This window comes from Leptopilina boulardi, unplaced genomic scaffold (genome assembly GCF_019393585.1).
Source record: "Leptopilina boulardi isolate dan_hultmark-lab unplaced genomic scaffold, ZJU_Lbou_2.1 LbouV2_373, whole genome shotgun sequence".
In the NCBI taxonomy this organism is placed as follows: domain Eukaryota; kingdom Metazoa; phylum Arthropoda; class Insecta; order Hymenoptera; family Figitidae; genus Leptopilina; species Leptopilina boulardi.
The window spans coordinates 389,340-461,428 of NW_026137944.1; the positions used below are offsets into that span (position 1 = coordinate 389,340).

The window sequence follows — 72,089 nt, forward strand, 5'->3', positions numbered from 1 at the left end:
TTTCAAATCCCGAGATTTTTTATTAAATAATTAATAATAATTTACTAATATTAATTAATATTAAAATTAATAAATAATAATTTTATTATTTATTAATTAAAATTTTTTGAATCTCTTCGTGCATAAGTCCTAATGGTAGAAAAGAACATGTAGGAGGTCATTTTATACGATTATATGAATCTAAGTGATATATAACTTCAATGACACTTAACAATAATTGCCTAAGATTAGATATGAATCGCAGAGTAAAAGTTTAAACAATTATGAGATTATTAAGAAAATTTTTTTTGGGAATGTTCATAACTATTTGAAAAATTTTTAAATTTCAATTGGGTAAATGTGGGTGTTATCGCCGAATTTTGAAAAATTTTAAATTTCAATTGGGTAAATGTGGGTGTTATCGCCGAATTTCCGAGAAGTCGAACTTTTAGGTGGCCTAAAAAATGCAAATTGATAGATATCGTTGTTTTTTTTTAAATAAAAATTTGACATTATTTGTATTTATAAAAAAATTAACAGTGTTATTGAAAGTAATTCTAATCGTTAAATAAATAATTCCAAAAAAGTATTATCACGGGACTTTGTAAATCTTAAGGACATTATCGTTGTTAATTGGGTTATCTAACACTAAAAATCGTGGATGATTTAATAAATATACTTTCAATTTCTTTTATTGGTAAGTTGAAAAATCAAAAAAATAAAAAAAACAAAAAAAAAATACAAAAAAAGTAAACAATGATTACTTATTTATATCTGCTTTATTTTGGATTTTCTGTGTTCGACTGATAAATTTTTTTTCACTTCAGAGGTTACGTTGATACGCGCAATATAATATCAACATTTACCCTTTTTTTTAATTCTTCGTTTTTAAATCAACTTTTCGAAAATTTGATGCAAAAATTATCAGAAAAATATTTACATTTTCTGTAACTCATATATTAAAAAATTTTATTATTAAAATTTTTTGTAATTTTTATTTTTCTTATAAAAATTTAATAGGAAACTTTTCCTTTTTACATATTTTTTAATCCTAGTCACATCCCATAATGGGAAATAATTTTTCAAATTAATAATTAAATAATAATTAAAAATTTTTAAAATGGTTTGAGGAGCAAGTTTTCAAAAGTTGATAAATCCATATTTTGCGATTTCAAGAAATGACTTTTCTCGCATAACCACTAAAGTTAATTTTAACGTAGAAAAATTGTAATGAATTATTTATAAAAAAATGTTTTTTGATTTAATATGATTTGTTTTTAATTCAAGTCTATTATATTTATGAGATTTAAAGGATTTGATAATTTTTTGTAATACAAAAATTAAAATTAAAAATCTTACAGGTTAAGCCCAGATATTTTTAAATTGAAATTTCTTTTTTAAAATAATTTTTTTCTTAAGTTTAACAGTGACAGGCCGTTTTCTGAGGTTCTTAATATGCTGAAAATGCGATTATCTCAAATTTTTGAAAAAATGGATTTATCAACTTTTGAAAATTTGTTCCTCGTTTATTGTGAAGCATATTTTCATTCATGGAGACAAGTTTTTCGAAAGTGATTTTTTTATATATTATATAACATTTTCATAAAACAAAATTATTTCAAAAATTTTTTAACAACTTGCAATATTCTGATAATTAGAAAAAGAAAATTTAAAAAGTAAAATGCAAAATCTATAATATTTAATATAAGCAATACCGAAAATTTCCTGAAAATTTATGAAATACTTACTTACAATGTTCAGAATATTTAATTGCAAAGTTTAGTGAAAATAGTGAAAAGATTTAAATGTCCTAAATAAATAAATGTTCAGCATGAAACTTTCTTGAACGTTTAAATTAAATTTTCGCTTAAATCAGATTATAGGCAGAAATTTAATTTAAATGTTAAGGAAAGTTTCACGCTAAACATTTATTCAATCAGGACATTTAAATCTTTACAAAATTTTCACTACATTTTGCACTCAAATATTTCAAACATTGCAAGTGAATATTTAATAAATTTTTAGGGAATTTGCAGTGCTGTGGAGGAGGACAATACTGGTATATATGAAGATACTGTTAGTCATGTGCTACTAGTATCCAAAATTTTGATAGTGAGTGATAAGGTAAAATATTACAAGTTTGTTAACAATAGTGATTATTTAGTTATTTTTACCATCACATTAATATGGAAAATACCATGGTATAAAAATATAATGTTACCTGTCAAAGCTCATGTTGACATCTTCATCATGCCACGATTCTGCGTCGAAAAATTTTTCTTCCTCATTCTGACTACAGTTAAAATATGACGATTCATCGTACACAAAATTCGGGGTGGGTGCACTGCATTGTCCATCACTTGTTGAAGGAATTGTATCAGATAAAAAATCCTGGATTTTCTCTGGATTCGTCAACTCTTTCAAATCATCTTCTAATTGCTTTTTTAGAATGCGATTGGCATGTCGTTTGGAATAATTAAATTTACGTGACGTTTTCCAAGGTTGCATATTATTCGTTATATGTCTGTTTCAATTTAAAAAAATAAATTTTAATTTAAATGGAGATTAGATTACCTTTATATAACCTCAAAGTGTAAAATATATTCTAACACTAAAATAACAAGAAGTGGGGTCCTTCTTTATAAAAGAAGTTTATGCTCATATCACGAACATTATGCTTCCTCATAGAAAAATAGTTTTTGATGACAATATTCAAACTTTCTAGAATTAATTCATTTTATAAATTTTTAATTTTATAAAAAATTTTTCCTTTGATTCCTATTTTTTATTACAAGGTGTATATTGAAAGCAATTTCAAAGAAAAAGTTTTACAATTCTAAAATTTAAAAATTTTTATAGTTCAAAATTTCTATTAATTATGTAAAATTATCGTTTCTTAATGTAATAATCTATTCGTTTTAATATAAGAAATATCACGGTGCGCCTGAAACCAATTTTATTGAAAGGTTTTCTAAACTCGTATTTTCTTTTTGATTTTTATTGCAAAGTGTACACCCGATTTCAATTTTTGAGATAATAAAAATTACATTTTGGTTCAAAATTTTTAATTTCAGAAAACAGTTCTTTGTACAAAATTGGTAGATATTAAAAAACGGAAGATTTCTTTATACAGTATGTTCATTTATGAAGTAGCCACTTCGCAAAGAAATCCTATAGTAATTCTATGCTAGGTGGCTATTTTATAAATAAACATACAATATAATGTATTTCCTTGTACCATCAATAATTTCTATGATAATCGAAAAAAACTAAAATTTTAAAAGTTTTTAATAAATTTAACCTGAAGATGTAGAAAATAAACTGAAATATTCTTCTTGAGTATAATTGTACAATATGAATATACGATTTTCCAACAAAAATGAAATTTTTTCGTTTGAGCTTTTCCCGAGAATTTATTTATTAAAAATTTTATTTTCACGTACAAAAACAAATTTTTTTTGTGAAGTGAAATTCATAGCAATTCTTAAAACGTTTAAATATATATAAACAATATTACTATAAAATATTTTTAAAATTCAAATATGTTTTTAAAATTTCCTGTAAGTTTTACGTAACAAAAATTTCATTTTTGTCGGAAAATCATATATTTGATTGCACACTGTGCAATCAAACTCAACAAGAAAATTTCAAATGCTAACATCTTTAGGTTAAATTTATTTTAAAACTTCTAAAATTTCAGTCTGATTTTAAATATTGACGAATACAATTAAGCCTGGAAAATTCCAAGACGATTCATCAAAACGTGTTCGAGAAATATTGTACACAAAAAGCGATGCCATACATACAAACCTACGTATATATCCATCACACAAACACACACATGTGTAATTGTCATTTTCAAGTCAAAATATATAACCTCATATAGAAATTAGTTAGAAAAATTAATTTTGGGAAATCCAAAATTTTTTCAGAAATATATAAGGTTTATCGTTCATCAGCAAAATATAATTAAAATTAATTTTAGCAAACTTGATTTTCTATTATAATGCGACAAACAAATTGAGGTTATGTTATAATACATGATACAAGTAGACACGGGAATAGTGTATTATATATTTTGTTCACATCTTACCTGTTTCCAAAAAAGTAATTATGTTCTTTATTATGTTTGAAAATTATCAACTTTCTTTATTTCACACTTTTCACGAAAAATTTATACTGATCACATGTACAACTCAAGAAGTAACGATGAGAACAACGGAAATCTGATGTGTCGTGTTTACATAATGCGCTTGCGCGTATCTAGGTTTAAATACGCGCGTATCTAGGTTTAAATACCCGCGTTAGTATATAATTATATACACGGTTTCGTTTTTTAAACATCTTATTTATAAGAAAAATATTTTTAAAGAAATAAAAATTTATTTTAGTTTTTCAATAATAATTATTGTGAAAGTAACAACTTACTAATTGTAAAATAATATTTAATTACGTTTCGTAAAAATCAGTGCGCGCGCATACATTTTAAAACATTCCCGAAATTTCCAGAATATTCGAGAACACATGTTGCTTTGTTTCATGCTTCGTTCCTCCTTTAGTATCATTTTTACCTCGCTTCATTCATGGGTGAAATTTAATTGCGAGTGTTATATGTGAAAGTGTAAACTTATTTAAATAAAAAAGTGCATCTAGATAAAGTAAGCAGGTAAGAATTTGTGCAAAATTAGATATATTTCTTTTATACATTATACAAAGAGTAAAGTTTTTTTTGTTGTAAAAGATTTTTTCCCATTTATGCCACACGTGGTCAATCAATTTTTTCATCCCGTTTTTGTAATTTGAGTTTTATACTTAATAATTTCAAGCCTCTTAATTGTATTAAATCTTACAAAATATTTACATCGCATTTTTTAATAAAACTTGATTTTTTAAGGACAGTCGCACAGTCGGACTAACTTTTTTTCCCACTGTCTGTTCGATTTTTCCTTAATTATAAATATTCATTTTAAATTGCTCTCTTAATGAATGAATCAATCAATTAATCTGTGCAATCAAGTTTTTCAAAAATTTAATTATTTAAAATATTTTCCAATTAGAATATTTATAAAATGCAGTTAATATTTGACATTTGTGATTAATTTTTAAGAATTTAAATGTACAGAAATTTCCAAACTTTCTGAAATCCAACTATATTTTTAAGTATTTTCAGAGCATCTCACCCAAAATTCAATTATTTAAAACAATTTTCATCATTCTTTATTGAATTAGTATTATTTTTAATAATAATTTTATCAATTGGTTATTCCAAAATGATTTAATTATTTTAAAAACTTTTCAATTAAAAAATCACTTATAAAGTTGCTGTTAGGATTTAAAAAAAAGGAAAAAATTAATAAATTAAATAATAAAATTTATTTTTGAATTAAACGTTTTCTTTTAATGTTTTTTTAGCTCAAACCTTGAATTTTTAATTTTAAATTATAGACAAAAAGTAAAACATTTCTTAACCTTATTGCACTCAAGAATTTATAAAAAGTGGCTTAATATCTCTTTATTATTTAAACATTAAAATCGTTCCGAAATTCTAAATTGGAAAAATTGTAGAAAATCATACTTCAAGAATATTTCAAAAATATGAATATGAAATATTTCATTTCCTTTTTTATAAATAATAAAAGTTAATAATAATTAAATATATTTATTAATAATTTAAATTCATTAAAAATAAAATATCGGCTTTATGCTCAGGGACATTTTAACAATGGATGAGAGAGAACCGTATGCCGTTGTGGAATTCCACGACGGATTCGAAGTCGTGAAATCGGAATGGGGTGATTTCGTAAACAATGAAATGGTAGCATGTTACTTTCCATCCAACATATCGAAGTTGGAATATATGGATTTGCTAAAACAAACGTCTAAAAATGTTGACACGACAAAATGGGTGGATGAAAACGGCGAACCATGGAAGATTAAAAAGTTGTGCACTTACTCGAGTAAGTTTTTGTTATTATTATATTTAATCAAATTATTAACTCTACTTGGACTTATATTATTTGTTTACTTCTAACATTATACTATTATTAATATTATTAAAGTAATAACAGTATGAAATATGTACACATTATTTTTAAAACATTTTAATATTTTCAAATTAAATTACAAATATTTTAAATAATTAAAGATGATGCATTATTACAATCTACAATTTAAAATTAATTTAAAAAACCTTATTTTATTGGGAATAATTAATTATAGCACTTGGAATGTGTAACTAAAAATCTATAATGTTACATACTTTATTTATTTATTAATCAATTACCTTTATTTATGTTCAGTGCGTTTTCGAAACTTTCAAATAATGATTATTTATTGTAAATTACATTTTACAGTTTCAAATAAATGATAAGTTAAATCTGTTTGTACTACTTGATAATTATTTATTAAATTTAAAACATGTTAACTAATGTAAAGAATGGTTAATGTAATTAAGTCATTAGACTTTTATTTTTGAAAGGTTTGAACCAGTCCAATGGGTCTAAAGTTTTGAATGTTTAAACGAATGCAATCTGTTTTCGATCAACATTTTTTTTTAAATTCTTCTTTTGAAGTATGCAAACTTTTTTTTTGCAAGCTAAATTTGTAATTTTTTAGAAATTGCTATTAAAATAAAATTTATCACAATTAATATTACATAGAATATTTTACCAAAACCAAAAATAATTTTATTCTTAACGTAGAAATAAATAAATTTGTTATAAGATTTTATTATTTTAAGGTAGTATCTAACTTTAAAAACATTTCCATTAGAAAAAATATTCGTATTTTTTTAAGCTACCATGTTTTTGTTCAATCGCCTGAAAATTAAAGTTTTCTGCGAATATTTAATGCTGACATACTTAATTTATTTTATGCCAAAATTAGCAAAAGCGGTTTGCTTCATTTTCAAAATGTAACATTTTTAAAATAAAAAAATTTGTAATTTAATATTTCTGAAACCAAGAAAAATACCTTTCGTCAACTGTTTATAACAAATTTATTATATCAGTTTTAGTATATTTGCAAAGCCTTAAATTTTTAATGATTTTTTTCGAACGTAGTAATATCTAATATTAGTTAATTAGTTTTTAAATAATAGCGTTTTTAAAAGTCGGAAAAATTGAAAGTAACGAAAGCACTTCGAGAACGTCCTACTTTCAATTAATAATTAAACACAAAATAAAATGAAAATCATACCACAATATTATGATTCAATATTAATGAGAACTCAAAAAATGATCCACTTTTTAAAACTAAAATTTTTAAAGACATGGTCGCCACAGCTCTTAGTCGAAAGTCGGATTGACTCTTATATTAAAAAATATTAACTGAATAATTTTTTTTAGAATCTCTGGAGATTGCACTAAGGAAACTAAAGTATATTGAACTTTCCGAAGTTGATAGCGACGAAGCTATCAACTTAGAACGATCTAAAAAATCACGCTTTACTCGTTGTATTAACGAAAAAGGAAGGCAATCACCTACAAAAGAATGTTCAAAAAAAGTAGTTAAACAACCGATACCTAGTTCCTCGAGAGATTTCCCCCCTTCAGAAGAATTTCAGAACTCAGAAGAAAACGAAAATAATAGCAACAGTGTTGATGTTGAAAAAACAAACTCACAGGATTTTCCATCCCGAAAAGACCAAGGACAAAAAAGAAAATCAGATCAGTATCATGATACTGAAGAAGTTTTAATTGATGAACAATTAGAAGGAGGCGGAATACTTACTGAAAATGACTCTACCGATAATGTGATAGCTTTGGGTGAGTGCTAAGTCAAAATTTTTCCTCTTTCTTACCGATGCATTTTCTTACGAACTTGGATTTAAGTAAATTAATTTTTAATAATTGCATTTTTAGATTAGATTTAATTTATTCATTTATTTAGATACATTTTCAAATTTAGAGACTTTCATTTGAAAAAATTTAATAAATTTCTTAATATTTAAATTTTCAAACAAACTAAATTTAAATTTATTCCAATTGTAATCAAATTTGAAACAGATCGATTCAAACTGTAATGTATATAATTGTTAATAGATTAAAATTTTAAGCAGTTTAAAATAAAATAAATTCTAATTGTCATCGTTTGAAATTCTTTTTGATGAAAATGTGAATTTATAAAAATTTTAATTTATTATAATTTCAATTAACCTCAAAGTCATCTCAACTAAATGTTGTTGTTTTTTCAAATTTCTAAATAACCTACATTTTTCACTCATTCAAGCTTTAATCAATTTCAAATTATAATCGAACCAACCTTATATTTATTTAAATTTTAATCGACTTTTTCTAATTAATGTAATATTCAATTATTACTACTATTTTAGTTGTGAACATTTTAATCAATATGGAAATCTGACTTAAAGGTATTAAATGAAGTATTTTTTAATGATTAAAGTAATGAAAAAATTAAAATAATGAGAAAATAATTCCAAATTTGTTCTGTCAAATGACCTACATTTGCGATTTTTATTAATTAATCACATAAATACGTGAAATTAAGTAATAAAAAAATTCACCAAATATAAAATATTTGCTAAGAATTTTCACATTTTCTTGAAAGTTTTTATTTTTTCAATTCCTAAATATAAATAATCTTGATTAAAAATTGGCACTTTGTTTATTTTTTCGATTTTTAATAGTTTATAACTGTTTTTGTGTAAAACGAGAAAATCCTATACTTTTCCATATTGATGTAATAAATCAACTTGAAGTTTCAAAAAATTACATGCATTAACCTGGAAAAATGCTTGCAATTTTTAAATTAAATTTTCTCCATACATTGGTTGGTTTGTTATCGCAGAAATGTACGTGAGTTTTTATTTAATTGTAACTTGAATAAATATTCCCCCAAGTTTCAAATTTTTTCGTTTTGCACCAATTATAAACGATTGAAAATCGGAAAAATGAAAAAAGTTTAGATTTTAAAATGAAAAGTTTATATATTAATGAATTGAAAAAATAAAAAGTTCTATTTCTTTACCTTAATATCTTATAGAATTATTTCCGGAAGTATCAATTTTTTTAAGCAGACGAAAAATTTTTTGGTTAAGTTTTTGCTTTTTTCGTAGTACAACTGTGATCTTACTGGTCGTTAACAACTGTTATTCTGATTGAGTGTAACAAAATGCAATTCAAGGGACAATACTCTTCCTCAAGGAATGTATGTGTTCTCTAATCAGGGTAATAGTTTTACTATTCCGAAGTATGAATATTTTTAAATCAGTAGATACAGCTGTTAACCAAAAATTTTACCGTGTAACTGAAGTATAATGGATTGATCAAAATATATACTCAAAATTTCTTTAATATTTAAACTTAATAAGCTTTAAATTTTATTTAACATATAATTAATTGAATCTCATTATTATTTTGTATAATTCTCATTTTCCTTATTTTCTATTTCATTGAATATATGAACAATATTAAGAGTGTTTACAACACCTGGAAAACCTGGAAATATCAGGGAAATTTTATATATCAGAGAATTTTTTGCATACTTGATGATAACCAAAATTTAAAGAACGTGGAAAAAAGTTTAAATTTTTCTAGGAAAAATTACGTATTTTTGAAAAAATCTTTAAACTTCACGGAATTAAAATTAAATTGAACCTACTTTTCGATCAAACATAGAATTTTCAAAATTTTACGGTTTTTCAAGTTTAAAACAATTATTTTGCTATCAATTTTAAATTTTTCTGTTGCAATGTTCTTTTGTAAGTATTTTTAATGTGGTTAAAATCTTTAGAATAAATTCCATTGATTTAGAGAGCATTTTGTGTAAACTATACGCGTATTTTTTAATCTTGGAAAAAAAATTTAAACCTGTAAAGGCTGGAAATATCAGGGAATTTTTTTCGGGAGTTATAGTTGTAGACACCCTGAGTATATACTTATTTTTTACTACAATAGTATGCAGAATTCAAATTTTGTAAAATAGAAATTATAACAAGTGAATTACATTTTAATACATATAAATTGTACAAAATAATAATTATATGTAATAAATGAGGTATAAATAAAATTTAAATCAAATTAATTTTATAATAATGTTCCAAGACATTGTCGTTTAGGAATTCTGTTAAATTACAATTATGTCAATTAATTTTTCGCTTAATGCATATTTTAACATTTATTATAAGAAATGAAAATTATTTATTAATTTTTTATTTATTTATTTCTTTATTCATTTATTATATACGAACGTGAAGTGTTCCTAATAATATTTATGACACTTACAATTTTGGAATATGCTAATTATAATAATTTTTTATTATGATGTATTTTAGAATATCAGTGTAATAAAAAATTCCTTAAAAATATATTAGGTTTAAAAATCATTAGAATTAAAAAAATTATATCCAAATTGTTTATATACTATTATTAAATTGTTTCGGATAACAATTTCTGTGATATTTTGGTCACATTTTTTTTGACAAATTTTTCATATTTTTAGGAAAAGCGTTTTAATTATTTTTGCAGTGAAAAAATCTACAAAATTAATGTTAGCAAAAATGAATAAAATCGAAATGGGCATGAAAAGCAATGGAAGAAGTGGACAAGAAAATCGCTACCCCATTGTTTCATTTTTGGATCCAGATGATGATTTAAAAATGTTTCCAGCAAAAAATCTGTCTGAGGTTATGAAAATTGAAGAAAAACTGTCTTCACAGTCTTTTTTTCATAAAGTTGTAAGTTAAAAAAAAAACATTTCTTGTAACATTAATACACTGCTAAACAATATAAAACAAATATAGTAAAATATTTCCATGATTACACAGTTGAACCTTACGCTCGCCGGGTTAAAAGTAGTTTAAAAATTTTATTAAATGTGATTTTTATTTGTTATCTTATAATACTTGATAAATAAAATTTTTTGTAGGTTACTGCTTTGGTAAATGTGGGACCTTCATATTCCTATAGTATGACAGTAGTAAATATGCTTAATCATCTTTTAACTTTTGAAGTCGGAAAAGAATTCACTTTAAAAGGACAGTCCAAAACAAAATCTTCGTTTATTAAGCTTAGGCTCAAGTCCTTAATCTCTTGTAAGTAATATCGTGTTGTTGTTCTGGGAACATTTAAAGATCTTAATTTCTTAATATATTCCTCGTTTTAGATGCAATGAAGGATGTTCATAAAAATGTTGCACCATGTGATATTGATGAATATATCGCAAATTGGTTGACGCAATGCAAACATCGAGAAGTTCGTGCGAAGTAAGTTTAAGAAAGCCTGTAGGTTCAGTCTCATTTTAAAAACCTCCAATAATTACATGATAAGTTGTAATTTTTGAAATATTTTACAGAAATAGAGCCGAAAAGGAAAGAACTTCTGCACAGGAAGCTGTTGTAAATTTTCCCCAAGAATAAACTTTAAATTATCTTTCTATTAAACCTTCAATGTTTTTGATTCTTAGTTGGCTGTGCTAATAAGGCAGCCTTGAAAGTCTAACATTCGTATATTGTAAGTAAAAATGACATACATCTAAGTTTTTTCTAATTCCTTCTCGAATAAGTTTTCCCTTTATGAGCAAGTGATAATATATTTTATATATTCCTTAGATCAGATTTTTGTCTAAATATTGCTTAGAACTTAAAAATTCAAATTTAATTTTTCTACTTAAACAAAAATTATTTAAAAATTTTTTTAATAAAATGAAACTATTTCAATAATATAAATAATAATGATAATAAAAATAATAAACGTAATTATTTTTATATTTTTCTTCATAACTAATATGTAAATAAATTAATTGAAATTAAAATCTAGATAGTTTTAAGCAATGCAAAGCAAAATTATAAATCAATTATTAAGCTCAAAAAAGTCATCGAAGACGGATCAGTCTCTCAGTTAGTTGTTAAAAATTACAATCTTTTATTTTTCAGATACGTTGTTACGAGTGAAAACTTCCTTTAAGAAAGGAAAAGAAATATAAATATTTTATAAAAGAAAATTTATTTCAACGATATAAATAAATGTTATGTTCATTAACTTATTTTATAATTAAAATTAAAATAAAAAGATAATTCTTGAATTTATTTTTCAGTTACTTAACCTTCCTCCTGCAACGACCTTAAAAATTTGAATTTTATATTGTTTAAAATAATTATTCAATTTTTCAACTGTTTTTTATTTTTCTATAGTTTAATTAACAAGAAAAATTCAATCCAACTGTAAAACTCACTTTAAATAATTTAATCCGGTCCATATATAATATTTATTCTGTAAATTTTATTGCTTATATTAGACGATACATTATTAAAAAAAAAATTTTTAGGTTTAAAGCAAGCTTATTTTGCAACCTTGCTGCAAGCTTATCGCGCAAGATTACCGAGTAATATTGCTGTAATCTTACTGTGCAATCTTGCTGCAATCTTACATTTCAATCTTACTAGAAGCTTATGGCAAGCTTACCGTGCAAGTTTACCGAGCAATATTGCGATAATATTACCGTGCAATCTTGTAGTAATCTTACACTGCAATATTGCGGTAACCTTCTGGCAAGGTTACCGTGTAAGCTTGGGTCAAGTGGGACATTTTAAGCTTGCGGCAAGCTTACAGTGCAAGGTTGGCAATATTACGCGGCAAGCTTGCCGCAAGGTTGCTGCAAGCTTACGTGCTATCTGGGGTATGATTTAAATGAATTAACGACGAATTGTTGAACGATTGAAACCTAAGACTAAGACTGGTAATGATAGTTATGCAGCATCGGATGTCTGCGATTTCAGCAATTCGTATGTGGATATGTTCACATCCAAAATACTTTCTAAGGTGGTTTTTATTCCTGACAACATTTCCATTGATTCTTTATGCATTGCTTGTGTCTCTTTACTGATCAAGTTGTTGGGCTAAAAATAAATTTTATGATTAAAATGTTGCATGATTGTATAGCAGAACAATATGATACACATATTACATATCTTTTAACTACTGGGAAAAGTTGTTAATTTACACACAAATATATTTTTTCAACATTTTTCTATATTGTTGAAAATTTTTATTTACAAGAAAGTAGCTCCAAGATGGACACTACATATCTTAAATGTCAGTGAAAAATGGATAAAAAATAAAAATTATAAAATAAAAAATAAATATGGGACGTTCCACGTCAACAAGGACAGGCTTCTGCCCAAAAATGGTTTTGACGGATTTCAATGTTCTAGGGATTAAAAAATTCGTAAATTTCTATACTTTCGAATGCCGAGTGGCGTTTTTCAAAATTTTAAATGGCGGCTCCATTATGGCGCATAAATGGCAGTAAGTTTGAAAATTTAAAAATAAATTTGTGAATTAAACGTCTTAAAGAATTCCAGTCAATCTAAAACACCTCATACAACAGTTTTTGGGGTCGCTGAATGCAAATATAATGTTAGTTTTCCAAAATTCAAAATGGCGAATTCAAAATGGCGGTAAAAATTTTTAAAATTGATCAAAATGGCTTAAAACTTATTTCTCAAGGGTTTTTTAAGTCGCTTATTATGAATTTAAAGTTATTTTTAATAAATAAGCAAAAATAAAATAAATTTTAAAATGGTGGATCCAAAATGGCGGACAAATTTTTTTAAAAACGCTCGAAATTAATTGAAACTCTATTCTAGAGGGTTTTCTTGGCCGCTAATTACGAATTTAAAGCTATTTTTAATAAATAAGCAAAAATAAAATAAATTCCAAAATGGCGAATACAAAATGGCGGACAAATTTTTAAAAACGCTCGAAATTAATTGAAATTCTATTCTAAGGGGTTTTCATGGCCGCTGATTACGAATTTAATGTTATTTTTATTAAATAAGCAAAAATAAAATAAATTCCAAAATGGCAGATCCAAAATGGAGGACAAATTTTTTTAAAAACGCACGAAAATGATTGAAACTCTTTCCTAGGGAGTTTTCCTGGCCGCTGATTACGAATTTAAAGTTATTTTTAATAAATAAGCAAAAATAAAATAAATTTTAAAATGGTGGATCCAAAATGGCGGACAAATTTTTTTAAAAACGCTCGAAATTAATTGAAACTCTATTCTAGAGGGTTTTCTTGGCCGCTAATTACGAATTTAAAGTTATTTTTAATAAATAAGCAAAAATAAAATAAATTCCAAAATGGCGAATCCAAAATGGCGGACAAATTTTTAAAAACGCTCGAAATTAATTGAAATTCTATTCTAAGGGGTTTTCATGGCCGCTGATTACGAATTTAATGTTATTTTTATTAAATAAGCAAAAATAAAATAAATTCCAAAATGGCAGATCCAAAATGGCGGACAAATTTTTTTAAAAACGCTCGAAAATGATTGAAACTCTTTCCTAGGGAGTTTTCCTGTCCGCTGATTACAAATTTAAAGTTATTTTTAATAAATAAGCAAACATAAAATAAATTGCAAAATGGCGGACAAAGATTTTAAAAACGACCAAAAATGATTGAATCTCTATTCTAGGTCGTTTTTCTTGCCGAACGTAAAAATGAAAACAAAGAGAGCCGTACATAGTATTTTATGCATGTACATCTTTCTTTGGAACTTGAAATTTTTAAAAATTAATAATTGTCGAATAGTATTAATAATAATAGAATATAATGAAATTAATTAATAATAAATTATTGATAAACAAAAAAAAATACAAATTTATTTTTCCGGTTATGTATATGAAGTACATCGGGCACAAAGATCCTTTTAGGTATACGTTACTGACAGACACTGCAGAACCTCACTATGCTCTCTACTTTTCCTAGTTTGCAACCGAAGGAAACAGTCTTATCGAACCGGAGCTTTTCGATCTGGCTTCAATTGTAATTTAATGATTTCACATATTAATAATAAAATAATGGTAATTAAATTTTTTTAATAATATTGCCAGTCACAAAGTAAACCTATTGATCCAGTTTTATTCCACAATTAGTCGCTTCTTATATGACCATATATGGACATGTTCTAGAAATCATGTGACTCGGGCGGATCAATCAGCGCGTTGCTGGGTCCTACCACGCCGCGTATCCCCACCACTGTAAAAACTATCCTAGCTCGTTCACATTATTTTGGCTTTAATTTAAACTACAATCAGTCTTTTTCAGGACTACAAGTTAGCATAATTCCAAAATCGTTAATTTAAACTACAATCAGTCGTTTTCAGGACTACCAGTTTGCATAATTCCAAAATCTTCAATTTAAACTACAATCAGTCCTTTTCGGGAATACCGAAAAGTTTTAATTAATCTCAAGCGTTTTTTAAATTTTTGTCCGCCATTTTGGAATTTATTTTATGTTTGCTTATTTATTAAAAATAACTTTAAATTCGTAATCAGCGGCCAGGAAAACTCCCTAGGAAAGAGTTTCAATCATTTTCGAGCGTTTTTAAAAAAATTTGTCCGCCATTTTGGATCTGCCATTTTGGAATTTATTTTATTTTTGCTTATTTAATAAAAATAACATTAAATTCGTAATCAGCGGCCATGAAAACCCCTTCGAATAGAATTTCAATTAATTTCGAGCGTTTTTAAAAATTTGTCCGCCATTTTGTATTCGCCATTTTGGAATTTATTTTATTTTTGCTTATTTATTAAAAATAACTTTAAATTCGTAATTAGCGGCCAAGAAAACCCTCTAGAATAGAGTTTCAATTAATTTCGAGCGTTTTTAAAAAAATTTGTCCGCCATTTTGGATCCACCATTTTAAAATTTATTTTATTTTTGCTTATTTATTAAAAATAACTTCAAATTCATAATAAGTGACCCAAAAAACCCCTGAGAAATAAGTTTTAAGCCATTTTGATCAATTTTAAAAATTTTTACCGCCATTTTGAATTCGCCATTTTGAATTTTGGAAAACTAACATTATATTTGCATTCAGTGACCCCAAAAACTGTTGTATGAGGTGTTTTAGATTGAATGGAATTCTTTAAGACGTTTAATTCACAAATTTATTTTTAAATTTTCAAACTTACTGCCATTTATGCGCCATAATGGAGCCGCCATTTAAAATTTTGAAAAACGCCACTCGGCATTCGAAAGTATAGAAATTTACGAATTTTTTAATCCCTAGAACATTGAAATCCGTCAAAACCATTTTTGGGCAGAAGCCTGTCCTTGTTGACGTGGAACGTCCCATATATATATATATATATATATTCGTTTTTATATAAAATGCATATTTATCCTTATAATATATATAAAAAGTATGAAATCTGGAATTTCCAAATACGTGATTTTACCATGAGAAAAAGGATAAAATGCGCTTTGGTCAACAGATGGGTTTTTATTACTTTACCTCCAAAGAGGGTTTTCTTGAAAATTGAAAGACAATTTTTTATGACATCTTTGGGTTTTTTCCCTTTAGTTTATGGTTAACAATTGTACTAGAGTTTTAAGAACATATTGTCTCCCAAGTGACAATAGGTAAATTTATATCGCCGAAAATATGTTTTGAAGCTTAGTAATTTTTTGTAACGATATTCTTAAAGACATATTGGATGTCTGCAAGACATATGCTTTTTATCTTTGTTATATTTCAGCTATTGATAGGGAGATATTTGAAGTAGTAAATATTTTAGAACATATTTATAAAGTTTAATGCCAACAGTTCCTCTCAATCTATGAACGAGTTATAATAATTTTAAATCAAAAATTAATATTATATTTTGCCGCGACATTTATTTGCATGTCGATTAATATCGAATTACGATTCGAGCGAGATAATAGTCGCTCGTCACACCTTCCCCCTTAAGAAAAAGGAAATAATACGTCATTCGCAACAATTATACTTGTAGAAAATAAACTAATTCTTTTGTTTTTATTTATTTATTTTTTTTTTGTTTTTTTTTTGTTTTTTATTTATTCATTTATTTTTTTTTTTTTTTTAATTTTGTTTTTTTTTATATATATAATAAAAGAGATAAGTTTTACGTAATATCTTTCCGCGAATTGCGCGACTAACAAAGCTTACGTGAGTACGCCTTAAGGTTCTTTATACATTGTAAACCGGGCTTGAGCGGTCTGGTTATGAAGTTGACTATCACTAGATGTGTAGTTCGTGTTTGTCAATGTTTACATTGTGTGCATCGACGTGATTGTTTTGAGAAATAGTTGGAAATATAATCACAATTAATTGTGAAGGAGTTTAATGTGCAAAATTTTGAAAGGGATAGAGCAAGTCCAAGTTGCTCATTACACACTCCCCTCCCAAAAAGGAATTGTGATTAGATTGTTGACAACATATTGTCATTCATGTCATTTACGCAAATGAAATGACATGTCTTCATTTGGTAACTATTCTCGGGTTTAAAGTACAATTTAAATTGTATTTGTTTGATTTTTAAAGCAATTAAATAAAGGTAAGACTTATTTAATTTTTTAAACGACTTTATCAAAATAGTTTGAGTGTTTGCGGTCGAAGGAGGTTAGTATGCACAACTTTAGTTTTACCTCTTTTCATTTCCAGTTCAACATTACTATTATCAAAAACTTTATTGATTTTAAATGGACCGGCGTAATTTGAATCTAATTTTGACGTTCTGTCATTTCTAAGAAGATAAACGAAATCGCCTTCTTCATATGTTTGTGAATTTAGTTTTTGATCATAGTAACGTTTAGAACGTTCTTTTGCAGCATGTAGCCTTTCTTTACATGTTGCTTGTGTTTCAGATAATTTGTCGCCTAACGTTTTTACAAATAGATGATAAGTGAGTGGAACTTCCTGTTTTGCAAATTCAGAGGGAATGCGGGCCTTTTTCCCGAAGATGAGTTCGTGGGGAGTGAAACCTGTCGCTTCATGTTGTGCAGTGTTATAGGAAAACATTGCGTAAGGTAACCATCTGTCCCAATTTGTTTTTTGACAATAATTCTTTAAATATTGCACTAAAACATGATGGCTTCTTTCCAGAGACCCTAAGGACTGTGGATGGAATGCTGTCGAACGAATTTTTCTGATTTTGAAGATTTTGCAAAACTGATTCAGGACTTCATTATTAAATTCTGAACCTTGATCAGAATGTATTATTTTTGGACAGCCGAAACGAGCGATAAATCGTTCAGCGATAGCATTTGCAACGCTGATGGAATCGGATCGACGTAAAGGGATTGCATCGCAATACTTCGTGAGGTTATCTTGTATTGTGAGAATACAAGTATTGCCTCTTTCTGTTGGTGGTTTAAAGGGACCGACTATGTCGATCTGTATTTTTTCGAATGCTTCTGAAGGAGTGTCCGTTATGGACATAGGTTGTTTCGTTTTAATTCGAATTAATTTGTTTAACTTGCAATCTTCGCATGCACGTACGAAGTTGCGAACTGACTCGTGCATATTAGGCCAAAAGAAATTATCACGAATTCTTTTGAGAGTTTTGGTAACACCTTTGTGTCCACCTGTTGTTGATTCATGATTTTCACGAATAATATTATTATATTCAGTTTCAACCGGTAATTCTATATCACCTAAACAAACTGTAATTTGGTATTCGTTATTTCCAAAGATATTTTGAATCACAGATTGGACTGAAGGCCATGAAACTTGGTTAAGGCCGTTTCCAATTTGTGAAATACTAACTGAAGTGATTTTAATTTCATCCATAGCCCTTTTTAAACCTTCAAGAGCCAATGTGACGTCAGCTAAAAACGGTTTAGAATCAAAATTTTGTTTTACAATTAGATTAAAAAGAGTAAAACCTTCATACATGTGAGCAAAGACATTGCCTATGAAACAATCTTCTGACTTTTCGTTTAATAATTCATCGACATTAATTTTATTTTCATTAATTAGTTCTCTAGCAGTTTCTGTCGTAAGTTTTCTGTCTGCGGGAATAAATAATACGAGATTATCATTTCTCATATATAATTTATCTTTCGAAAATTTTATGCAAGAAAAATTAGGACTAGAAGGTCGAGAGTTGTCTTGAGTGTCATTTTGTTCGTTGTCATCTGTATCTGTGCTTGTAGATGGAACTGCACCATCGATAGGAAAACAATTGAAAAGGGGTCTCGAAACTAATTTCTCTGATTTGAGAGAAAAATAATCTTTATTTTTTACAGTCAATATAAGTTTTTCTCTACATGGCTTCGTTAATGTTTTTCCGCCCTCGACAAGTTTCGTGGTTGTTAAGTTATTTACAACATCTTCGTCGCTTGAAAATTCGTCGTTATCTGTGAAGTCGGAATCCTCGTGTACGCCTTCACTCTTACCATGACCCGATGCAGACGGCAGTCTGCCATCAGCGTCATTTAAAATTGTGCAATTCTCGTGATTCTGTTCATCCATTACATCGTTGACACAGCCATCACAATCTTGAGAATTGCGTCCCCGTCCAAGTCTTCCTCGACTGTCAGGAGAATTAATCAAATTTGTTTTCTGACTCCGTGCGAGTACCTGCGCCCCGACCACGTAGTCATTATTGAAAACGTTAATTCGAGAAGGAACACAAGTTCTGTCTGTGAACCAACCTCGAATTTGACCAGGTTCAGAGAATATATCTGAGCCAAGGTCGATGTAGGGTACATGCTGCGTTTCGAGCCTTCTTTTCTTAAAGATACCCTCTCCACATGTACCCCCGGTTTGAGAGACAGGGATACCCCCAACGATTCCGGCCTCACAGTTAAGCGTTTCATCACTAATATGTGATCTTTTCCTAATAAATTTCTCCTTCGTCAGTTCGTCCTCGCGAATGTGGAAGCAGTCAGTGTCGACCTCATTATTATTTTCCGTATTTTGGAAGGATAGGTTAGGATGCACAGGTGACGAAGTCACCTCGTGCACAGGGTGCGAATTCAATTCTAGTGGATCCACTTCGTCATTCATAAGTAAGGTGTCATTGATTGTCGACACTTCCCCCTCCGGCATGTCCCAAGGATTACGTGACAAGGCGTCGGCGTTAGTATTTTCAACACCCTTTTTATAGACAATAGAAGGTTGATATTCGCTCAACCGTGCACGCCATCGAAAGATTCTCGAGTTTGGATTTTTCATATTCTGAAGCCATATAAGAGGTTTATGATCAGTTTCGATTTTAAAGGATCGACCGAACAAATATGGTCGAAATGTCTCTACAGAAAAAAGCATAGCGAGAAACTCCTTTTCAATCGTTGAATAATTTATTTCCGCATCGTTTAGGGTACGAGAAGCATAAGCGATGGGAAGAACCTTGCCATTAAAGTTTTGGCTTAATACGCCTCCAATACCATATTGAGAAGCGTCGGTGGATAAAATAAAATCTTTAGAAAAGTCAGGATATTGAAGCAAGGGTTCTGTACACAAGATATCTTTTAATTTATTAAAAGCTTCGTCCTGAGCTTCCGTCCAATGGAACTTGACATCGTTCTTCAAAAGAAAGGTTAAGGGTTTAGCTATGATAGAAAATTTCGGAATGAACCTTCGATAATAACCAGCCAATCCTAAGAATTGTTTAATATTCTTAGGATTTTTAGGTCGAGGAAATTTTCTAACTGCTTCTACCTTTTTGGGATCAGGTTTTACACCGTCTTGCGTAATAATGTGACCAAGGTAGTTAACCTCCTTGCGTAGAAAAATACATTTTTCGGGTTGCAGGGTAAGATTTGCCTGATCGAGTCGGTCGAAAAGTTTCAAAATTTTTTCAGTATGGGTTTCGAGAGATTCTGCGTATATCACCACATCGTCCATATAAACGAATAATTCTACATTTTGTAGTCCTATCAAGACTTTGTCAACAAGCCTCTGAAAAGTGGAGGGGGCATTTTTCAAACCAAAAGGCATCCTGTTGAAATGGTAGTGCCCGAAAGGAGTCGAGAAAGCAGTTTTAGCCTTTGATTCAGGATCCATGGGGATCTGATGGAATCCCATGGCCAAATCCAAGATTGAAAAATATTGAGCACCCCCCAATTGATCGAGAATGTGAGTGATATTAGGGAGGGGATAAGAATCTTTTATCGTTTTGTCATTTAATTTACGGAAGTCAATGACCATGCGCCATCGTCTTTTACCATCTGGACCGGGTTTTTTAGGCACGATCCATACTGGTGAATTGTTCGGGGAGTCGGAATCTTCAATAATATTATTGTCTAATAATTCCTGCGTTTGTTGCAAAACTTCTTTGTTTAAGGCTTCGGGGTGTCTATATTGTTTTTGAAATATAGGTACGTCGTCAGTGGTGACGATTTTGTGAGTGACTGAATTAGTAGCTCCTAAAACGTCGCCCTTGAGATAAAATAAATGAGAATATTTTTTTATGGGATGGAAAAGGCTCTCCTTTTCTTGCTCGTTTAATCCAAAGAAATCAAATGTTTTTATCAATTTTTGAAACCTAGCATTCTGAGCATCGTTTTTGGCTGAACTGTTAGGTTCGACAATGCAGACATCAACCTCTTCAATTTTGACAGGTGGAATAGACAATTCAACATCGTGCAGTGTAGTGTTAATTGCAAATATCTTTACTTTGCCGTTTATCGACCTGACGAGATTTTCACCGATGAAAATACCTTGTCCTGCATTTAATTTTGGTAAATAACCTTCAGAAATGTCATTATTTGCAGTTATTAGAGACACTAATTTTCTTGTACGCGCTGGTAAAATAAAAGTAGAAGGTTTATTATTTTCCGTTGTCGGGAATTGAAGAGTGATATTTTCATTGTCGAACTTTAAACATGCTGAATTTTTCCTAAGGAATTCGGCTCCGATAATTCCGCCATGTTTTATAGGGAAAGTGTCGTGAACTATGTGGAATTTAGCTGTTCTACCTAAAATATTTAATTCTACACTTCCTAGAGTTTCGTATGACCCTTGACCGATTCCCGTTAATTGAAAAGTTTCGTTTCTATTTATGTTTTTTATTCCCTTAAAGGTTGAATTTTTTATCAAATTTAATTCGCTCCCTGTGTCTACTAAAAAGGAGATTTTATTCCCTTTAAATTGTTTATTACAAATAGAAACAGTTGGTCCGTTATTTAGATCGTTTTTATCGATAGTAAGCACCGATCGCTTTATGGGTTTGAGGGTGGAGTGCTCACAGTTGTGCTGGTTCTGTGAGCACTTTGAGAGTTTAAAAATGCTTCATTTTTTTCCTTTAACGCGGTACAAAGTTTTTCTAAATCGTCAATTTTCTTTCGAAAACAATTCTCGGTAGAATGACCGGGTTTTTTACAAAAATCGCAATTTTCTCTTTTAATAGATTGGTTGTTTTTTCCTTTTCCGTTGTTACCGTTTTTGTTATTCTCGTTATTTTGACGTTTATTGTTATTATTGTTACTGCCATTATTAGACTTATTTTTACTCCCGTTATTACCGCCATTTTGATTTTTATCATTATTATTATCATTTTTAACGTTATTTTTATTGTCATTATTTTTGTTCTTATTTGGGCAATTGCGCGAAATATGCCCTTCCTCGTCACAAGTGTAACAAGTAGTAGTTTTTGACTCTTTCTTTTCGTCATTAATTTGGAGAACCTGTTTTTGTTTTTTCGCGAGTGGTTCCTGGTTGGAAGGACTTTTCGTGGTGCCAGTGTCAGAATTTGCAACTGAATCGGGTTGGAAACTTCGCTTCTTGAGTCGAACAACGTGATGTTCCGCCTCAAGTGCGATTTCCACAGCTCGTTGCAAATTCGTTGGACTTTGCATTTTTACACGAAGTTCTAAGTGAGGGAGAAGACCGCGAATGAAGGAGCAAGTGACATGATGGTCATACTCTTGCAGTCTCGATGTTAATCCAGAGGGTAGAGTTTGTTTCCTAGCAATTTCTATCATTTTTGCGAGATATTTACGAGCCCTCGAGGAGTATAAGTGTATAGATTCTCCAGAATTCTGTTCCAACGAGGCAATGTCCACATACAAACTAGACAGATCATCTGAAATTGTGAACGCCCTCTCCAGAGTGTCTAACAATTCGTGCAATGTGTCGATTTGTATGTGAGCAATATAAATTTGTGCATTTCCCTGAACCTTTTTCAACACTTGTTTGAGAAGCATGGAGCGAATATGGGGAGGGATTTTTTCCTCAGCATGTTTACACTCCCTAATAAATTTGCTAACGGGAATGTTAGAGCCATCAAATATAGGGATGTATTCAGAAATTGCTTGAAGAGCCATTATATCATAAGGGTTCGCGATATTAAATCTTTGAATTGGATTTACATCGCAAAGGTTTGACCCTGTACCGTTGGATTTAGTTTCATTTAACTTGTCTGATTTACGAACGATATTAGCAATTTCGATAATATCATCCTCGTTAAATCGCGAAAACATGCTCCTAGATTGAGAAGGACCCTTCGACATGGCAGTATTTGCTTCGTTGTGAGCCCTAATATTATCTATAGTTAAGGAAGGTTCACATTCGTCAACATTATTATTTTCAGAAGATTCAACTTCGTACATGCCGTCAACGATCACATCTTGATTAATGGGGCTTTCTTCCCAGCCCTTATTATTTCCCATTTTGTAAAGTTTAGATTATTATTTTATCGAATTAAACTTAATTTAGTTGGAATTTAATTAATTTAAATATTAATTTAAATATATTATTTAAATATATTATTAAATATACTTAAATATATAAATAAAAAATAAATTAAATATAATATAATTTAATAATAGTGCAATTATTATCAATATTTCTGATAAAAAGCAAATTTACAAATATTTGTTAAATTTTGGGAAATATTATGCGATCGAATTCGGGCATTACAATAAAACTTATAATTAATCAAACCTTTGTTTCAGTGCACTGTTGAAGCACCTCACACACAAGAAACAGATTTTTGATTTTCGGAAATGACCATTATTCTCATTGAGAATTCACTCCCGCACAACACAACACAAATTCAGCAGGTCAGGAAAAAAATGTTGACTGGTTGTAGACAAGGAAGAAGAATCTCAGGATCTCCGGGGAATTTGTTTTCACTGGTCCAACAACAGCATCCAATGCAGTATAAAAATTGACACATTTAAATGTCAGGTTAACTAATTATTTATTTTTAATTAGTAATTAAATTTCCACTTCTTTCAATTTAAATTAACAAATTGTCATTTAATTGTGAATTATTATTTCATAATCAATAAAAATAAACTGTCCTAAAACTGTCTCTCTTTATTGTATCTTTTATTGAAAGAAAATTAAAAATTCACTAAATATATGTATATATTTCTTTTCTTATAATTTAGAAAAGAAATTAATTTCCGATGAAAGAAGTAAATTTGTAAAATTTACAAATGTTTATAAATGAAGTTTATCATAAACTGACACTTTAAAAATCCTTTAATGAAAGGTAATTATTAGCACTTGTTCACAATAGCTGAGTTCAAAAATGTCACTTCAAGATGCACAATATTTTTAAAGTTTTCACTTAAATTTGAATTTCCGTACCAAATCCCGGGCACGAGCCCCCAATTTATGTTACGAGCACAGATGTGAATTAATCGCGCAAACGCGATTTCTGCTCGTTGATTCGTTGAGTTCAGTATTTGGTTAAATCCTGGAAAGGAACCGGGAAATTTCAAATAATAACACAAGAAATTCCGTGAATAAACGGAATGGGAAACCAAGAGAGGAAGAAAATATGTATATAAATATATTTTATTCTTCGTCAAATGTAAAACCCATTTAAATTTATTAACTTCTAAAAGGCTTAAAGATACAAAAATGCTAGGAGCTTTTAAGAAGCTTTACCGGCTAAGTCGAAGTCTAGATTAGAACTGAAAGATATAGAGTCTCACGATGGGTTGGGCCTCATGCTTTTCTGTCCATAGTGATGAAGATGCGCATGCTCAGCATCACAGGCCCAAACACACACATACATATATACACTAAGTAACTGCACTCCGTGCTTATTCTACACATATAACAAATCTCATCCTTGTACATATACACAGTACTTACGAACATTATTTTACTGTTAGTGAATTAGCAATTATATTTATTATAATACTTTCGATTAATATTAATGATGTTATGTAAACGCAGATAATTTACAACTTATTAATATTATTTAGAAAGTAGAGTGTAACATATATTTTAGTTAATAATTATTTACAGACATATCATTCAACAATAAAGTTATTTATTTAGATTAATATATATATATATAACATACAATAATATGTTATATATAATATGCAACACATAATATACATTAATACATAATTAATATAAAATTAGTATACAATACATAATATATAATCAATACACAATTAATATATAATACATAGTACAATCATATTTGTAGCAGTTCTATCATTTATTATAGAATATTAAATAATTAATATATATATATATATATTCGTTTTTATATAAAATGCATATTTATCCTTATAATATATATAAAAAGTATGAAATCTGGAATTTCCAAATACGTGATTTTACCATGAGAAAAAGGATAAAATGCGCTTTAGTCAACAGATGGGTTTTTATTACTTTACCTCCAAAGAGGGTTTTCTTGAAAATTGAAAGACAATTTTTTATGACATCTTTGGGTTTTTTCCCTTTAGTTTATGGTTAACAATTGTACTAGAGTTTTAAGAACATATTGTCTCCCAAGTGACAATAGGTAAATTTATATCGCCGAAAATATGTTTTGAAGCTTAGTAATTTTTTGTAACGATATTCTTAAAGACATATTGGATGTCTGCAGGACATATGCTTTTTATCTTTGTTATATTTCAGCTATTGATAGGGAGATATTTGAAGTAGTAAATATTTTAGAACATATTTATAAAGTTTAATGCCAACAGTTCCTCTCAATCTATGAACGAGTTATAATAATTTTAAATCAAAAATTAATATTATATTTTGCCGCGACATTTAATCGCATGTCGATTAATATCGAATTACGATTCGAGCGAGATAATAGTCGCTCGTCACAGGTTTTTGACATGCTCGCTTTCGATTGAAGATCTTTAAAGTTGAACTGCAATGAAATGCAATATGTTTCCTATAGCAATATACCAATAAGATTCAACTAAATTTTAATATCAAAAATTATGTTCCTAAAGTTTTGAACATTCAAATGAAAGAAATATGTTTTCCGTTAAGAGCATTTGAACCTTCGTGACGTCACGAATCATGGCGCTTAACACGCAAACTTCTCAGGTGTGTGAGAAGCACAATTTTGAATATTTTTTAATAAAACCTTTTGGAAAATGTTCAGAATATCATAGACTTTGTCTGTTATGTGCGAGAAAATAATAATTTTGCGTTTAAAACGGTTTTTAAACAATGTTTGAGTTGCATGTAAGAGGTAAGGAAAAATGCACGAATTGCCTATATATAGGCGTTTCTTTGGAAAAACCAGGATAAGAATTGTAAAGTTCTTATCTAATTTATTCAATATCTAAATTGATTTGATTATAAATAATAACTAAAATTATTTATTAATAATTAAACAATAAATTGTTGTTGTTTATGAATTCTTTTTTCAAAAAGAACATATAAAAATGCAGTTTTTTTCTTATTTTGAAATTTGACAATTTAAAAATTGTGAAACATAATGTTTAAAAATTGAATTATTTTTCAATTTTTTAAATAAATCAGTACATAATTATTGTTTTTCATGTATTTAAAAAAAACCTAAAAAAGGCATTTTTTTTACTAATTTTGATATTTCAAAATTGTAAAAAATAATGTTTAAGAAATGAAAAATTTATCAATTTTTTAAATAAATAATTTTTGTTTTTACGTATTTTATTCAAAAAAATTCTAAAAAAATTAAGTTTTTTCCTAATTTTGCTTATTGCAAATTTCAAAATTGTAAAAAATAATTTTTAAGAAATGAATAATTTATCAATTTTTTAAATTAAATATTTTTTTTTTGTATTTCCTCAAAAAAACCCTAAAAATTATAGTTTTTTTTCCTAATTTGATATTTCAAAATTTCAAAATTATAAAAAATAATATTTAGAAAAGAATAATTTATCAATTTTTTAAATAAATAATTTTTGTTTTCTATTAAAAAAACAAATATAATATTGCATTTTTCAAAAAGAACATATAAAAATGCAGTTTTTTCATAATTTTTCACATTACTCATCTCAATGTGGTAAAAAATAAAGGTTAAAAATAAATTTATTTTTCAACAATTTGATAAACAATAAATTGTTGTTATTTATGTCCTTTTATAAAAAAATCATTAAAATTCAAATTATTTTTCAATTCTTTTAACAGATAATTAGGGTCAACTGGGGTAAATCCGAACGCTTTTAGTAAGTTTCAACAATAACATAAGTTTTTTCTTTAAAAAAAAAATACTTCCGGTATTCTGGTGCATGAAGTTGTTACTTTACTTTCATAGAACAATTTTATGGGGTAGAAAAATTTTTTGATAAATTACAATCGCAGGAAACTTAGCGTTCGTATTTACCTCGATACTTTGCAACTTTCCTAAAATATGGGGGTAAATACGAACGCCACTGTATTTCAGAAAAATCTTAGGGAAAATAAATTTAAAGTATTGCAATTGTTAAACTTATATAAAAACTAAAAAAAAATACGATAATAAACCTATTATGTAATAATGCATCATATATAAATACAAAAATCAAACAGGTTAAAAATTAAAATGCATTACAAAATTAAAACCTTCAATAACTTTATCAAATCATAACGGATTTTTACAAAACTTGGTACAGAAAGTATTTTGGAGTGATTGAATGTAAATACAAAAATAAAAGTCAAATTTTTTAAATTCAAAATGGCGTACTTTCCTAAAACTTATTTTTAAAAATGATCAAATTTGCTAACCCTGAAACCCCCCGAGTAACAATTTTCGAGCGAATCCAATGAATTTTTTAATTCTCGTCCGCCATTTTGAATTTTGAAAAACTGACTTCAAATTGGTAATTAGCGACCCCAAAAACCGTAGAATACCAAATTTTATTAAGATCCTGAAAAACTTTTTTCAACAAACCATTTGGCAAAAAAATTGAAACACTCCTTCGAGAGAACAGAGATTAAGTTTCTGCTTATTAATTACTAACGAGGATACGTATAGAAAGAAAAACTTTTTTCTATGTACTTTTATAATGTTAAAATAATAGTGTAATCAAATAAAAACAATTTTGTGTGGCTTTGATGTAAAAAAAAATTATTAAAAATACCGTTCGGATTTACCCCAGTTTTCCAATTTTCTTGGGTAAATACGAACGGTCTGATATTATTAATAAAATTTTACAGAAGGCAAAAATCAAATATAGTTTCTGTTCTAGTATTCATAACAAACAATTATAAATAATAAAATGAATTTTTAGCTTCTTTTTCTTCAAATACGAGACAAAATACTGAAAGAGTGTCATCTTTGATTTTCAATCTTTTTTGCAATACTTGTTATCTTTGTTTATGCTGTTGCTAATTAACAAACAAAAACCGGGATAATACTTAGAATCTCTTCAAGAGGATCTGAGGTAAAAATTCTCATATCGAACTTATTTTTAAAAATTTTAATTAAGCTGAAATAATTAGCGTTCGGATTTACCCCCCGTTCGGATTTACCCCGACTGACCCTAATGTTTTTTCTGTACTTTTTTCAAAAAACATATATGAAATTGCAGTTTTTTCCGAATTTTACAAACTACTTATTTTAATGTTGTAAAAAATAGAGGCTAAATTCAAATTATTTTTCAATTTTTAAAAAAAATAATTATTGTGTTTTACGAATTTTTTTTTAAAAAACCCCAAGAAATACAGTTTTTTCCTAATTTTGCTATTTGCAAATATCAAAATGGTAAAAAATAATGTTTAAAAGATGAATAATTTTTCAATTTTTTAAATAAATGATGATTGTTTTTTACGTATTTTTTTTAAAAAAACCCCCAAAAATACAGTACTTTCTTAATTTAATATTTGCCCTCATAACAAAAGGATATCCCTAGGATATCCATATTAATGGTCGATACCCTAGAATGGTCCCCAGGATATCTTGGGATATCCATAGGATATTCAAACCGCCGGTCTGTGGGACATCAATAGGACATCCACAGGATATCCCTAAAACATCTACAAAATATCTATTGGATATTATATCGCAGGATATCCATGGCATATCCTCAGAATATCCGTGGGATATTCTCAGGATATTCACGGGACATTTAATATCTCAACATATATTTTTAAAGGTTAAAATTGTTAAGCTAATATAATGAATAATAATATAATAAAAACAAAAATCTTATGAGCTTCTAATTTATTTTAAATGAAGATTTGAAACGCATTCGTTATTTGCGGCAAGAATTTATATTGTTTAAAGCCAATTTATTTTCTGACAATATTAAGCATATGAATAAAGGAATGAATCACGAATGAGAAAAAAATTAGTTAATAATTTTTCAAATTAAACAACTTTAAAAACAGTATCCTGAGAATATCTTCTTGACATCCAGAAGATATACTGAGAATATCCTGAAAATATCTGTGTTTTGACAACTTATGAAATTAATTACTATCTACGTAAATAATAATTAATAATTTTTATTTAAAAACGTATACATGTTCGTTCTGGTCAAAATAATCTTTCTGGTATTGTTGAAATATTAGAAAAAATAATTGAAATCCAAAGTACTCTGCTTATGATGCCAACCTAGAAATCTGAAATTCCAGCCAGTATCATTTTGAATAACATGAAGTTTGTCCCATATTCATTTCGATACCCAAAAGAAAATGAGTTGCAACAAAAATGAGTCCAAGTTTTTTCTGTGTGTGTAAGTTTGAATTTGCACTTGCGTACAGCAAAATAATATTTATTCACTGTATTATCTATGATTTTTAAGAATCATTTATTGAAAGCATAGTTGCGACAAATATTTTACTTTGAAATTATTCAAAGCATAATTGCGACAAATATTTTACTTTGAAATTATTCAAAGCATAGTTGCGACAAATATTTTACTTTGAAATTATTCAAAGCATATAGTTTACATATGTTTAACATAAAATTAGAAATTTTAAACACATTTTACATGTCAAATGTTTAACATTTACAGGTTTTTTACCGGCGGTAATACTTATCGTAACGACGGTAACGATCATCATACCGTTGAATATGTCGATCATCATGACGTTCGACAGGACGATCGTCGTACCGACTACTAAAATGATCGGCATATCGTTCGTTATCCCGATCGTGATATCGGTCGCTATCCCGATCGTGATATCGGTCGCTCCGACGATCGTCCCGTCGAACTCCATAACGATGATCATAATTCATAATTCTACGGTCGTAATTATAATTATTATACCTGTAGTTTGGAGGAACGTTTCGATAATTGTCATAATGATCATATTGATGGTCAAGACTATAATCATCATATTTTTGACGTTCCTCCAAACTATTAGTATTTGATTTTTGGTTCTTTGAATTGGTTACTTTTTTTTTTTATCATTCACTTTAATTTTCTCTATTTTTTCTTCTTCTTCATCAACTTCATCTTCTTCTTCTTCATCGTTTGTCACATATTCCTTCTTCTTATTTTGTACTTTTTCTTCCTCTTCCTCTTTTTTTTCTTTTACATCATTTTCCTTATTTCCATCATTTTTTTCCTCATTTGATTTTTTAAAATAAGCGTTTAACGCTTTTGTTGTCATATTTTGTACTATGGCATACAGGGACTGAAAAAAGATTTTAAATTAAAATTTTAAAGAGAATTTGAATTGAAAAATATTTTAAGGGGACATTCTAGTTCAAAATGGGAAAAAGAAGGCTTTTTTACGATTTATTTCTAAAAAAAATCATGACATTTATTCAGAAATTTTTGTTTACATGTTATAAATAACTTATTGAAGAATATGAAAAAAAAAATTTTACTTATAGTCCAAGATGGCGGCGATGTACAACATTTTCAAAAAATGTTCATTTTTTCATGGGGGGATCGATTCAGCGATCTCTACAACAGATAGAGACATAAAATAAAAAGCATTTTCTTCGTTAGATATTTCTCTATGGATGGAACCTCAAAAACTGGAAAATTTCTTTTTCCCTTTTTTTCTACAACAGAAATTCTGAATAAAAATATGTGTTTTTTCAAGTTTTTAGAAAAACATACTATAAAAAAAGAAGGGGACGAAAATTCCACTTTTTTGAGGTTCCATCCATAGAGAAATATCTAACGAAGAAAATGCTTTTTATTTTATGTCTCTATCTGTTGCAGAAATTGCGGAATCGATCCCCCCGTGAAAAATAAACATTTTTTAAAATGTTGTACATCGCCGCCATCTTGGACTACAAGTGCAAAATTTTTTTTTTAAATTCTTCAATAAGTTATTTATAACATGTAAACAAAAATTTCTGAATAAATGTCATGATTTTTTTAGAAATACATCCTAAAAAAGTCTCCCTTTTCCCCATTTTGAACTGGAATGTCCCCTTAAGTAATAAAATTTTAAAATTAATATTAAAATTTAAATTAATTAAATTAATTAATTTTGACGTGACAACGTCTTACTCTAAGGTCTAGGTAGCCAGTCAGAAAAATTAGCGTTCATATCGCCGTCGATTTCTCGAAAACAATAAGTCATATTTTCAAGATTTTTGTGTTATTTGATTACTTTCGATCTAATCTCGATGCCAAACTTAATTTTGTCCAATTTGAAAATGAAATTTTTTATAGTTTTCTATGTTACCGACCGGTTAAAGATTCGCCGCCAACTCATCCCCGTGTACCTGCTCAGAGGCAAATTTTCGTCCCCGTATGTTCCCCCACTACCGGCCGTACTGTACCCCTCCTTTCAGTCTGACTGCATGTGTTTTCCACTTCCCCCTTCTCCTGCACAATGAATTTTTTATTTAATTTTTAATTTAATTTTCTTAGATTTTGAATTGAAATTTTTGATAATAATTTAATTTTAGTTGATTGTTGATTGAAAATTTTGATAATAATTAATTTTGACTCGAAATTTTGGAAAATAATTGAATTTTAGTTGATTTTGAATTGAATTTTTGGGTAACAATTGAATTTTATTTGATTTTAAATTAAAATTTTTTGAAAATAATTGAATTTTCTTTGATTTTGAATTGAAATTTTGAATAATAATTAAATTTTAATTGATTTTTAATTGAAATTTTGGTTAATAATTAAATTTTAGTTTATTTTGAATTGGAATTTTTGAAAATAATTCAATTTTATTGCGATATTTTTTTAAAATTATAAACAATTGTTAAATTTTATAAAAATTTTATTTGAAAAATAATTTTGAAATAATTGAATTTGTGATGAATTTCATTAAAATTATTAAAAATAATTAATTTAATGAAGAATTATTTTAGTTCAAAATTTGTTAAATAATTGAATTGAAGAAGATCTGAAGAAGATCTACATTTTATCCTAAAAAAATGTATTTTATTAAAATTTTTTTTAATGTAAAAAAAGTCGAAAAAATTGCCCTCTGACTGAACAGGGGTACAGTACGGCCGGTAGTGGGGGAACATACGGGGACGAAAATTTGCCGCTGAGCAGGTACACGGGGATGAGTTGGCGGCGAAAAGTCGTCTGCCCATTCATTTTCTTACCTCATTATTTTCACCTATCACTCTTGGCGGCAACCGCAAAGCTGGTACGGCACCTCTCCCAACACCACCACGAGTTTTTACTGTTCTTGACATTGTCCCTATTGAAAGAAGTTGCTGATTAAATTTTCCTTTCAATGAAACAATAAAATTAATAAATATTATTTTATTTTATGAATCTGCATTTAAAAAAACACCTTATAAAATGAAAATGAAATAAAAGTTGAAAAAAATTATTTCAATAATTGTTTCGTTTACTCTCTAAATCTGAATTAGTAAAAATGTTTACTAATTTAAATTAGTAAACATTTGTTACGAACCGAAAAAATATTAATTATAAAAATTATTATTTTCTATGTCCTGGAGGCACCAAGCTGCCGAAATTAAAAAATTCCGTTTAATTTTATGGGATCGTGTATCCTTTTTTAGAAGAAAACTGCCAAGTTACGTTATTCGGAATTGAATTTAAGGGATAAGACACAATAAAACAATTAAGACCCTTTTATACATTTATTATAAAAAGAAATCTTTGATTTTAAAATGTTGAAATAATACAATAAGATAAGAAGATGGAACGATACATGTTTAAAAACTTACTCTACTGCTTATTATACCATCGCAAGCTAACGAGGGCGAGGCTTCGAGCTGCTTTCCGACGGGCGAAAAAAAATACATACACTTATCAAAGCGCGAAAATGTCATTTGGTAGCGCACAAGAATGCACTTACGGGTCCACCGAATTTAAACAGCGCAGGCACCACACGTGCGGACTGGCCAGTCAAAAAGACAAAAATTCAATAATTTGATTTTATTCAAATCATTGGATTTTTATTAAAGACGACTTCCGTTGGACTTCGTCGGCGTGAAGTATTCATTTTAACTTTACGTCCGTCCAATTTTAATCACTATCTATGTAGTGGATTGTAAAAATTGGAAATCCGACTCACGGACGGGCTTAGTCCCGGCGTCTCAAAATCGTTTTTACACCTCTGAAAAATTTCAGAGCTGACTCGCGAATGAGAGTTGTACAGCAATTAATTGATTTCCGCGATGCTCTTTTATATGAACGTTTAGAGACTTCAGGTGGTAAAATTTTGTGGACTAAGGGTTTTTAACACGTGAATAAGGCGTGAGCTCTGGGCCTGTTACTATGCCAATAATGCTGAGTTTTCGTTTTCTGTTAACAGATATAGCCAAATATAATAATATGCACTTAATAAAAATTAAGCATAAATTATTATTGAAAGACTTGTTGTTTTTCTTTTATTTTTTTTTGGATTTATTTTATGAATTTTCCTTGTTGGAAAATGTTTTGATTTTGGGTATTTTTACCCCTTTTTCATTTGCGACAATTACAACTTTGATGTTGTGTTGTCGTGGGCATGTAAGATTGTTAGGCCCAGAATACGTAATAAAAAGGGGTAAGCAAGGATCGGAAACTGAAGAATTACGTTCATGGAAAAAGCTCATCGCACAGATTTGTTTTAAATATCATTTCCCATAATTCGTGAGAAGTCCAATTTCTAATGTGGTTTCTACGCCTATCTATACTCGTTTAAGACCCGCAAGCAATAATAGTGAACCGTACATGAGTAAAACATTTATTGTTGTTATTTGTAATCATTAGCTTCCATATTTTTATCTTGAGAACGTTAGTCTAAGAGAAAAAGATTCGCTGGTACAATGTATCTCCTTTTCTCTTAGAACGGCTGCTAGGTGGAAAGAGACGCACGCTCTATAGTGAATACAAGCGAGAACACTATGCGGTTGAGAAAGAACGCATCAATAATGTATCAGAGAGAGAAAGATTCCTATGTATAGCATATCTTCTTTCTCTCTCGCGCAATGCCGAGAGATGCGCGGGGAGCTGCCACTGAACGCGTTCAGCGGTGGCCCCCACTAGTCAGCGCGGAAATATTATTTTAATTTCGATGCCAAAAATTATAATTTCCTAAATTTGGTTCAGTTAATTCCAAATTTTGCGGTTGGTTTAATTTGATCCAACTAATTATATATCTTAAACAATAACATTGATAATAATAATATATAGGTATGAACATAAGGATATATGCGTAAATATCCATCCCATAACATTCTCATAGGTACACGCATGGATAACCAATGGTCCGCGATGCTTTACAGGTTATCCGGATTAACATCGGTGTTTATAGTTCGGGAACGTTGCGGCAAGGTTTATTGGATTTAGAAAATTAAATAGAATAATAATTTCAAAACCGCAACTTTCCCAAAAATTCCGTTCGCTAGTTACGTTGTTTATAATCTGGGAACTTTGAGAAAAGGTTACCTGAGCTCGGAAAGACCTCGCAAGCTTCGTTTTCTACTCGCAACCTTCCCAATTGGTAACTTTGTTGTTTATGGATTGGGAAGTTTGCACCAAGGTTTTTAAAGCCTGCGGCGTCGTTCCGAGTCCGAATATCATATTTTTATAATTTTACTTTGAGTAGTTCCTGAGTTATTCACGAAAAATGCCAGGAGGCTCGCCGCAAGGTTCCGATGGTACTACAATACACGGGGAGCTCGTATCTATGCTCCTTCTCAATATTATAGACCATTAATTATCCCATACGTCTAAAAATAATTAATTATAATTTAGGGAAAGGTTAATAACCCATACCGATTTCAAGAGCTAAAATAAAAGAATTTTAATTTCGAAATATAATTTAATTTCAAGCATTTAGCAATTGTTTCAAATAGGTGAATATACTGGGGGTGCTGACGCATGGAAATTCCAGGTAGTTGCGCGAACTTTGGACTTGCTTAGAAAAATAAAGCGAGTCCAAAAGAAATTGAAATTAAATTTTTTTTTGAGAAAATATATTATAATTATATAAAATAATGTAAAAGTTTTTGACGTTACACATTTTTACTAAAAATGTAAAATTAATAAAATAAAATAAAAAAAGTAATAAAATTTTAGTAAAAATGTTTACTAATTTAAATTAGTAAACATTTTTACTAATTTAGATTTAGAGAGTAAACGAAACAATTATTGAAATAATTTTTTTCAACTTTTATTTCATTTTCATTTTATAAGGTGTTTTTTTAAATGCAGAATTTAAATTAGTAAACATTTTTACTAATTCAGATTTAGAGAGTAAAAAATGTCATGAAATGCTATAAATGTATTTTCACTAGTTTTTAAAAAAAATTTAAATATGGCAACCAGGCCTGGCCCTGGTCGGGTCCATAGAAATTTACCAACCCGGGGCCAGAACTGGAAATCGGATTAAATTAAAATGACGTACATAATAGTATCTAATTATACTAATAAATTGTAATAATAATTACAGTACATTGTCATAATTATTTAATTTGTTGAATTTATTTAATTAATTTTTTAATTTAAAAATATTCAATTTTTCCATAGAAAAATGATGAGAAATATTTAGCATTGAAAAGAATATACTGTTGTATAAAATATATATATGTTATTAATTATTTAAATAAATTTTATTAATTATTATTAATTTAACACCCGTTTATTAGAAATAGTTCATATAGGGCTCGTTGGATGTGGATTTTGATAAGCATTATAATGGTGTTTTTCAAATTACTCTAATTTTATTTTTTCGTAAAATATTTCATTTTTTATTAACTTTTGTTAGTTAATTAATTAATATCTCGAAAACAAAAAATAATGCCATCTCAAAAATTTAACCATCAATTTATTATGACTTAAACAATATTCATGATTTTTTTCGCGCTTCTAAATGAGGGAGAACATAGTTAAAAGTTATAAACAAATTTTATTTTTTAAACAAATTGTTAAAAAATTAATATTTTTTAAAAAAAATAATTTTTTTCTAAAAGTTTAAGATCTTCCGCGTAAAAAACATTCACAACATTTTTCTCTATTTTTAATAGGAAAAAAGTTATAAGTAAAGCAAAAAAATATTGCTCAAATTTGTTATTGTAAATATCTCGAAAAATATTAAAAATTTCAAATTCAAAATTTGTACACTCATTTAGTAACGATATAAATATTTCTAGATTAAGCTTGCAAATATTAACACAATGCATGAAGAAAATATGAAAATTATTTGACCTTCTAACAATACACACTCACAAAAATAAAGCAATTTCTTCTGGAATATTAGATAATAATGACTTTGAAATCTTATCGTCCTGTATTCTTGTATATATTTTATACAACAGTATATTCTTTTCAATGCTAAATATTTCTCATCATTTTTCTATGGAAAAATTGAATATTTTTAAATTAAAAAATTAATTAAATAAATTCAACAAATTAAATAATTATGACAATGTACTGTAATTATTATTACAATTTATTAGTATAATTAGATACTATTATGTACGTCATTTTAATTTAATCCGATTTCCAGTTCTGGCCCCGGGTTGGTAAATTTCTATGGACCCGACCAGGGCCAGGCCTGGTTGCCATATTTAAATTTTTTTTAAAAACTAGTGAAAATACATTTATAGCATTTCATGACATTTTTTACTCTCTAAATCTGAATTAGTAAAAATGTTTACTAATTTAAATTCTGCATTTAAAAAAACACCTTATAAAATGAAAATGAAATAAAAGTTGAAAAAAATTATTTCAATAATTGTTTCGTTTACTCTCTAAATCTAAATTAGTAAAAATGTTTACTAATTTAAATTAGTAAACATTTTTACTAAAATTTTATTACTTTTTTTATTTTATTTTATTAATTTTACATTTTTAGTAAAAATGTTTACTAATTTAAATTAGTAAACATTTTTACTAATTCAGATTTAGAGAGTAAACGAAACAATTATTGAAATAATTTTTTTCAACTTTTATTTCATTTTCATTTTATAAGGTGTTTTTTTAAATGCAGAATTTAAATTAGTAAACATTTTTACTAATTCAGATTTAGAGAGTAAAAAATGTTTTTCAAATTACTCTAATTTTATTTTTTCGTAAAATATTTCATTTTTTATTAACTTTTGTTAGTTAATTAATTAATATCTCGAAAACAAAAAATAATGCCATCTCAAAAATCTAACCATCAATTTATTATGACTTAATCAATATTCATGATTTTTTTCGCGCTTCTAAATGAGGGAGAACATGGTTAAAAGTTATAAACAAATTTTATTTTTTAAACAAATTGTTTAAAAATTAATATTTTTAAAAAAAAATAATTTTTTTCTAAAAGTTTAAGATCTTCCGCGTAAAAAACATTCACAACATTTTTCTCTATTTTTAATAGGAAAAAAGTTATAAGTAAAGCAAAAAAATATTGCTCAAATTTGTTATTGTAAATATCTCGAAAAATATTAAAAATTTCAAATTCAAAATTTGTACACTCATTTAGCACCACTATCACTGAATCACTGAAATGTCTCATGTATAAAGATTAGTGTATAAATGTCTTGACTTACCTCTTACTCTGCCCATTTGTAGCACTGAATATAACCGTTTCCAGAAGAAATTCAAGAGATACTAACGATGAAAATAAGTTTTCTGTTTCCCCCTCACCCCCTCCCCCCTGTGGGTAGCTATTTCATAGCAAAATAACTAGGAGATAGTACGTTTATGTAATTGGTTGATATATAAGCAAATATTACAAATTCAGAAATATTTTTTTTAATTTTATTTGGTCATATTGTTATGGAGTATATCATTGAGCATATTTTTATAATGTAAAATTATTATATATTACCGTTTTTTAAATATTCAAGAAAATTGTCAAATTTAATCATTTCTTCAATTTCAATTAATGATACTATAGATAATTTTTGATATTTTGAATGGAAAAAACGAAAACGCGTATTTTTATAACCTATGACACATGAAAAAAGAAAAAAATGATTATATTTATAAAAAATATTTGAAATTTTGTCTTTGTGACATTGTAAAATCCAGGAAATTTAATTTTCTTATGTCATTTTTCAGAATTTTCACTTAACATAATTTTTATTCCACAAATTTTTTAAAGAACAAATATTATGCTAAACTAGAAAATTATTTTACATAATTTCAAATTAATGACATTTTCAATTTTTTTAAAAACCAAATTAACAGAAAGTTTTCGGAGCAATTTTTACAATCAACAAATTACAATTTTATAGATACTTTTTTATTGGTTGATTTTAAAAATCGCGCCAAAATCTTACTGTCAATTGTTTTTAAAGGGGTCATCCATATACCACGTAGCTACTTAAGGAGGAGGGGGGGTCTAGCGATTTGCTACGATAAGAGAAAAAAAGGCGTTTATGACTTAAACAATATTCATGATTATTTTTGCGCTTCTAAATGAGGGAGAACATGTTTAAAATTTATAAACAAATTTTATTTTTTCAAAAAATTGTTTAAAAATTAATATTTTTTTTAAAAAAGTTTAAGGTCTTCTGCGTAAAAAACATTTACAACATTTTTCTCTATTTTTAGTAAGAAAAAAATTATAAGTAAATTAAAAAAAAAATTCCTCAAATTTGTTATTGTAAATATCTCGAAAAATATTAATAATTTAAATTTCAAAATTTGTACACTTATTTAGCACCAATATCATTACAATTTACCGAATTTTGAGAAAAATCCGAGACATGACCCCGTATTCTCATTCCAAATTCTCATATGAAATGCCTCTGCTTGCTTCGGTTGCTTCGCAGTGGTGAGTGGTGGGAAGGTTTACAGTGGTGTGTCCCCACTACTCAAATGCTTATACGTCAGGTCCTTTTCACCGCGTCAGGTTGTTGAAAGAAGCGAGATAGATGGGAATTAGTTCCGCGATTCCCTTCCACATTTACTTTTTCCTTTTGCCCGTAGTAAGCAAAGATCGAGACGCATGAATATTATTTTTAATTAATTTGCTGAAAATTTGTCATTAAAAAGAATTAATTATTTAGCTGAATCTATAATTCTGCGAACCATATTTTTCACAGATTTCATATTAACAGATTCTCTACATTTCAGAATTTTTATAGCTACACGCAAAAAAAAGAAAAATTACACGGAGAGAAATAGATGGTACGGGGTACTATCTAGATAGTACCAGGTACCATATTTGATCTTACATATACGGACAGCAATCTAGATTCTATCAGTAACAATCCAGATTGTACGGAGTAACATCTTGATTATAGTGGGTAACATAACCATACTTTTTGTAACATCTTTGATAGAACCGAGTAGCATAATGATAGTACCGGATAATATCTACTTTTTACCATCTTAAGATCATAAGTTCTTACCATCTATTTCTCTCCGTGTAATTTTTACTACTTTCAGAGTAAAACCGGAACTGTTCGAAGTTTCTTCGCATCTCTGGCAACTTTTATTTCAAGAATAGTAAAATTTACTATTTTATTTCTGTAGTAAATTTTACTGTTTCTCTAGTAGTTTTTACTATTTATAGAGTAAAAGTTGCCAGAGATGCCGACAGTTCCGGTTATATGTGTCGTTATAATATCCGGCGGCTCATATTTTGTGTAGGACTATAAATATATGTACATAGCGGGAAATTTTTTTTAAATGATAAACAAATATATTTTATTTTTTTATTATTTAAGATTGGAATTGTAAAAATTTTTATGTTTTTTTTAAGGCGATTTTTTAGTATAAAGTGTCATGTAATATTAAATACCATTATACGCATGTAAAAAAACATGTATTATTATGTCATGTATTTTACGTATACCCATCACTGCCTACGGCCAATATATATATATGGGACGTTCCACGTCAACAAGGACAGGCTTCTGCCCAAAAATGGTTTTGACGGATTTCAATGTTCTAGGGATTAAAAAATTCGTAAATTTCTATACTTTCGAATGCCGAGTGGCGTTTTTCAAAATTTTAAATGGCGGCTCCATTATGGCGCATAAATGGCAGTAAGTTTGAAAATTTAAAAATAAATTTGTGAATTAAACGTCTTAAAGAATTCCATTCAATCTAAAACACCTCATACAACAGTTTTTGGGGTCGCTGAATGCAAATATAATGTTAGTTTTCCAAAATTCAAAATGGCGAATTCAAAATGGCGGTAAAAATTTTTAAAATTGATCAAAATGGCTTAAAACTTATTTCTCAGGGGTTTTTTGGGTCGCTTATTATGAATTTAAAGTTATTTTTAATAAATAAGCAAAAATAAAATAAATTTTAAAATGGTGGATCCAAAATGGCGGACAAATTTTTTTAAAAACGCTCGAAATTAATGGAAACTCTATTCTAGAGGGTTTTCTTGGCCGCTAATTACGAATTTAAAGTTATTTTTAATAAATAAGCAAAAATAAAATAAATTCCAAAATGGCAGATCCAAAATGGCGGACAAATTTTTTTAAAAACGCACGAAAATGATTGAAACTCTTTCCTAGGGAGTTTTCCTGGCCGCTGATTACGAATTTAAAGTTATTTTTAATAAATAAGCAAACATAAAATAAATTCCAAAATGGCGGACAAAAATTTAAAAAACGCTTGAGATTAATTAAAACTTTTCGGTATTCCCGAAAAGGACTGATTGTAGTTTAAATTGAAGATTTTGGAATTATGCAAACTGGTAGTCCTGAAAACGACTGATTGTAGTTTAAATTAACGATTTTGGAATTATGCTAACTTGTAGTCCTGAAAAAGACTGATTGTAGTTTAAATTAAAGCCAAAATAATGTGAACGAGCTAGGATAGTTTTTACAGTGGTGGGGATACGCGGCGTGGTAGGACCCAGCAACGCGCTGATTGGTCCGCCCGAGTCACATGATTTCTAGAACATGTCCATATATGGTCATATAAGAAGCGACTAATTGTGGAATAAAACTGGATCAATAGGTTTACTTTGTGACTGGCAATATTATTAAAAAAATTTAATTACCATTATTTTATTATTAATATGTGAAATCATTAAATTACAATTGAAGCCAGATCGACAAGCTCCGGTTCGATAAGACTGTTTCCTTCGGTTGCAAACTAGGAAAAGTAGAGAGCATAGTGAGGTTCTGCAGTGTCTGTCAGTAACGTATACCTAAAAGGATCTTTGTGCCCGATGTACTTCATATACATAACCGGAAAAATAAATTTGTATTTTTTTTTGTTTATCAATAATTTATTATTAATTAATTTCATTATATTCTATTATTAATAATACTATTCGACAATTATTAATTTTTAAAAATTTCAAGTTCCAAAGAAAGATGTACATGCATAAAATACTATGTACGGCTCTCTTTGTTTTCATTTTTACGTTCGGCAAGAAAAACCACCTAGAATAGAGATTCAATCATTTTTGGTCGTTTTTAAAATCTTTGTCCGCCATTTTGCAATTTATTTTATGTTTGCTTATTTATTAAAAATAACTTTAAATTTGTAATCAGCGGCCAGGAAAACTCCCTAGGAAAGAGTTTCAATCATTTTCGAGCGTTTTTAAAAAAATTTGTCCGCCATTTTGGATCTGCCATTTTGGAATTTATTTTATTTTTGCTTATTTAATAAAAATAACATTAAATTCGTAATCAGCGGCCATGAAAACCCCTTAGAATAGAATTTCAATTAATTTCGAGCGTTTTTAAAAATTTGTCCGCCATTTTGTATTCGCCATTTTGGAATTTATTTTATTTTTGCTTATTTATTAAAAATAACTTTAAATTCGTAATTAGCGGCCAAGAAAACCCTCTAGAATAGAGTTTCAATTAATTTCGAGCGTTTTTAAAAAAATTTGTCCGCCATTTTGGATCCACCATTTTAAAATTTATTTTATTTTTGCTTATTTATTAAAAATAACTTTAAATTCGTAATTAGCGGCCAAGAAAACCCTCTAGAATAGAGTTTCAATTAATTTCGAGCGTTTTTAAAAAAATTTCTCCGCCATTTTGGATCCACCATTTTAAAATTTATTTTATTTTTGCTTATTTATTAAAAATAACTTTAAATTCATAATAAGCGACCCAAAAAACCCCTGAGAAATAAGTTTTAAGCCATTTTGATCAATTTTAAAAATTTTTACCGCCATTTTGAATTCGCCATTTTGAATTTTGGAAAACTAACATTATATTTGCATTCAGCGACCCCAAAAACTGTTGTATGAGGTGTTTTAGATTGAATGGAATTCTTTAAGACGTTTAATTCACAAATTTATTTTTAAATTTTCAAACTTACTGCCATTTATGCGCCATAATGGAGCCGCCATTTAAAATTTTGGAAAACGCCACTCGGCATTCGAAAGTATAGAAATTTACGAATTTTTTAATCCCTAGAACATTGAAATCCGTCAAAACCATTTTTGGGCAGAAGCCTGTCCTTGTTGACGTGGAACGTCCCATATGTACAAATTTGAAGATTTATTAAGAAAAGATTCCAATTCTTTTTTCAATATGCAAAGTACTTATACTTTTATAGCCTTAATGAGGGGTGTTTAAATGTGCATCAAATGAAATATTTAATTAGATTGTTCCCTTTTAAACCAACAGTAGTTTTTGTAGTTGTTGATCAACAACCTTTTGGTAGTGTTGAGTGTGGAGTATATGCAATAGCATTTGCAACATCTATATTATTTAACGTAATGCCAAACCGTGTAAATTATGAAACTGATAATAACAAAATGAGAAACCATTTTAAGTCAATGTTTGAAAATAATTGCTTAAATAATTTTCCGACAGTAAGAACGTCTCACAATAGGAATTCGATAATAGAGAATGATTAGAACCGTCTTTTCATAAATCGAGCTCAGGAACTTAAAAATAATATTTTGAACCCTTGTTCTGTTTTAATACTTTTCCCAGCAATAATATTAACAGAGTTCTATTAACACAATATTTAGAAATTAAACATTCTCTAAATGACACTAGTGAAGAGAAAATAATTCGTACAACTAATAATAATATGAACAAAATTTCACCACTTGAATATTCAGAAATGAAGTATTTTCTGAGTGAAGAAATTGATAAAAAGATAATTCTAGGAATTAAAGAAAAGGGAAGGCAACGAGCGAAGTTATATATGAACAGAAAATAATTAGACAAGAGAATGGTAGACTGAGAAAACGTAATCGTAATGAAACAGAAATACAAAAGAAAGAGCGCAAAAAAAATTTGACATCCAAAAAAAGAAATTATCTATAGAAACTAAAGATGAAAAGAAAATACACAAGGATAAAAATTTGGCATGTAGGGAAAGAAAAATATCAATGGAAACTCAAGATGAAAAGAAAGTACGTCAAGAAAATAATTTGTCATGTAAGAAGAACAAATTTTCTACGGAAACGGAAGATGAAAAGAAAGTGCGTCAAGAAAAGAAATTGGCATGTGAAAACGATAACCGAAATAAAAAAGTATAGGAGATGCAATAATGTCTTAAAGTTTTCAATGAAAGTAAGGTTCCACAGAATTATTTAGGTTTGATGAATGTAGAATGTAAGTTTTGTTATGCGTTACATTTTCTGTGTGAGAGACCGTCACATAGATTATTTAGTAGTTGCTGTCATAAGGGAAAAATAAAGTTAAGCGCCCAAGTAGCACGGAATATTGGTTGAATGTAACATTGACATCAAGTGGGAATATTCCTGTGACATTCAGGCGATATCATAATGTCTTCACGGGGACATTCCTCGGTGATATTCACGTGTGATTCGTATGATATTGAGGGAATATTCCCGTGAAATTTGTGTGATATTGAGTGAATTATTCCTCTGATATTGAGGGAATATCCCAGTGATATTAATAAGATAATTTATAAAATTCTAACAAAATTTCAATTTTTTTTCATTGATTTATTTGTTTAATTAAATATTCAAAATAAACAACATTTTAGAATTTTCTAAATTACAGGAATATTGTCTCAATATCACAGGAATATTCCCTTATTATCCCAGGAATATTTTCTTAATATTGCGTGAATTTCACGGGAATATTCCCTCAGTACCATACAAATATCACGCAAATTTCACAAGAATATCACCGTAGAATGTCCCCATGAAGCGGACATTATGACATCGCCTGAATGTCACAAAAATATTCCCGCTTGATATCACCTTGACATTCAAGTAATATTCCGTGCTCCTTGGGTGGTAGATTTAATATGAAGAATTTTTTTTTAAATTTCTAATATTAAATTTTTTGAAAAAAAAGAAGTGAATAAAGATATGGTTAATGCACACGAGCAACGTAGTCGGCCGCTTGCGGACGACAAAGTTGCTAGTTATAGAATATTTGTTATAAGTTTGCTTCTATAATTGAATTAAATAATTTTATGATAAAAATTGTTCTTTGAAAGGTAATAAAATTTTTTATTATTTCTTAATAAATAATGATTTTTTTTTAAATATACAATATTTAGCCCGCTAGGTATAAACAGCTGTATATATTAAACATTTTTCTTAAACTATTTTATTATCTTATTAATAAAGGTCACGTAGCTTTCAAAAAATTGAACGTTATTAGTTTAAATTTTCTGTTTCAACTATTTTTATTAATAACATTTGTTGTTAATTTAATAAAAACAATTTTTTTAACTCAATCTGTATAGCTGTTAAGAAATATATTATTTTCTTTTTATATAATTTCAATTTACAAACTAAAATTATTTTAACTTTTATTTTGCAATTTATGTTAAATATCATATATTTGATAAACAAATTTGATGGTCTCATTAATTTTATGTGTTTCGATAAAAAAAGGGTATTTCTGATTTCTTTCTCAGCAGAATCATGGTTTTATATATCAATGTGAGATTATACTCCGTTTAGTATATTCTTTAAAAAAAGTAAAATTATTTTTTCTCATTATCTAAAAAACAGCTGTCTATACTTAACGGACGAAATAATATACTCGCCCGTCTTCCACTCTCTAAATTTGAATTAGTCATTTTTGACTAATTCAAATAGGGCGGATTCGTTTACTGTGAATTAGTCAAAAGTTACTAATTCAATCTGTAACTAATCTACCACTAAATGAATTAGAAGTTTCAGTTACTAGATAGGTATACATAGGTAGATAAAGTAGGTAATGTAGACGTAATTTATTTTGAAAATAGACAAAAATTATTGCTTAAAAAATAGGAAACGATTATATTTTGTTTTTATATAGTTTAAATAACGTGAATCAATAAAAAAAATCTATTTATTTCATTTTCGAAATTATTCTGCGATAATTACTGGTGGGAGATGTCACTAGGATTTGAACCCATTACCTTGCCTTCTACCTTGGGAGCTGCGCCTTGACGCGCTCAACCAAAGGAGGCTATGAAAATTCGTTACAAAATGTCTCTCATAAGGAAATTGACATAAACTCGTTGTCAAATCGCTAATAAATAAGGTAAAGTCGATTTGTTTTCTATGCAAATTTAATTACTATATAAATTTGAAATTAGAGTCTTATAAATATGCCAATATTGATTTAAATTTGTTAATTAAATTAATTAACATTAACATAACAACAATAGTTTGGAGTGTTTTTTGGCCATCTTTACAAAAAATTAAAAAATAATTCAATTTTCAAACATTATTTTGTACAATTTTGAATTTTCCAACTAGGAAAATTGAAAAAAAAAGTATTTTTTTTTTTTGAAAAAAATACGAAAAAAACAATAATTATTTATTTAAAAAATTGAAAATAATTTAATTTGTAAACATTACGTTTCACAATTTTTAAATTGTCAAATTTCAAAATTAGGAAAGAACTTAATTTTTTTAGGAATTTTTGAAAAAAAATATTTAAAAAACAATAATTACCTATTTATTTCAAAAATTAAAAAACAATAATTATTTATTTAAAAAATTGAAAAATTAATCATTTTTTAAACATTACGTTTCACAATTTTTAAATTGTCAAATTTCAAAATTATGAAAAACTTCATTTTTATATGTTGATTTTGAAAAAAAAATTAAGAAACAACAACAATTTAATGTTTAATTAGTAATAAAAATTTTTAGTTATTATTTATAATATAATCAATTTAAATATTTAATAAATTAGATAAGAACTTTACAATTCTTATCCTGGTTTTTCCAAAGAAACGCCTATATATAGGCAATTCGTGCATTTTTTTCTTACCTCTTACAAGCAACTTTAACATTGTTTAAAAAACGTTTTAAACGCAAAATTTTTAATTTCCCGCACATAACAGACAAACTCTATGTTATTCTGAACATTTTCCAAAAGGTTTTTTTAAAAAATATTCAAAATTGTGCTTTTCACACACCTGAGAAGTTTGCGTGTTAAGCGGCATGATTCGTGACATCACGAAGGTTCAAATGCTCTTAAGCAAAACATATAAAAACAATGTTGCAACAATGAATCAGACTGGAGCAAAAAAAATCACGTGGAATTATTTCGAGACAATGCATCAACTTATGTACAAGAAACCGGAAATTCAACCGGTCGCAACAGCATCCAGTTTAAGCGGATACAAGAGAAAGATTGTCGAGAGTGTAAAGGAAGTGGCTGGAAAAGAAGAAGCGGGTCAAGAAAAAAAGAAAAGAATGAGAAATTCCGATGATTACAGAGAAGCAGCAATTGAAGAATCGAGGCAAGCGAGAAAAGAAGCCTCAGAAAGGCATCGAGAAACATCCGAACAAAGAGGCCAATACTTGAATATTTTGGGTGACATCAGAGATATCATGAAAAAAATATCCTCTTGAAGATAATTTTTTTGAATTATCATCAGCTTTTGTCTTTCGATTTTTCAATTGGCTTCACGAACATGAAAAAATTTTTTCTATTTATTAAAAAAGCAAGTGTTGAATTTTAATTTAATTTTTTGAAAAATACTTTTTTTGTTTTAACTATTACTGATTATTATTATTACATGTTTCATAATGCGAATTTTTATTGTTAATTCTAAGGAAATATGGTGCAAGTTCCTTTGAAAGGAGCAATTTTTTTATATGCTTTAAAATGGCAACGACTGCAAAGAAAGACTGAATTTTTTATTTAATTATACGAAAAACCATTTTTGTTTGATGAAAGTTTCATCAAAGAAGGGACATTTTCCTTGTTTTCTTTAAGTTGAGACCAAGACGACATTGTCAGCCGAATGAACGAATTAGTTCAAGTTTTAGAAAAAATCATTTTTATACTAATTCTTCGCGAAAAATTTAATAGCAATAAAAAATGAGTATAAAGATTTGTTCATCATTTTTCGAAAATTAAAATTTGAAAAGAAAAATCTATTTCTTGATCAAAATAAAATATTTCAAATCCCATTCGTAATATTTTAAAAAATGTGTATTATAAATAATAAATTATTGTTTTCTGTTTCAATTTTTAGAATAATAATATTAAAAATATCCATAAAATGTATAGAATTTAAATTTATTCATATAAAGCTGAAAATCTCGTCTCGGTTTCCTCTTAATGAGGATGGTTACAAAAACATAGAAAAAATTATTAACATTTTTCTCAAAAGTTAAGAGAATTTTCATTTTGTTTATAAGCATTTTGTTGACTTGATAAATAAGTAGTTTATAAGTCGTTTTATGATAGTTCATTTTTTTAAGGACAAATGGTGCTATTTCTTTTGTTTGAAGCAAAAATCGGGATGATTTAAATACATTATTTGGGAGTGAAGAATGGAGATTAATTACAGTATTATGTACAATATTAAGGTGCATATACCAAAGTCAAAATGTTGTTTTGTACAAAAAATAATTTAATACTAAAAAATAAACATTATTTAAACAATTATTTGTATACAATTGCTTCTGCTCCATCCACAATTTATTATGGTTCAATTTTTAACAAATCATTTTGTGTACGCTTAATTAGTTTCAAAACTATACTTAAGAATTGTTTCATTAAAATTAATGAGAATAATTTAGCGCGAATTGTTAAATTTTAATATATTTAAAGTTAAAATTCCAAATTAGTTTACTCAAAATAAACATGTCTGTTTTCTGAAATATGTAAATTGTAAATTTTTTAAGTTATTGAATTTTAAAAAGAATCTTCTCAAATATTTTATAAGCAATCGATATGTTCAAAAATTGTAATTGATATTCTAAAAATTGTGGTTTAAGAAGTTCAAGAGTTACTGCGCTCATAATAATTGAAACATGAAATAAATTATTTTCAATTTTCAAAACATGGAAAAAGCCTTGAAACTTTTTTTAAAGGTTGCATATCTTATAAGCAACAAAAATACGGTCGAACTTTTTACCTCACAAAATTCTCGTATAAAACCTGCGCGATTATGTCGCGCTTTTCCACCGCAGCTATTGGGGGATCGTGATCGTCGAAAAATTCGTGTTGATTATTTCCTAATTCTTCAACATCGATGAGGTCATTGAGTTCGATACATATGTTGTGCAAGCAACAACAGGCTAATATGATTTTTGATGCATAAGCCACGTTTTGTAAATATAAATATTTTAACCTCCGAAAACGCCCAATCAGAAACGCAAATTCTCTCTCGATTATTTGCCTTGTTGCATGCACTACTAAGGTGTAGTGTGTTTCCCATTCTTGGAAACGATTGTCCTGCCGATACGGTGTGAGCAGGTAGGGCAGCAATCCGTATCCTGTGTCCCCCAACAAATGGGTTTCATTCGGGAAAAATTGTTGGTAATTTTGATTAATTTGTTGCGTTAGATCGCAAAGTGACAACACTCGAGCATAGTGCACACTCCCACAACACGCAGCGTAAACGTAAGTGAACATCCTTCGATCGTCGCAAATACCCAAAATATTAATGGAATAATAAGTTTTAAAATTAAAATAACTCTGTGGATATTCACTTGGTGCACTTATTTGCACATGATACCCATCGATGACACCAATAATCCCTGGATGTCCAGCTATTTGACGAAATTCTCATTCAATTCGATCAAAATCTAGTCCCGTTGGCCAGCGAATGAAGTCTGCAACACGCGCAATCAGAGCATCAGTAACGTTCGTCATGCAATCCCATGCGGTTGACATCGCCATACCAAATCGTTCAGCAATCGATCTACAAAAAATATAGTCAAATTAAATTGCTTTTATAATTTATACTTAAAATTTCTTTGAATTATTTTAGGCACATTTTTTGTGAACAAACCATAAAATCAGTAATTAAAAGGTCAGAGAGACAAAAGTTCAAAGACAGATTTCTCTCACTAAAAAAAGTCCATGACAAATAAAAAGAAATGCTCGAAAACATATTGTTTATAATTATATCGTGATTATTTTGTCGATAATTAACATTTCGGGATATTTTAAAGTCTCCCAGGCAGAAAAGTCGAAGGTGTGCCTGTTGTTACCACCTGCGTGAAACCGAACCAGTGGTGAAGTCGGACTTTAACCTGTAACGGAACTGTGGTACCAGGCCGCATATTAAACAATGACCGAATCAGCACATAAACTTGCAACAAACTTGCATCAAACTTGCCATGCAAGTGTGCACATCTTGCATGGCAAGCTTGATGAGAGTTTGCTGCAAGCTTATGTGCTGACTGGGGACCGGCAAAAGCATAATATTAGTACTGTATGCAATTTCGTTTGCAAATTACGGTTTGAAATTTTTATTTTATTCAATATTTTTTTAGACTTTAATACCCCAGTCCTTAGTTTTGAGAAAAACCATTACAAGATGTTACAAACCAAAAATTTATTTATTTAAATTTTATTATTTAAATCGAGCTTTTGAGATGGCCCTAAATTTTAGTTTGGGGGAGGCACCAAGCTGCCAAGGTCTGAAGGACCTTGTTTAATTTTGTGGGGACGTTATCCTACTTTTAAAAGTTACGCTCTGCTTCGTTGTTTTTCTTTGAATGATTGGTTGAAAATCAATTAGTTATGGTGTTAAAGCAAAAGGAGTTCAGTTGAAAGGTAAGTAAAATTTAGTAATTTTATTTATATTTGTTCTTTTATTCAGGAAAGAAAATATTGTGGTTAACAAGTGAATTTAAAAGTTTAATACAAAATAGAGTGGTTAATGTTGAACGATACAGAATTTACTTACGACTACCGACGTCAGCTAGAGATATTCTTGTTGTCGTCGGGCAAGAACGCTTTTAATTACACTTAACTTGGTTGTCTTTACAACCTATTGTTCGAATTTTACAGGTTAAATGATTTGGTTTACCCGAATAAAAGTTTTTAACACTGCGTTGTGGGGCCACTGTAACGAAACGGCGCAGGCGCTACATGCACGGACTGGCCGGTTATTTATTAAACAAAATTCGATGTAGTAAAATTCATTTACTAAACCGAATTTCTCCCGCTACAGCTCTCACGTGGACTTCGTCGGTTAGAAGACTTCTATTTTATTTTTCGTCCGCCTTTCGTGTTATACTTTCAATCTAAGTTCTACACGGGGGTCCGACGCGCAGACGGGCTAAGTCGCGGCGTTCTTGAGGTCTCGCAACACTTACCAGGGGTGCGTTCACGTAACTCTCACCCTCACTCTCACCCTCACTCTCACTCTCACTCTCACTCAAAAATTTTTCTCTCTCACCCTCACTCTCACTCTCACTCTCACTCAAAAATTTTTCTCTCTCACCCTCACTCTCACTCTCACTCAAAAATTTTTCTCTCTCACTCTCACCCTCACTCTCACTCTCACTCAAAAATTTTTCTCTCTCACCCTCACTCTCACTCAAAAATTTTTCACTCTCACTCTCACTCAAAAATTTTTCTCTCTCACCCTCACTCTCACTCAAAAATTTTTCTCTCTCACCCTCACTCTCACTCTCACTCTCACTCAAAAATTTTTCTCTCTCACCCTCACTCTCACTCTCACTCAAAAATTTTTCTCTCTCACTCTCACCCTCACTCAAAAATTTTTCTCTCTCACTCTCACCCTCACTCTCACTCTCACTCAAAAATTTTTCTCTCTCACTCTCACCCTCACTCTCACTCTAAAATTTTTCTTTCTCACTCTCACTCAAAAATTTTCCTCTCTCATTCTCACTCTCACTTAAAAATTTTTCTCTCACTCTCACTCAAAAATTTTTAACTCTCAATCTCACTCTCACTCTCGCTCAAAAATTTTTCTCTCTCACTCTCACTCAAAAATTTATCACTATCACTCTTACTCTCTTTCAAAAATTCTTCACTATCATTCTCACTCTTACTAAAAAAGTTTTCTCTTTCACTCTCACTCATAAATTTTTCACTATCACTCTCACTCTCATTCAAAAAATTTTCTCTCTCGCATTCACTCTCACTCAAAAATTTTTCTCTCTCACTCTCACTCTCATTAAAAAATTTTACTCACTCACTTTCACCCTCACTCTCACTCAATATTTTTTCTCACTCTCACTCAAAAATTTTTCTCTCTCACTCTCACTTTCACTCAAAAATTTTTGACTCTCACTCTGACTCAGAAATTTTTCTCTCTCAATTTCACTCTCACTTAAAAATTTTTCTCTCTCACTCTCACATTAAAATTTGTCTCTCTTACTTTCACTCAAAAATTGTTCCCTTTCACTTACAATTTTCAGCTAAACTAAAAAATTCCCTTTCATTTCAATTCAGAAAAATTTCACTCGGACTCCCACTCATAATTTCATTTTCACTTTCGAACAAAAATTTTCACCTTTACTCCAACATTCACTATAATTTTTTCTCGCACTTTCAAATTGAAATTTTTTTGTTTTCACACTCACTTTATCACTTACGCTTTCAATTTTATTTAAAAAAAAATTTTTCTTACTTAATCTTACACTCTTACTTTCCCTTTTACTAAAGTTTTAACACTCTCTGATACTCTCTTTCTATTTTACTATTTAATATGAATATACATACCTTTCTTTGTCTTCGTATAATGTAACAGTATATACTCATATAAACAATAGAATTTAACGCCATTAAAAATAACAATTTTTAATTCAAATAAAATTGAATTGATTCGCAGTTATGTGACGAATTATTAATTTTAATATTAATCGTAATTAATAATAATATTAATTTTAATAATACAATAAAAAATTAAATAAAAAAATACTTAAATAATATTAAATAAATTTATAATAAACTTGTGATTACTGAAGCTTATACTTTTTAAAAAAATTTCTATTGACAGATGTCAAAAATTAAATTTCAAACAATAGAAATGTCATAATTTATAAACATTTTTATTAAAATTTAAAATACAAGAAATTTGTAATAAAACTATTCATAGAACAAAAGATAAATATAAATAAAGTAAAGATAAATTAAAGAATTAAATAAATTTAAGATGAACGGAGTAAATTATTTTGAGCTTCTAGAGCAACAGCAATTCGAAATAAAAAATCATTTAATACGGGAAATTGTAGCTTATTTGTAGTTTCCTTTGCCACGTGGCGATTTTGGAATTACAACTATACACGGTCAATATGGTGCTTCTATTAAAATTTTAAGTTCAATTGTTCAAACACTTAATATTCAAAGCTTTGTGGGGTCGCTTATTACAAATATGAAGTTAAAATTCAAAAATTCAAAATGGCAGATCCAATATGGCCAACGATTTTTAAAATTCATTTAATTCACTTGAAACTGTTTACTCGGGGGTTTTTGGGGTCTCTGATTACGAAACCGTGATTAATTTTTCAAAATTCAAAATAGCGAATCCATTATGTTGGTCGATTTTAAATACAATTTTATCAGCTTTGCTGAAAATTTTTTACTCGAGTGTTTTTGGGGCCGCTGATTATGAATAAAAAATAGTTTTTTAAAATTCAATATGTCCGATCCAATATGTTGAACGATTTTTTTAAAATTAATGGAATTCGCTTAAAAACTTTTTACTTGGGAGTTTTTGAGGCTGCTGATTACTAATCCGTGGTTAATTTTTTAAAATTGAAATTGGCGGATCCAATATGGCGGATAATTTATAAGATTTTACTTAATTCGCTTAAAATTTATTACTCGTGGGTTTTTGGGGTTATGATCACAAATTCGAGGACGGTTTTTCGAAACACAAAATGGCAGGTCTAATATAGCTTATGCAAAAATTAAAAATTGTCAGATTTGTCACGAAACTTTTTACTTAGAGATTTATGGAGTCGCTGATTACGAAAATGAATTTAACAATTTCAAATGGCGGATTCTAAAATTATACAAACCAATTTTATAACAATTTAACAGATTTGATTGACACTTATGACTCGGGTATTTCTGAGGTTACTGATTACAAATTTGATGTCAGTTTCGTAATCGGCCACGCAAAAATGATAGTGAAAAATTTTTGAGTGAGAGTGAGTGCGAGAAAGAAAAATTTTTGAATGAGAGTGAGAATGATAGTGAAAAATTTATGAGTGAGAGTGAAAGAGAAAATTTTTTTAGTAAGAGTGAGAATGAGAGTGAAAAATTTTTGAATGAGAGTAAGAATGATAGTGATAAATTTTTGAGTGAGAGTGAGAGAGAGAGAAAAATTTTTGTGAGAATGAGAATGAGAGAGGAAAATTTTTGAGTGAGAGTGAGAAAGAAAAATTTTTAAATGAGGGTAAGAGTGAGAGAGAAAAATTTTTGAGTGAGAGTGAGTGTGAGAGAGAAAAAATTTGAGTGACAGTGAGAGAGAAAAAATTTTGAGTGAGAGTGAGAGAGAAAAATTTTGGAGTGAGAGTGATTGCGAAAGAGAAAATTTTTTAAATGAGAGTGAGAATGATAGTGAAAAATTTATGAGTGAGAGTGAAAGAGAAAACTTTTTTAGTAAGAGTGAGAATGATAGTGAAAAATTTTTGAATGAGAGTAAGAATGATAGTGATAAATTTTTGAGTGAGAGTGAGAGAGAAAAATTTTTGAGCGAGAGTGAGAGTAAGATTGAGAGTTAAAAATTTTTGAGTGAGAGTGAGAGTGAGAGAAAAATTTTTAAGTGAGAGTGAGAATGAGAGAGGAAAATTTTTGAGTGAGAGTGAGAGTGAGAGAGAAAAATTTTTGAGTGAGAGTGAGGGTGAGAGTGAGAGAGAAAAATTTTTGAGTGAGAGTGGGAGTGAGGGTGAGAGAGAAAAATTTTTGATTGAGAGTGAGAGTGAGGGTGAGACTGAGAGAGAAAAATTTTTGAGTGAGAGTGAGAGAGAAAAATTTTTGAGTGAGAGTGAGAGTGAGGGTGAGAGTGAGAGAAAAAAATTTTTGAGTGAGAGTGAGGGTGAGAGTGAGAGAGAAAAATTTTTGAGTGAGAGTGAGAGTGAGAGTGAAAAATTTTTGAGTGAGAGTGAGAGTGAGGGTGAGAGTGAGAGAGAAAAATTTTTGAGTGAGAGTGAGAGTGAGAGTGAGGGTGAGAGTGAGGGTGAGAATGAGGGTGAGAGTGAGTGTGAGAGTTACGTGAACGCACCCCAGGCTAGAGCCAGGAGATGTTGCTCGGAAGAGTCAAGAAGTTGTACTGCGTTTAATTAGATTTTGTGACTAGCCTCTAGTCCTTGCCTTCAGTGTCAAAATTCCTGGGCCCGGTGGGAGTTGCAATTCTGCTGATCTTTTTGATTCCCATGCAGGCTCCGTGAGAACGGAAATGGTCTGTTAATATGAGACATTTCTGAAAATTATTTTAAAATAATTAAATTAAATTATAATTTACTTAACAAAATTATAATTTAATAACATAAATTACAATATTATTTAACAAAATTATAATCCAATTTCATTATAAATAGTGCAATAATTTATTGCAATTATTACAACCCATATACAGGATAGCAAGTAGGTTGCGTATCCAATTGTGACTATATCCATATCTATGACCCATGGTTTTCCGTTAATTTGTTGGAAACAAAGTTGCAACAAATGTGTATTAAATAAAAGAGTCTTCTGCAATTGGGCATATAATGTTCCAAGGCAACATGCGTTCGCATATAATACCGGATCAGCTGTTGGAAACGCACGTGCTTTTGTTTTGGTGCTGTGTTTACAACTTGCGGGCCCGGAGGGGTGAAGAAAGGTTTTACGCACAGATAAGGCAGCGAGTAGAGGCAAGCGTTGCGCGTGTGTGTTAGTGCCCGTAGCACGACGAGTCCCATGGTGGTGTGAGTCTTGTAACCGAGAACCCACGAGCGCACTGTAGTTTATGCACGGCTGTTTCGTGTCCGTGTGTGTTGCGCTGGTCGTCCCCCCACATATACACCACAAGCGGTGAGTTGTATATGTTCGAATGTATATTTTCTTTTTTTTTCTTTTGCATTTACAATTACATATATATTTTTTTAAATATAATTCCTTTTGTATTCGTTACATCATTTTCTTATAAAACGTAGTCTTGTTCGCGCAATGTTGCATCTCGACATTTTCTTCGCAACATTGCTGCAGCAAATACGCGTGGTGCTTGAACGAGGTAGATGACTAATATTGCAACTATGTTGATTTTCGCCATGATGCTTCACAACATTGTTACAATGTTTCCAATAATAAAAGACATATGTAACGATGATAAAATAGATATGCAACCTTGCGACAGTGATATTTTTCGCTATCTGGCTTCGTAACATTGTCACAAGGTTACCCTCTAGAGACATTTTTAAAAACTTAATTTATAATATTTTATATTTGAAAGAAGGGTGCCGAGTAAAGAGTGTTAGCGAGCTGCCGACGGTTCCTTATCAGGGTGTCAGGTATCCGTAAACAAGGTATAACAAAATTTTCTCATTTCTTAAATCTATTTTCCATTGAAGGATTAGTCAGTTAATACATTATGGCAACACAGCGTAAGCATGGTGTTTCTTATTGTATGACGAATCCTTAATACGTTTACAAAGGTTTAGTTTCGCATCCGCTGTAACTCAAAGTCGTCGACGGCAGTTCGCGAAAGAGTTAGTGCAAAGAAGGATATAAATGTAATGTAATTGTAGTTAAACGTTAAAGGGACTTATTATTTGAGTTTTATTTTATATTCTCAACGAAGGAGAGACAAGGAAAAGAAAACTGTAAATAAAGCTGTGAACAAAAACTGTGGAAGAGAGTGAAGTGCTAAAAGTCTTCTTTTCCCTCTCTTTTATCAGGAAGAAGTATACAAGTGATTGGGTGGAAGCGCTGTGACATACGGATTGCCGTTGGTAAGTTTTTTTTTACATCTTGTAATTGTTCCTTTTAGAGCATAGAAGTGTAACATAAGTATTGAAGTTGCGTAAAATTAATTTTTTTTTAAATACAGAAGCTACAGCAGATTTATTGACTTGTGTTTTAAAATTATTTTAATAAAAAAATGGTTCTCAAAGCATTGTTGATTTTCATTTGTTTTACAAATTTTGACAAATATATTTTCCATGCTGTAATGAAAATAATTTATTGAAACTAATTACACTGGTCGACAAAATTTAGGTTTTTTTTTGCCACAAGAGTAAACGATGGTGATTCTTATAGGATTTTTGACGTAGATTACGAATCTGTAAATGAAATTGTCCCATCACGTCTCAATTTTGAGAAAAACGGGCTCAAAGTGTCAAAAAATCGCATTTTTGGCACTTTTTGAAGCACTATAAAAAAAGAACGCGACGTGATAAACGGCTCAAATATGGCTTAAATAAGAACTAGTACCCTCAACTTTAACCTCCAGAAGCAAAAAACCATGTACCAATAACTCAAAATTGTGGGCAACATTTTTTTACCGCGTGCGCGTCCAGCAGATATTGTTCCCACGATAAAATGAAATAAATTGCTGAAAACGTCGTCAAAGACACAAGATCGATTTAAATTAACTTCAAATTGGTTACTCGGGGGTTTTCGGGGTCGCTGATTACGAATCTGATGTTAGTTTTTAAAAATCCAATATGGCGGATCCAATATGGCGGACGATTTTTGGAATAACTTAACATATTAGTCTGAAAATCGTTACGCGGGGGTTTTCGGGGTTGTTGATTACGAATCTGATGCTTAAAGATTTTATGGTTTTTTATTAAATTGAGTATATAAAAAGTTTTGAGATTGCAAATTATGAATTTGACTTAAAAATTTTTAAATACAAGATAGCGAATCGAATTTGGCGAGCGAATTTTTAAATAGTTCTTGATTTTCGCAGACTTTAGTAATTTTAGTAATTATTTTCATGCCTCCACGTCATTTATAAGAGGAAACCGTTTTTTTTAATAAAAAATGGTTACTAGGTTTAAAATAAATTTAATTAATTTTTGTTATATTGTCAAACAGATTTAATTAATACGGCGTGAAAATGAAAACAACAGAAAACATCAAGCTTCATTTTTAACGTCTACTTTTTTCGTCCACAAAAAATTAGAAACAAACTGACAGCGAGCTCATCAATTGAACTCCTTGAAAATGTAAAAGAAATAAAATTAAAATCCTTAATGGTGCAAAATAAACGAAACGTCACATTTTTATCTCAATAAAGTTTTTTTTATATTGGATTAGTAAAAAGAAGGTTCATGTAACTGCGTAAAAAAGAAAAAATTAAATTATTCATTAAATAACTCCTTTCAAAAAAATTTGTAGTAATTTAATAGTCAAGCCATGTTAGTTCCGCCATATTGGATTCTGAAAAACTAACATCGGATTCCTATTCAGCGACCCCGAAAACCACCAAGTAATGATTTTCAGACTAATATGTTAAGTTAATCCAAAAATCGTCCGCCATATTGGATCCGCCATATTGGATTTTTAAAAACTAACATCAGATTCGTAATCAGCGACCCCGAAAACCCCCAAGTAACGATTTTCAGACTAATATGTTAAGTTATTCCAAAAATCGTCCGCCATATTGGATCCGCCATATTGGATTTTTAAAAACTAACATCAGATTCGTAATCAGCGACCCCGAAAACCCCCGAGTAACCAGTTTGAAGTTAATTTAAATCGATCTTGTGTCTTTGACGACGTTTTCAGCAATTTATTTCATTTTATCGTGGGAACAATATCTGTTGGACGCGCACGCGGTAAAAAAATGTTGCCCACAATTTTGAGTTCTTGGTACATGGTTTTTTGCTTTTGGAGGTTAAAGTTGAGGGTACTAGCTCTTATTTAAGCCATATTTGAGCCGTTTATCACGTCGCGTTCTTTTTTTATAGTGCTTCAAAAAGTGCCAAAAATGCGATTTTTTGACACTTTCAGACAGTTTTTCTCAAAATTGAGACGTGATGGGACAATTTCATTTACAGATTCGTAATCTACGTCAAAAATCCTATAAGAATCACCATCGTTTAATCTTGTGGCAAAATTTTGTCGAACTGTGTTATTAATTATTTATTAAACTTTCGGATTATAAATATAACATAAGAATAAATTGAGATAATAGTTTATTACTTTTATTTCGCTTTATGAGTTCAAAAAAAATACACAAATGTCAGTTACGCATATTTTTAGATGTAAAACAGTTTTATAAATAAAAGTAATAATTCGCAATTTTTTAATAAGTACCAAATATTTCCAGTTTAACAGGTTAATGAGTTTTACCAACCTACAAGCCGTAAGGACGGTCGTCCGGACATCCACAAACTTTACAATGACTTGGATAGCCAATACTTTAACGGGGAGTTAAAACAGGCGGGTTTTACCGTGGGCTGGGGGCAAAACATGAGGACGACTTCCGGGTACACGGATACGAGAGAGAGACTTGTACGCATCAGCTGGGAGATTCACAGCCTCCTACCGGAGGAAGACCTAATGGCAACGTTGCTGCACGAGATGATACACGTAAAATGCTTCCAACACAAGTGGGATGTGAGCAACCATTGGCATTGTGGCAAGTACCTGGAGGAAGTAGAGAGGATAAACGCGATTGGACCTTATAAGGTAATTTCGTAATTTATTTAGTAGAATTCAGCTCAAATATATATATTATTATTTTTTTTTTTAATTTCTTTTATCCGCAATTAACCACCGAAAAGAGAAACAAAGCACCCCTTTTTTTAGGTGGTCCTTCGTCACGAACTACCAAAGGAGATCCAAAAAAATTACATCCACATGCGTGGAAAAGCCGTAGCTGCGGATATATCCTTCATTTATCTACTTCCATAACACCTGGTCCGAAAAACCAGCACTTTACAAGTAAGGATCTTTCTTGCAAAGCTCCTTCGTGGAAAAGTTATAAACCTTAACCCTTTTTAATTTTAACTTATTCTATCGGATTTGCAATCCGATTTGGCAGGTGGGATTCATATAATTGTCGTATAGTCGCGAATATGAATTTAATTTATTCTCAAATAAACAGTTTTATATTTTACTAAGTGAAATTGTTTGTAGTTTTGAATCATAACACCCGTATTATCTATCCTATTCAGCCCTCCTGATTTATTTCTTTCTTCCTCTTTTTTTTATTATAATTAGTGAGATTTTATTTAGTAAAATTTTAAAAAAATGTGTCTTTAATTGAAATGAAATTAACATTTAATACAAAATCTGACCTTTTCTTTAAATTTTGATTATCATGAATTTTCATTTTACCTTAAATGCTTTATCAAATTCTATATATTCAATATTCTTATCAATTTGCTAATCGGTTCGAGGTTAAACGTCTACTTAGCTTCATGGTTGATCTTCGAGGTCGATCTTCCGGACGTTACTGATGATCAACAATGTCGGGTTGCTTTATGGTACACCTTGGAGAATTGGGGCGGTGCCTTCTCCCGACAGAATCTTCCTCGGCATAGGCTTCGAGGATCAATGATCCTAATCCTTCGGACAGTCATCTGATTCTTCGTTGTTGTTTATCTTCGGTCGTTGCAGACTTTTGTTCACTCTGGTTAACGTTGTTTGTGGAGCTTGGGCGCAGCACATCCTTAACTTTCACTGCTATTTCCTCTTTGGAAGAAACTGGTCTATCTGAGGATGGTGTAATTACTTCATATAGTGTTTCTGCTGTTGCTGGTTGATGGGTAGCACGGTCGGGTTTCTTTTGTGCTGGTAGTTCGAAATTACCACTTGTCCTTTTGATGTTCAATACTCGAGTTAAATTGTTAGAATTACCCTGGAGTAATGTGTAGCAAAAATACAGCATCATTATCATAAATAGTAAAATCAATTTCCATACGAGCCGTACACTAGAATCTGATTTTCTCCCTTTAGGTGGCGTTGAAGGGAAAATTCCTGGAGTTGTTGCTCTAGCTCGTCCAAGGTTTTGGAGTTGATCTCGAAACTGGAGAATTTAGGTTCGATCGCAGGGCCAGATCCAAGTGGGATGTCAGACTTCTGCAGCAGGTGTCCATATCTTGCCAATAATGGCGACAGTATAGTAAGATTCAAGTGTAGCTCCGATTCGAAAATAAATTCCGATTTTCCAGCTTCGGAAATTGTAGCTGGCACAATAACGTCCCTTGTTTTTACGGAACATCCCGGGGCCAGTTTTAAGATTCCGGTACTTTGGAGGGATAATTTGGTGGGGCTGATAGAATGACAGGCTATGATCACAACTTCCGGCGCAGCGAAGGAGTATAACCATCCTCCTATGGTTAATAATGGTTCCCAGTGTGATTTCGGGTTGGTAGTTACCTTGATATTGCAATTCTTCAAGGTATGAATTGTTGGATTTATCAGCAACTGGGCTTCGCAGGATGGTCTCTTCTCAAAATCGTAGATTGGAGTAACCTTCAAACATGCGTGGTACGCGGCCGTGGCCTTGCAATAATTCCAATCCGTTGCTTTCAATAACAGGTAAGTGCGTTGATCCTCGTCTATGATGAGATAGTCGTATTCTCATTTTATATATGCTCTTCCAGTCCCATTGTTCAAAGAGTTTTGGACTGTTGGGAGCGAGTGGATTTTATAAGATTGATAGTTGTATTTTTCTAGGAGTGGGATGTCCAGGAGGATTTTGAGTTGGTGATTTTCACAAATGGTTGTAACGACAGAAATGCGCATTAGTTCGTCAATGCTGATCCTTGGTCCCGTTAGAGGAAAATTGACATCCCTCAGGTTATTCTGGATCTCTCGCAGAATGGGTTCCAATTGTTCTGAAGTGATGAGGCCAGGATGGAGTTGGCCCTTCCTTGATTCGTGGACCGCATCCAACATCGTAACCATTGCCTGGATGTTATGATCCAAACCCAACCTCAAGGCTCTCGCCACGGCGTACGTCAGGTTCATTCGCTCCATTTCTTCCTTCGATGTTTGATGAACCCTGGCAAGTAGGGATTGAAGTTGGTCCTGCAAATTCTTTAACAATACACCATGTCGTTGGACCTGAGAATGTAAGGAATCCAACTGCGATCTCACAATATGTGTCTGCTTTCCGACCAGATGGGATAAGTTGGCCTGGGCCTTGTTAAGATTTTTGATGGCGGTATCATATTTTTCTCCATCATCATATGTTAGAACTCCAACTATTGGTCCCGCGATTTTTCCCAGAAATCCAAGCAGGGGAACGGATCGTCTTGCTCGTAACTGCGAGGACATCTTTCCAGGTGAGGTCATTTTGGTATTTTCAAGTTCTTCCACCTGGGTTCGGAATTGTTTCTACAACTCCGAGGCCATTTCCCATCGGTCTTCCCATTGATATTCACTTGTTAATTCTCTGCACCAATCTTCTTTAGGTTTGCATTGTTCCGTTAGTCGCTGCAGTCTGGCCTTTAAGTCGTCGAAGAATCGGCTATGTTTGCCGACATACAGGAATATGGTGATCCTCCAATTGCTGACTGATCGTCTCACCACGCCGATATATTCGAAGTACATTCCACTACTGGCTTCAAGTGGAAGGTTTTGGTAGCTGCTGTAGTCGGTGGATTTGTCCAGAGGATCCGGTCCATCCTGCACCGCCAGTGCTATAAAGCTGGAAATTAGGCACAAAGGGATGACAGTGCGGGTAAACATCTGGATCGATTTCAACATCGCTATCTGAAAATAGAATTTCGATTAGTTGATGTGCAGTTGAGGTTCAAATTCGAGCAACCATGACCTTGTCGCGATGTTTCGAAAATCGCGCGCCATTTTCGTTTTCTAGGATCACATTGTTGTTTTCGGTGAATCCTACAATGGTAAAAGGACCTGCTCGTCTATCAAATTTGTTTGTTCGAACTTCCTTGTAAACGTAAACCTGATCTCCTACTTTAGCTTTTAAAGGCTTAGATTTCTTATCGTAAATTTGCTTTGACCTTTCCTTCGCTTTTACCAAATATTTGGCTGCAAGATTTTGTAGTTCATTCATTCGGGTAATGAGGTCCTTTAAATAGGAGGTTTAATACGTTTCGACTTCTGGACCCTGAGGCAGGGAACTAGGGGTTCTTGCCAAATGACCGAACACGAGTTCAAATGGCGTAAAATTCGTAGCCTCGTGAACTGACGTGTTATAATTAAACATGGCAAATGGAAGTAGACGATCCCAATCGTCGTAGTCCCTTGCATAATGCTTAATATAATCCGTCAATTCAATATGGCTTCTTTGGAGTGCTCCATTTGTTTGTGGTCGGTAGCCAGAAGTGGTAAGCTGTTTGACACCAAAGATCTTTTCTATTTTCCTCATCAAAGAGCTCACAAAACTTGCTCCTTTGTCCGTAAGCACACAGCGAGGTGCTCCAAAGACAGAAAAAAGATTTGTTGCCACTGCGTGGGCGATAGTTTTGGTTTCTATGTTTGGTATTGGAACCGCAATGCAATACTTTGAAAAATTGTCTTGCATTGTAAGGATATGCCGATTTCCGTTTGGGGTCGTTTGTAATTTTCCTACTGTGTCCAATGATACCTTGTCGAATAGCATTGCTGGAGTGTCGGTGATCAGCATGGGTTCCCTAGTTCGTGCCCTAACCAGTTTATTCTCAAAACAGCTTTTGCAGCCACGAATATACTGTGTGACCTCGTCACGCATTCGAGGCCAATAATATCGCTCTCGAATTCTTCGGTAGGTTTTTGATATACCTTTATGCCCACCGATTAGACTAGAGTGGAATTCGGCAATGATCTTGTTACGCAAAGCTATTGGGGGCACTTCTATTTTTCCGTGGCAAAGGGCGATAGAAATATCACCACCGCGGAAAACTCCTGTGACAAGTTCGGTCATCTTTCCTTGTGGAATCGCGCCTAACAGATCTCCTGTGTTTGCCATTCTGCATGATTTTTGGTGGTCAGATTCTAGGGCTTTTCTTAAGTTATTTAGTCCTTTTATAACATCTTTGCAACAAACTTCATCAAAATGACACCTTTTTACAACAATAGAATAAACTTTGTATTTACCATTTTGGGTGACATGAATTTGTCCCTTCACGGGTTTACGGTCTCTAATCTCTTGGAGATCAATACATTCGGTAGCGATTAAGAGTTTAGATATCGGGTTTGTAGATTCGCAATCATCCGATATGAAATGGGCTTAATTGTCACGTTGGTAAGTCAGGGGTTCTGTCCATTTGTTTGAGACGCATTCATGAATTCTTTCTTTTAAAGGATCACGATTTTTAATTACACTATCAGTTTCACTTATTATTTCGTTCTCACTTTCCGATTCAAGAGAAAAGGGGTCCAGGTAAGGTTCCCTAATGTCTACAAATGATCTGCTCAAGAGATGATCAGTTAATTGTGTGGAGTCCTTTTCTGTCTGAATTCTCCTTGGCTTCATAATGGATCCTTTCCTTACCACCTTCTCTTCTGGTTCGATGACATTAGTCCTGAAACGGGTGAAAGGGGTGGATTGTGCAAACGATATTGATGAGGGCCCTGGAGTGGTGTTTTCGGGCAACGTCTGTTGTTCATCTTGTGAGACCTCGAATAATTCCGGTAATTCTTTGAATCTAACGATACTTCCTTTCTTATATTCACTTGGACAGCTAGTTAGTGGGGTTTCCTTTGAATTTACTGTGAGTCTTGAAAGTGGCCGGGGATCTGAGGGAATGTCAAGCATTTCCACGTGTTGCTTTTCCACTCGGCTTCGATTGAATTCATCCAAGAATTTTTTAACTCTTTCCGGAAGTCCGTCTTCGTATTCAGTCGCAAGGTCAAAACTCTTCAAATAATCTAAATGCTCCTGATCATCTTCACCATCGGAAACATATTGTCTTCTGGGAGTTTGATCTAATCCTTCATAGTCCCAAAATAAAGTGTGGTTTGTGGGATTAGAAACATTCATTGGCGCACCGACTAACGATTCGTTGAATTTATAAATAGATTCATTCACACCTTGAATCAGCTCCTGTGTTTCGGTTTTAGGCTCTTTTTCCTGATCACCGGATTCACTGCTGATGTTGATTCTTCGTTGTCCCTCGATGATCACTTGATCCGGAGGTAACTCTTCTGATTCCAACTCGGACGATGATGACGAATCCGGCTCGGGGTCTTTCAAGGTCCCTTCTCTTGCCAATTGATCGGCATTCTCATTACCAGGAATTCCTTCGTGACCAGGGACATGTTCCCAAATTACATCGAGGGGTTCGAGAGCTTTCATTAACTTTTCATATACTTTTCGGTTCTTAACGGGTTTATTTTCCGTAGTTTTCCAATCGTTCTGTTGCCACCTTGGAACCCATTCCTTTACACTCTGCACTAGATATTTTGAGTCCGTCTTGATTCTTAATTTTCGGATTCCAGCTGTCCTTGCTTGTCACGCAGCGACGGTAGCTGCTTCGATTTCTGAAGCGTTGTTGGTCTGCTTACCCTTGTAGCGCTGTGAGATGTTGAGGGGATGATTAGGTCCGAACCAAACACCGATTCCAGCTCTCGGGCTGGATCCTCCATTTTCGCAGCAGGCTCCATCGACGTAGACGTCGGTATACGAGTCAAGACCCTTGTCCTTGGAAGTGGAAGGTTGAGCTGGTGAAATATGGAGTGGGAGATGAGGAAAGGCGCTGTAGTCTCTTCGAAACACAGGGGGATCGGAATCCTCTGCTGCTTGTCCTTCATTTTCGCTTTCCGATTCTTCTTCCGAAGTTGTCTTAGTTGTTGAGGATGGAGAGTCCGTATCCTTAGGACTTGCAGAGGTTGCATACTTGCGCGGGCGCAAGCGTTTAGCGATGCAGCTTTCATTCGCTTGATTCATCAAAGGGCTTCGAGTGGGATGGAAGCTGTCGTCATCTAAGGGTGTTGTCGATTTTGTGCTACCTATTGGTCTCCCTGGACCTCTGGGTTCAGCTTTGGGATTGGTGATAACCTTACGCTTTTGACCGCTTGGGTTGATTGTCTTAATTTGTGCAGGTCCCTCCTTTGGGTCCTTGGGCCTTTTTCGAATTGTATACTTCGGTTGTATTCCTTGACTCGTGGATGGCTGTGCTGACACTCCTCCAACCATTGTCGACTTTCTCGTGGTTCGAGGATCGAAAACTTTAGGCTTTGTTCCCGTTCTAACCGGAACTTTCGGCTTCAGTCCTTCCTGAAGACTCCTAGTTCTTTCAGGAAGTCGAGTGGACCTTACAGGGTTTTTTGCAGCTTTACCTTTGTCCGTTGGGTCACTAGGATTCACTCGCGCACTTTCTTGTTCCTTACTGGTAGAAGAGCGGGTAATGGGTAGAGCACGATAGATCTTCGGTTGTTCGATCGGGGTTTCAACACTAGGGTTCACTTCATTTGAGGGTTCTGACACAGCTAGGTTAATATCTAGTCCTTCGAGGTCGGAATAAGATAATTCAGACCAGTTGGAGTCAGAACTACAACCTGATTCACCTGAAAGATCAGCAGGATTGTTCGATAAAGCTTCGACAATTCTGTTGATCTTTCCAGGCTTGCATTCGAACTTGTATTGATAATTCTGAAGACGAATTCTCCATCTCTGAATTCTGGCCCCAGGATTATCAATATACGTCATCCAATGAACTGGTTAGAAATCACAAGCTAGAATAAAATCTCTTCCGTAGAGGTAAGGCCTAAAATGTTCCATTGCGTATAGTATACCAAGGCACTCCTTTTCAGCCTTTGGATATTTTTGTTCGTTGGCATTTAAGATTTTTGAATAATACGCAACAGGCAAATCAACATTGTCTTTTTCCTGAGTCAAAATCGCACCTATGGCATGCTCTGAAGCGTCGCAGGTTAATTTAAAGGTCGTACCAAAATCTGGGTATTGGAGGATGGGTTTGCTGCACAAATATCGTCTCAGTCGAGAAAAACTGTCCTTTTGGGCTTTTTCCCATTTCCACACAACATCCTTTTTTAGTAATTCGGTTAGAGGTTTCGCGAGCTTGGCGTAATCTTTTATGAATCGCCTGTAGTATCCGGAGAGACCGAGAAAACTCTTAATGTCTCGAGGCGTTTTTGGTTGTGGAAAATTTTTTATCGCAATGATCTTATTTGGGTTAGGTTTCACACCTTCTTCGCTAATAATATGTCCAAGGTAAGCTACTTCCGGTTTTAGGAATTCGCACTTGTCGGGTTGTAGTTTTAAATTGGCGTCTCTTAGTCTGTTGAATAATCTGCGGGCTCTTTTGTCGTGTTCTTCTAGGGTGTCTGAATATACTATAATGTCGTCCAAATACACAAAGGCTTCAGCATCCAGCATGGTGTTAAGGACGCTGTTGAGTAGTCTTTGGAATGTGGGGGGGCATTTTTGATACCCATTGGCATCCTCTTATATTCAAAATGTCCGTTGCGCGACGAGAAACGGTTTTATGCCTATCGTCGGGGTGTGTTTCCACTTGGTGGAAACCACTAGCGAGGTCGAATACAGTAAAATATCGCGCACTACCTAATTTGTCGAACACGGAAATAATGCTGGGGAGGGGGAAAGCGTCTCCCACAATGTTTTCATTTAGGGCCCGATAGTCTACAACAACACGCCACTTTTTCTCACCCGATGCATCTAGTTTTTTAGGCACGATTAGCAAAGGAGCGTTGAAAGGGGAGTTCGAGTGTCCGATTATGCCACTATCGAATTGTTTTTTTAATTGCGTATCTATTTGCCCTAAGGCTTCGAATGGTGATCTGTACTGTTTTTTATGAATCACCTTGTTTTCAATCATTGGTATCCTATGTTGGATAAGGTTGGTGCAAGAGAGCATTTCACCATTTAAATGAAATATGTCTGCATAATCCTCCACCCATTTGGAAACGATTTTTCGTTCGTCCGGGGCCAAATGAGCTAAGAATAATGCATTCTTGACTTTAATGACCCTATCGGCATAGGTACTATCAGGAGTTTGAGAGAAGTCTTCAAGGTCGGAATTCGAAAGTTCTTCGCCTGGGAATTTACAGAAATCGAAAGGAATTAATTCCTGTGGATTGATTTTAACATCGATATCTTCCTCAGTGGTATTGGTGGCCATTGCATGGCATATTCCATCTTTGTTGGTTACCACGGCCTCTCCCAGATAAAGACCTTCGGGGGTTTCTATTCGAGGAAGATATCCTAGTTTTAATTCGGGGTTTAAGGTGTCGATCGCTATCGGGGTTCGAGTTCGAGATTTAATCCGCAGGATTCGAGCAAAAGGTTTTATTTCAGATTTCAAGGCTTTCCTTGCTTCCAGTGATTCCTTATCGACGAAGGGGATAGGGGTCACTGGATCAGACACTGTCACCAAGGTGTTATGTCTGAAGGAAATTTGTGCTTGCTCTTTTCGTAGATACGGTCTTCCGAGAATTCCATGTGTAGAAATTGGAAAATTATTTTGGACCACATGAAATTCTACAGGAACACTAGAGATTGTTAAATTAATGGTCCCTAGGGTCCTTACGGCGTGATTTGTTATTCCTAAAATCTCAATACACTTATCTCTAACAAGTGTGAGTTCAGGATCCAATGCACACAGTTTAATAAGGTTCGTATCGGACCCTGGGTCTACGAGGAGCATAACCTTTTCATGCCTGAATTCTGGGGCTCTTACATGGACTACTGGGGAGTCCTGGGTCTCTGTTCCTGTTCTAAAGACCCGACACTGTTCTCGAAGAATTGAACGCGGTTCTGACGCTGCGGGGTTGGGCTCGCTGCTGCGTCTTGACGACGAGCCATTGGGTAGTTTAAATTTCCCGTTGGAGCGGGGGAAATTGCTCTCGGAGGAGTCACACTAGGTCGGTAGTTTTGGTTCTGCCTGGGGTGTTGGTTGTGTGACTGCAATTGAGGTTGGATAGGTTGATGAGCTGGATATTGGAAGGATAGATTTGGATAGTATTGGGGATTGTGAGATGGGATAATTGGATGAGGAGAGGGGTAGGGAAAAGGTGGAGGGTATTGGGGCATCATTGATTTGTAAAACTGCCCAAGTTGCTCAGGAGTGAGTTGAAGGACGTTGGAATGTCGATGGTTTGGTGTAGGATTTTGAGAAGTTATTTCTCGGTCTGATCTTCCCTTCCCTCCAGAGCTGCGCTGCTCTAATTGTTTTGAATAAGGACTTGGGGAGCGCGGCCTGTCCTCTGCTCGCGATATGTGGTATGAGGAGGAACGCGGTCTGTCGAGGTACACTACCGTCCGAAATTGTGCGAACTCTGCTTTTTCAACAACTATAAAACTGTTCAAATCTTCAAAAATATTAAATCTAAAATTTTTTCCTCTTTATTTTATTAAAGCTAATAAAATTCTGAAAGAAATGACACCTTGACAAAGAGAATATGTTAATTTTTCAATTAGATATCTAAGAAAAACCCAATTTTCAATGTTTTTACAATTTTTTTTATTTCTCTGGCAAAAATTAATATTTTTAAACGTTCTTAGGCTCATTGAAATCGTATTTTGTTATGCAATTCAAATTATATAAAACAATTCATGTACACATTCTTCGCTAGCGTATGCAAACCCTGAAAGTTGGCTCATAAAATGTCAAAAAATTGTGATTAATATTTATATGACAAAAAATGATCAGTAAAATGTATAAATCTTAAATTTACTTACATAAATCAGAGAAGTTTAGAATGATATATTTACTTGATTTTTAAACATTATATTTTATTGTAGAATTAAATTTAAATTTTTTGACATTTTATGAGCCAACTTTCACGGTTTGCATACGCTAGGGAAGAATGTGTACATGAATTGTTTTATATAATTTGAATTGCATAACAAAATACGATTTCAATGAGCCTAAGAACGATTAAAAATATTAATTTTTGCCAGAGAAATAAAAAAAATAGTAAAAACATTGAAAATTGGGTTTTTCTTAGATATCTAATTGAAAAATTAACATATTCTCTTTGTCAAGGTGTCATTTCTTTCAGAATTTTATTAGCTTTAATAAAATAAAGAGGAAAAAATTTTAGTTTTAATATTTTTGAAGATTTGAACAGTTTTATAGTTGTTGAAAAAGCAGAGTTCGCACAATTTCGGACGGTAGTGTAATTATCTCGTTCTTCGGCATGAAGTGCGTACTCTAGAGCTTCCTCGATATTGCGTGGGTTGCGCGCGTCTACGAATTTTGATATTTCCGTAGGCAAACCCTTAATATAAGCGTCTTGGGCACATTCTACAATTGGTTGTAGAATGATATCGCACTCCCTGCGTCTAACGTTCCTGTTTTCAGTGTTAACCTCTTTGTAGATCTTACCATACTTGGGTTCAAGGGCTTGTCGAGCCCCGCTAATCAGGTCTTGCAAACGATCATAATAATCATTTGCGTTTTCTGTCTTTTTTTGCTTTATGGTCACGATATTTTCGAAGTACCATTGATATTTCTTTGTTTGCGCGAAACGTTTCTTCAAATGTTCTAATAATTCCGCTAGTGAGTGGAATTCTTTATGTTTACAACTCGCATGAGCTTGGCCATCTAACCGACTTAAAACTGCTCTTATAAATTCCGGTTCAGCTACATCAGTGATGAAAAGTCCCGCTCGTTTTACCGCCTGAACGAATTCTCGTAGGGGTGGGTGTTTTCCGTTAAAGATTGGAATGTCGCATGCGCTCGTGCGCAGGGTGAACCGGTCTATAGCCGAACTTGCATCTCCTTGGAGGGGGTTCATGTTTGCGTTGGGGTTGATCCCATTACCACCAAGGCCGCTATTTCCAGGCGGATTTCCTTGGTTGTGAGGGGGTGGTTCTGTGTCCGAATCCGACATGATGGATTCGTTTTAAGGTTAGTTGTTTTGTTAGTTTTGACAAACAGATAGTAATTTCAAGATAGAAAAGGAGAGGAGAAAAAAAAATTTTAATAGTAGTGTAAGTGTAGAATAAAATGCTTATTTAAATATCTCAAGGTGAAGATAACGCCACCGCGGAAATTCCTGCAGCTTGATGCGAAAGAGAAAAAAAAATAAACAAAGATGTTGTGATTTAAACTTAAGTTTTAGTCTCTTGAGAAATGAATTAGAATTTCTTCGAAATGTTTTTACCTTTTGAATTTTCTTCGTTCTGATTTTGATTGTATTTATTATTAATTTCACGGAATTTTATACAAAATCTACCTTTCTTGTTCTTTTTCAGAATTTCAGTGGGGACGGAATAAGGGGCCCAGTTCGAGCCTTCATTAGACATTTTAGGAGGTCCCTATTTAGTCTATAATTTTAAGCTTTGCATCAATTGTTCTAATTTTAGCATAGATGAATTTATTCTAACAGCCTTGTCACTTTCTTCACCGATTAATCGAAAATAAAAGTCTAGTCTTCCTCTTAATGTTCTTAAACGGGATTCCTGGAGGAAGTTTAACCTTCTTAATTTATTTCCCTCGCGTATGAGGTATGCCAAATATCCTTGTAATTCTAACAAAAACTCTTCGGAGTTATCAAAAGGAATCTCTTTCCACTCGGGAGTCATTTATATTTAATTTCTTTTAAAGTTAATTTTTTAAATTCGACAACAAGGTTATCTATACTATTTTGTTGCTCACTAATTTTCTTCTCGTATTCCTGAATTCTTTCCGAAAAAGAAGCATTTGAATCCGCGAGAGTGGCTAACCAAAGGGACAAAAATTTTGTTCTTTTCTCTAATCTCTCAATTTGGCAAGACGAGGCTGAATGATGAAAAACAAGTTGATTATAAAATTCCTTTACGTTTTCCACCCTCTCGATTATCTCATCCCATTGATCTTGAGAAAAACCCGTAGGAATTCTAGTAAATCGGGGAAACATTGATCTTACCGAATTAAAGAATATGACGCAGAAAAAATTTTTTTTTTTTTTATTTTGTAATCTTGAGACTGTTCTTAGGGGGTACAGATACGATTTGAGCAGCCGAAATAAACGTAAGGGTAATACTTTTCAACTCCTGTTGAGTCAATGGTTCGAGGTCTGAGATTGGAATTTTATTTTATTTTAATTTTTTTTTACTATAACTAACAAAATAATATAAATGTGATTTTCCTGGGCATAGGCTAATTGACGTTGCCCTAGGGCTTCTTCAATGTCAAGGTCAATTTCATTAATGGGGAGTTGTGGCAAGACTGGAATAGGTTGTACCACTCCAGCCTGCCTTGGGATTGGTGTAACTCTACAAATCAGTCGAGACCTTATTGGTGGATTTGTAAGATTATAATATAATTCTGATCCAGGTGTTTTGGTTGCTCCTTGTGCGCAATTATCGTGTCGTTTACCGGCACGTTTTCCTCTTTTGGGTTTTGTAGGATTAGAGGACATTTTGGAAAAACATTCTGGAATAGGTTATTAGATTTCAAAATTTCTTTTTTTTTTATTTGAAATAAATAGTGTAGCAAGTTTAACAAATTCAGCGCGGAAGCTCTCCTAGGCGGGAGATCAGTACTTACAACAGCGCTTCTGAGTGTAAGAAAGTAAAAAGGAAATGGTTTCCTCTTTACTTAATTTCCGAAGAGGTCACTCAGATTCGACAAGGAAGTGTTCCCAATCTTACGGCCTTGTACCCACAACCAGCGATTTTGATTCACTAATTGTTAAAACCAGTGAAAACTAATTTTAACAGTCACGTGTTTAAAACACTATTTTGATTTAGGAGTTAGGGACTTAGGTGTAAAGGAATTAGAAGGAATTACTGGTTAGCCATTAAAGTCCCAAATCAATTGCGCTTTTTACTCCCAAAATACCTGGGGTTACCAAGCAACTCTCTGAGTAAAAGGGATGCACGACGTGGAAACACAATTCGGTGTTTTCGAACTGTAA

At 31.1% G+C, this 72,089-nt stretch overlaps 3 protein-coding genes across 3 annotated transcripts in view; 1 reads left to right on the plus strand and 2 right to left on the minus strand.

Moving 5' to 3' along the window:
* LOC127287820 (uncharacterized) overlaps positions 1-4,200 on the minus strand; it is a 7,480-nt gene extending 3,280 nt beyond the window's left edge. Inside the window, exons 1-2 of the mRNA XM_051314938.1 lie at positions 4,073-4,200; positions 2,201-2,503 (exon numbers count right to left, since the gene is read on the minus strand). Coding sequence (XP_051170895.1) covers positions 2,201-2,487 — 287 coding nt within the window. The 5' untranslated portion in view covers positions 2,488-2,503; positions 4,073-4,200. The remainder of the gene's footprint in view (positions 1-2,200; positions 2,504-4,072) is intronic.
* A 2,196-nt stretch (positions 4,201-6,396) lies between these two features.
* Positions 6,397-11,485, plus strand: LOC127287837 (uncharacterized). The gene is made up of 6 exons (XM_051314958.1): positions 6,397-6,418; positions 7,326-7,745; positions 10,467-10,675; positions 10,867-11,032; positions 11,104-11,203; positions 11,293-11,485. The coding sequence occupies exons 1-6, from the start codon at positions 6,397-6,399 to the stop codon at positions 11,354-11,356; spliced, it is 981 nt and encodes a 326-aa protein (XP_051170915.1). The 3' UTR covers positions 11,357-11,485.
* Positions 11,486-30,127: 18,642 nt separating this feature from the next.
* Positions 30,128-37,864, minus strand: LOC127287821 (histone H3.v1-like). Its single transcript, XM_051314940.1, has 3 exons — positions 37,815-37,864; positions 32,421-32,518; positions 30,128-30,523 (listed from the first exon to the last, which is right to left on the minus strand). The coding sequence occupies exons 1-3, from the start codon at positions 37,828-37,830 to the stop codon at positions 30,278-30,280; spliced, it is 360 nt and encodes a 119-aa protein (XP_051170897.1). The 5' UTR covers positions 37,831-37,864; the 3' UTR covers positions 30,128-30,277.
* Positions 37,865-72,089: the final 34,225 nt, after the last annotated feature.

Excerpts from the sequence above, each read along its gene's own strand:
- LOC127287837 (XM_051314958.1), top strand. The coding sequence starts at position 6,397 with ATGTTAACTAATGTAAAGAATG. Across the intron at positions 7,746-10,466 it reads CGATAATGTGATAGCTTTGG|TGAAAAAATCTACAAAATTA; the intron begins GTGAGTGCTAAG and ends TTATTTTTGCAG. Across the intron at positions 10,676-10,866 it reads AGTCTTTTTTTCATAAAGTT|GTTACTGCTTTGGTAAATGT; the intron begins GTAAGTTAAAAA and ends AATTTTTTGTAG.
- LOC127287821 (XM_051314940.1), bottom strand. Across the intron at positions 30,524-32,420 it reads TGATAGGTGAAAATAATGAG|TCCCTGTATGCCATAGTACA; the intron begins GTAAGAAAATGA and ends ATCTTTTTTCAG.